This window comes from Malaclemys terrapin, chromosome 8, assembly GCF_027887155.1.
Source record: "Malaclemys terrapin pileata isolate rMalTer1 chromosome 8, rMalTer1.hap1, whole genome shotgun sequence".
NCBI lineage: Eukaryota > Metazoa > Chordata > Testudines > Emydidae > Malaclemys > Malaclemys terrapin.
In genome coordinates, this window is record NC_071512.1 from 84,938,424 (window position 1) to 85,010,512 (window position 72,089).

Here is a 72,089-nt window from a genome sequence, read left to right on the forward strand (position 1 = left end):
AGCAACTGTGTACCAAAAACTAAGAAACTGGATGGTTGCTGAAATAAGGGTCAACATTAAGGGGCCTGTAAAAACATGTTGAAATGCGTTGTGAGTAAGGGCCAGATGTTGCCAGCCCTGCTCAGATTGAGTAGTATTTTATTCCTAGAGCACTTCTATTACAGTTAAAATAACTACTCAAGCAGTAAGGTACTGTTCAGTATGTGCTTGATCCACTCCCTTTAAAGTGAATGAAATAACTCCATTCACTTCAGTAGGAGTTGGATTGAGCTTTGTGGACGGGGCTGCCAGAATCTGGCCCTTATCTTTTACATATACATAAACTAGGATGTGAACGTGCAAATACTATTCAAGTGACTAGACCACTCAAGCTGCATGCAAAAATACATTCTGTGTGCAACATACTGTATGGGGGAAAATGTACTGTGCTGGCTATGTAAAAGTCCTCCTGTCCTGTAGGAAAGGAAGATCTTTTCTACAAATACTCAGCATTGTTCTGTGGTATTCACTCTAATGAACAAGAAATGCCTTGCAGTATGAGGAATGTAAAAGGGCCAGGACAAAAGATATGAAAAATTTCAGCCGGAGGCAACTGTGAAATGCAAATCTAGATTTCAGTCCTGATTCCAAAACACATGGATCTGGGAAGGTTATTTAGGCCCTTCTCTCACAAACACAGAATCAAATTCATCCTTGATAATCTCAGCCCCAGGTGAGTCCATGAATTAGAACCAAGAGTCTATTTTTCCGAAATGGTTTACAAGTAGTACTCTTTTTGTGATATCACTGAATGTTGCCAGGAAACTCAGAACCCAGAACTAGCCTGTGCATACAGTACATCCATGGTCAATTACAATTCAGGGCTTTAGGGCTATACCCCATGTCCAGATGGGTTTAAGTTGCTTGGTTAATAGATATGAATGTCACTTCTACATTTCATATTCTAACATGAAATTATATAAAACAGAAAAGGAATAATGAGCCATTTAAAATATAGCAGAAATATCCATTTTATAAGTGTTAAAAAAGTTCTTCCTAATTAATGAAATATAAGGTATTTAATTCATTACTGAATTAGCCATTAGATTAATTTTAAAACTAAACTGTGTTAGTCTGCATTGCTTTCTTGTTTTCATGAGACTAGATCCCTGAGTCTTTCAACGTCAAAGTCGTTGATCAAATACTGATGGGTGATTTTGCATTTTTTGAGGGTAAAGTCAATATCTATTATTTGTATTGGCAGAAAAGTATTTCTTTCTTGGGAGTTATAAACCGCTTATCTTATCTGGCCTATGACCTGATGTCACAGTGACCTAGTGGTAAGGCATCATGCTCTTCATATGTTCTACCCCTAAATGAGTTTATATTGAATTTATAACCTGTTATCATTAACTTCTTTAGCTGTCAATAATACAGGAATGTTCTTACAATTATATGGCAACTGGATGAGCCTGATTCACCATTCTGTTACACTGATTTTATAGCATAACTGAATGGAGAATCAAACCCATGGTCTATAAAACAAAGAAGTCTATAAACACCTTGCCTGAGAAATACTATGGTTTTTGTAGGCTCTTCCAAGCAGTGGCAATGGCTTCCTCTGCATTTGGAAAGTGCTTAGCACATTTTGTATGGAACCACAACATAAATGTAATTATTAATTAGTATTTATCTGGATAGTACCATAAATGTACACAATGCTTTTAAAAACACATAAAAATCAAATCTTTGCCCAGGAGAGCTTAAAGACTAGAGCCAGATTAAGGGTGGTCTGGCATGGGATATAATGGAGGAGAGAGAGGGTGCATGGAGAATTCCCCTCTTCCTTAAGCACTTCTGCAAAGGTCTCAGTCCTTGTGCTCCCAGAGCACAAGAGAGATTCACATTCTGCAACTTCATGAAGGTGGTAGATTATGAAGGAACATGGGCTGCCTTCTACAATGGCTCTTAGATTATTGTAAATGTGTAGGGCCCAGAGAACTTCTTGTGAGCGGTTATAAAAATGGGCATTTTGGCATGTACTCGGCTGATGATCTCACATACATTCTGTGTGTCTTATTGTTAAGGTAGACAGAATACCTCCACAATCCTATACATACATCCCGACTGGGGGTGATGGTGTTAAGCGCCATAATTGAGCATCAACACATTATCTATCCAGTCAAAGTGTATCAGAATAAAACATTATACTGGCATTTCTCTCCTTATTGTCCACTGTGACCATAACCAGGAATACAACCACATGCAGTGGCCGTTTATACAAGAACAGTGTTTGAAAGCTATGTACACTAACTGTTTGTATCTCTGGAGTATCCTGTTTGTACAGACACTGTTTCCTCACCAAGGTGAGTTAAGTGAAGACACATTTTCCTGCAAAGGCTAAATTTCAGTACTACTTGATGTTGTGTCTGCATACCAATGCCACAGAAATTAAGAGCTACCTGACCATGAAATCTGAATTAGAGCAAGATGAACTTATAGCAGATATCTGCTAGCACTCAGATATCTGCTAGCACTCAGATATCTGACCCGACTCTAACATCTAGTTGACTGACATTTTTCCTATCCAAGGACTGCCTCAAGTAAAAAAAAAAAAAGAAAGAAAGAAAGCTGAAGCCAAGTAATTAACCTGACAGCTGATGATGAGTGTGATGATGAATCAGTGCCTTCCATTTCTGTAGATGTATAATTTCCATAATTATAGCTAATTTAATAATTTGCCTTTTTTCAAAAAAACATTTTCCTCTTTTTTATCTTTAATCCCATTGTAGTAGCTCAAAAATCAAATGAAATATAATTTTGTTCTGAGGTGGGCAGTCTGTGAGCAGTGGAGTTTTGTTGGCTGTTTGTGGGATTCGTATCATTTGTTCTTATGGCTTTTGTCAGGCGAGCTGTGGACTAGAGCTGGCTGGAGGAAAATTCCATTCATTGACAACATTTGAGATTTTGAAATTTATTTATAAAAACAAAGCCTTTCAAACAATTTTGTGACAAAGAATTGTGTTCAAACATCCATTTTCAAAAAGGCTGGGGTTTGATTCAGGGCTCGCTGGCTCCCTTTCTCTCTCTCTCCCTCAATCTGTCTCTCTCTCTCTCTCTCTCTCTCTGTGGAAATGACTGAAGAGTCCACCCTGGACCTCAGAAGCTTTCCTGTTGAAAAGATCATTGACATTGGTATATCTCCACAAAAGATTTCAGCTTCAACAAAACAGCACAGTTCAGTGAAAAACCATTTCATTGAAAATGTTCCAACCAGCTCCACTGTGGGCTTTGGATAGATGCCCCCTTTTAATTTTTGCATATTCCAAAAGAAAGACAGAAATAATAAATAATTTTGCCATCAATGTCATTGTGAACGCATTGTGTCTGGTCCCACAGGTATGACTCCACTGAAATCAGTGGTGCTGACCAGTATGAAACTGGGGTAACATGATAGGAAATTGGGCCTGCAGCTTTATCTCTAGTACATTGGACTGAATTATCAGGGTTTTTGTTGTTTTAGAACAACAAAAGAAACTTTTAAAGCAAGCTGATACAGGAAAGTCCCTAGGTGAATGCTGGACAATCAGCATCTGGCAGCTTGGCCCAAACTAGAGAACATTCCTTGCGCCAGAGCCAGCAGAGGAAGTACAAAACATTGTCCTGTAAGCCACACCGAAACAGTGGCTATTGAATATTTTTTAAAACTTCTCAGTGACTGAATGTTAGATATGATTTGTTTGGTCATTTTAACCTTTCTCCAACTATAGAAGCTGTGTACAATTCGAAGGCAAAAATCTTAGCCACCTGATTGCATCCATTTTAACCTACAGTGGTTGCTTGGGAGCTGTTTTGCTAATCCCTTCTTTGTTGTTAGGCAATATATTAGCAGGATGAAAATGGCATCACTGCACCATAATTCAGCAACATAAATAGAGAACAAGGAGAGTGCAGGGCTATCAGCAACAGTCCAACAGCAGATAATAAGAGTCTGTTACCTGAGTAGAATTTGTTATGAAAGACAATGGCAGCATGGAAGCAATAGTTCTAATTTGGTTAATTAGCCTGTATTCATATTTCATTTATGGTGCACGTACCTGTAAATTCAAAGCATCCTACCTTATCATGCTGCAGCCCTTGTAAGTATACGCTGCCATCATGCTCTCTGGAACTCTCCCCACCCCCACATATTGAAATAGTGCACATCACGGTCCTTATTACATGTGTTGCTGTGGAAATGGCATAGAATAGTAGCATTGTGAACTTCTTTCACTTGCCTTTTTTTTAAGATGCTCCCATCATTTTAAAAATCATGTTTTGCTTATTGTTTGTATTTTAGCAATACCTTTGTAGTTTGCAAATGAAGTCTGTGACCAGACTGCAAATTCCTTCCTCTACCATGAAAGTATGCACCCACTAGCTGGTTACTGTAGGGTTCTTTTCAGTTGTATTTATTTTAGGTGTATTTCAGTGTCGCTCATTACTTGTATTTTCCTTTTCATCTGATTTCTTAAAGTGGTAGGTAGTTTATCCCTTCTGAGCTGGATGTTTTGGGGAAAAGCTAGATTAGGGCCCAGTGCTACTCCCCTCAAAGTCAGTGGCAAAACTCTAGGGCTGTCTTTCAGGTACCCAGTGAATTTGTGTGGGGTGGGGAATGGTCCACCAGGCTCCCCCTTGAAAATAACGAAAGGTGTAACAAATTTCTGTACCTTTTTCTTCCTGACACCCAGGAAAACAAACTCAGGTAGTGGGGATTCAGCAGCTATGGTGAGGTAGGGAGGAAATTTTGCAGGAACTGGTGATGAATGGAACACAGGGATACTCCGGAGATTCAATTATCTCAGGATGTCCCTCTTCTGCCATCAGGAGATGTGATTTCAGCAAATGAGACATACCTGAGATAGCTTTGATCTAGCTAAATCAAAGCTAGCTTGAATAACAATAGCAGTGAAGCTGCAGCAGCACTTGTGGCGGCCACTTGAGTATGTAGCCAGGCCCTTGGAGGGCAGGACTATATCAGGTATATCTATGTGTGCTGCAATCATAGCTTCTGATTGCAATGTAGACATACTTTTAAGCATCCAAATTTGGGGTGCTTATACAAGCTGATCACAAACTTTAATTCTTTTAAGGTTCTCCCATCACTAAAGTAATGCTAGAACAAGGCTATCTGAATTATAAAACCTATTGTTAAAATTTGAAACACCTTATAGCACCATATAAAAATGTATGAGTGCCGCTTACACATTGTTCCAATACTGTGTTAATAGTCTCACATGAATAGGTCTTACTCACAGTGTTTCAACATTTTGTACTATGCAAGCCTGGCCAGTTGATCATGATGGCACAATATGACTGCAGTGGTCAGGCTATATCATTGAGCTATATCATTGATTACAGTCGAATGAAAGAACAGTAACAGAAGCAGCAGAATTCTGATGTTACCACTCAGAAAATATTATGTTGCCACTATGCATACAGCCACTTTTATAATGTGGCTGCAGAAAAAATAAGCATTTCCTTCCTTAGTAATAGACTTGCATTTTATTAAATACTTCCAACAGTCACCATTGTATACTTAATGCCCTAGTCAGCAAAGGCAAAGGGGTAAGAAAACTATGTAGTCAGTGAATGTTTCATGTCTCTCACACTTTTCTCATTAAATCAGATTGAAATTAAATTAGGATTTCTTAAAAGAAAGTTAATGAGAGAATACGCATTTACACATTTGATATTAGAACTTCAGGGCTCAAAGATCTTCTTGGGTTATTCACCGCCATCTCTTTAATATATTTTTGTAGCATTTTACTTAGAGGCGAGCAAACTTTCTATTTCTTTCCCCACATTATGCAGATTACATCTTTGATGGGAAAACACCAAGTGGACGGAACATGTGAGTTGGGAAAGACGGTGATACTTGGAAAGACAGAATGAGACATTCTTTTAGGCTGACGTTTTGAAAGGAAGTAGGTGTCCATCTCCCATTGAAAGTCAATGAAAGTTGGGCATCGAACTCCTTTAGTCCCCACTGAAAATTGCAGGCTGAGTTGATAGCAGTTAATAAGACCATATGACAGTTCTAATTTCAAAGTTGGAAGCTACTGATGCACACTATGGGCCTGATTCGCCACTGTGTCCCTCCAGTTTTACGGTGGTGTAACTCCATTGAAATCCATCTCTTATTAAAGCCACTTATGGCAATATACATGCTACCTGCAAATGGATGCCACTGAACCCCTATCGCCTGAAAACACACTGTGATCTCATCAGATAGCTACAAGATGGGAAACATGAGGGTCTAGTGAACACTCTGAAGAAAAAATGTTAAGGAAAACCCAGTTGCTCTTGATTATTCAGTAAGGTGGTATTCTACCATCTGAACTGGCACCAAACCAATGACTTAAATATGGATCTGGCATAACAACTCATATATATATCTTGCAAATTTTAACATGTTTCAATAGAAGGAGATATTTTCATTGTTTTTTTTTTTTTTACTAGAGAACAGCATGATTTCCAGGAATGGGGATATTTGGGGGGTATACATTTTGTTTTCTGGAAGGCAGGTGTGAACTTAGGATTTTCAGGACTTAGCAGCATCAGTAATAAGGGTTCCCAGATGAGTTTGCCCTCATCCTACTTATTTTTTCTGCCACTGGTTTCCCTCATTGATTATCTGTTCAACTCCAAAAGTGATGTACAGTAGCTGCTCCATCTGTGCACCTCGGTGCCATCTACAGAGTAACTGGTGTTGCCAGTAAGCACAATGATTGTCCACTGATGATTGTGCACAGCACATTTATGTCAGGTTATTCTACATAGTTGACTGCTCCATGCACTCCACCGAAAGACTCCTCCTCAGATGCACTGGCACAGCTCTAGTGTGTTATTCCCTCATTCGGGTAGTAACACTCAAGTAAATGTACAGTTTCATTACGGTAGAGAGGGAACTAGTCAATGGGGCCTCCACAGAGTAGATTTTTAGGCCCAGAATCAGTCTTAAAAATCCAGCACCATTTTTTATTCTTCTTATTCTTAATGAAGTAGCAGCCTAAGGAAATCTTTTTCTTCTTTTTAGCTGCTGTATTTTAGCTGCCTGCATGTGCATCTATCTTGCAAGCACTTTTTTAACTTTCACAGCCTCAAAGAAAAATACTAGATGTACATTTTGAGTTCTCCTCCCCTCTCCACATAACAACCTTAGCACCCAGCCACTTGAAAATTATGTCTTTTACTTGATATGTAATTTACATAAAACATTTGCCCTTAAGGCAAGGTTACATTCAAAATGGACGTAAGCTCATTCAAAATGTGCATAACTGAGGTTCTCTTTAGTTTTGGGAGAAATTGGATTTGCAACACATTGTGAACTTTTTCCAAAGGAAGATTAAAATAATTGTCATTATTACAAGAAGTTGGGCATCAAAAAGTTATATAAGATGAGTTGGAGGTAGTGGGTAACATTTTCAAAAATCACCTAAGTGATTTAGTGGCCATTCCTTTCAAAGTCAATGGGATATAATGCACCTAACACACACGGGTATTTTTGAAAATGTTACCCACTGCCTCTTCTTACAGTCTCCTCTTAAGATATCACAGCAAAATAGGTTCACTTGTCTAGGTAAACACAGTCCTGCCTCAGCAGAGGGGTATGGACTTGACGACCTCTCAAGGTTCCTCTAAACCCTGTGATTCTGTGCTTCCATGAAAATGGTGAATTTTCCTCTCATTTTTATGGTTTAAATCTAGAGTAATGCCATTGACCTAAATGGCCAGCCCATTTATTCGAGATTGATACACACGTAACCAGCAACAGAATCTGAGGGAGTTGCTCTCCCCAGATAGCTTCACACAAGTCTGCAATAAGACCCCACTCCTGCAAAGAGAACTGCAGGGGGAGCCATGCACAGTCATTGAACCTCATTGACTTCAGTGGGGCTCTGCATTTGCATGGTTTTCTCTGCAGGATTGTGACGTAAAGCAGCATGCACAAATCTCAGTCACTGAAAGATTAAATTATGCACAAATCCTCCTTTAAGACTATGTCACTTTGAAGAACTGATATATGTCTCAAAGAGCTTGTGGTCTAGATATGCAGGAGGTGTAAATCATCATGACTTCACTGAATTCAATGGAGCGAGGCTGAGTTACATCAGCTGTGAATCTGGCTCCACTGTTTTTAAAGTAAGCCCAAATATGTATTGCCAGTTGTTGAATTATTGTATAAATGTGTGTGGAGAAATGGGAAAAAAGGGCGAAAACAAGAAATATCAGAAATAGATTCCATATTTCATAGAAAAGATACATTTGGTCTAAATTATCCAATAGATTTGCATTAACAGAATTCCTACCCCAAGAAATGTTTGTTTTTTGATTGATCAATACTGATTCTGAAATATGCTTATTTATTTTGGAACTTCACTTTGATGATCATGTGATACATTATGCCTTTATAAAAGAGAACCCGGCACATTCACCTTTAGCTTATCCTTCATAATGAGGGACTTAATTCTAGCTCTGACTTTAACCCTTGTGGGTAAGTAAGTACGTTATCTGTCTGGATTGGTTTATAGCAGAGACTTTTTTGAATAAGGCTTATGAGACTAATTTTTGTTCATTTATAAATATAAACTTCAAAGTTGCATAAATGGACAAGAAAACCTGATACCAAATTCTCCATTGTCTAGGGGAGGAAAGTTTGGATATATTCTGTGTTTAAAAATTAACAGAATTAACTGGAAAGTATTATGCAGCATGTACTTCATAAATTGAGATAAAAATTTGGACAGTAATTTTTTATAAAAAAAATTGTAAAATGATTCTTTGCCATAATTTCTATATATTTTTTCTCTTTCAGGGAGTCAGCATCTTAATTATCGTAAGTATTTTTCCTATCAGATTATATCATTCTAATGGGTGCAATTGAAATATAATCTGAAAGGTGTAGGAATGTTTAATTTAATTTTACAACTGCTAATGTGCTTCAGAAGTAATATCAAAATGAACAAATTGATCTTTCCTATTTGGAACTAAGTGTACTAAAATATATTCTATAGGTTCTCTATAATGTTTACTGAGCATTGTTTCTTTACAGAACCTGATTTCAAAGAAAACAAGGTTTACACATATGATTATGAAAGTGTATTTCTCAGTGGACTTCCAGACAGAGGACTTGCAAGAGCTGGAATAAAAGTAAAATGTAAAGTGGAAATCAGTGGTATTGGGCCAAAACTTTGTCTTATTAGGGTAAGAAAATGTATCCAATGAGAAAGCTGAAATTATCTTCCTACCTGACTTTTTTTTTTCAAACTTTGGGGAAATAATTAAGTTTCATCATATGTTTTGCTTACTCAGGCAGAATGTAACTGACACTGTTATTTTTTTATGCAGTTCCCTATATTCTATTTGCACTTTGCCAGGTAATTCTCAGCTCAAGCCAACCTTGGGCTTGAAGGATTTCTTCTGCTTTGTGGTCAGGGAGACAACAGAATGTAATAAATTCATTACTGGATCAATTCAATTGTTCCCAAACTGTACAACCTAAGATTATTTAATCAACTGATTTTGCAACTAGCAAACAAACAGAAATAAACATATTACAGCAGCTGGATGTCATTCAATATCTGGCATGCGTATTTTTTTCTGGCTGTTTCTTTAGCTTCAGTGGGGAAATGCCATGTTGTGCTACACTGAGATTGTATTCCTTTATTGTATGCTGACATTAACATTTTTGAGTAATTACTAAAGATTTCTGATGATATGAAAATGATTTTGACCTCTAATGTAAGCCTATGTGTGCTTCCAATGAATGTATTGAAACATACCCCTTTATTGCTCTGGACTGATTCCATTTAGTCTTGTATGTGTGTGGAAGAAAAATCATCTTTTTAAAAGATTTCACTTGGCAAATTTAAATTATAGATAGGAAAGACTAGTGGCTATGTCCTAATAAGTGCCTGAAAAGAGCAGGAACTTTCCAACTGAAGTAGCTGCCTGCTGTTGTGTATTCTTATAGGATATAATGAAAGGCAATAGGAAATGTCTCTCTTTGGTTATGGAACATGGCATGCCCTTTCAACTATAAGGGACGTTTATTTTTATGCTGCTAAATTTAAAGCATTTGGTTTTGGAGAAGTGAACGGTGCAGGAGATTAACCTTTCACTTGCAGGCCACTGGTTCATATCTACCTTAAATCAAAATTAATGGTCTCAGACCCCTTCCCAGTAGACAAGTATCTTCATCATAAAACCACCAGCATAACTCTCACCCATGTTGGCAGTCTCCACTGAAAGCCCAAGTACTGAATGGGCCCTGGAAACTGAACATATATGGCAGAAGCACATTGATGGGGCAGTGTGTTGGGGGGTGAGGGAGTTTTGCACTGCAGCAGGGCTACAATATGAGGTGGAGAAGAGAGATCTGCAGCTATCTGAGCTTCCAACCCCAAGGTTCCCAGGGAAAACATATAGGGAGGGACAATTCCTCCACTCTGCTCTCTAGCTCCCCCTCCCCCTCACACACACACACACTAATTGTGACTCTAAGAATAGCTCAGCAGCCATGTCACTATTAGCTCTACCCTTGGCTGTGCTTTGTGACTTCAGTTAGGGGGATCATAGCAAGTGCCACCTGAGTTAATGCTGCTTCATGCAACATTGATGTTCCACACAATTTATCGCAGGTCTTCCACAGTTCTGGTGGTAGAATAGGGCTTAGTGTGTCTCTTCTCTGGTTCAGTTCTGTACACAGGCCTACCTTTGGGCCAGACAGATGATCTGTGAATTGAGACAAAGGATGGTATGTGTGGAAACATCCCACTCAGCCACTTTTCACATCTGCAAGTCCCTGTCATGGCTTTATCTTGAGGTATTGCTTCATAAAATCCTAAGAAAAAAAGTTCATGGAAAAATGTTAATAGGAAATCTATTTCCCCTTCTCTCCCAGATTCATTCACTTGAAGCAGCAGAATACAATGGTATCTGGCCTAGAGATCCATTTGCACGGTCATCTAAACTGACCCAGGCTCTTTCAGCACAACTCAGAAATCCCGTCAAATTTGAATACAGCAATGGCCGTGTTGGAAATCTTATGGCTCCAGATGCTCTCTCAGATGATGGTCTTAATTTCTATCGAGGATTTCTGAATGTGCTGGAATTCACCCTGAAGAAGTCACAGAACACATATAATTTGCAGGAGGTGAGCACTTTGCTTTGGTAATTATGTTTGTGGTGTAATTTGAATAAGCATACACTTCTGGTTCTTCTAACACATTTATCTGAATTCAGTGTTAAGTGTCTATTTACTAGTAAGCAACATCTAGACTTAGAGGAAAGTTGTTCATCTATTCTGTACTGCCACTGGTAGATCTATGCCTTAATGGTCCAGAGAAATGTATAGATTTTTAATCTAATTGATCCAATGATTTCAGGAGTGCATTAACAACATTAGAAACTAAGAAAACATGGCTTGTTGGGTGGTAAAAGGAAAAAGGAAACCACTCTGAAAGCTATAATGTTGGTCTACAAAAAATGTGAATAGTACATTAAAATAAGCTTAAACCCTCAGCATATTATTAACATTTCATCTAGAAATAATAGCAATTTGATGTCTCTAAGAAATCATGCATACTTTAATCTCCTTTAGCTCCTATTTGAGAAGGAATATAGTACATATGATGTTGTGTTATTATAATAGCATTTACAGCTGTACTTGATGTTCTGTTGGAATTTCCACTGTTTTATGGGTTTTAATACCATTTTAAGTAACCCCACATTGAAATTCACCACACAGATTGAAATTGATTTAGTTGTGCATAAATATATTTACATTGATGAGGTTGGTTTTCATTTCATTGATATTATTGTGCTTTCAAAATATTTTTATTGCAAATGTAGCCCCAAACCACTTTCATTTACTTGATATGATCAGAATAAGGTTCAGAAATGAGCTTCAGGATCTCATATTTTTCACAATATGTGTTCCACCTGCGTCATCATATTGAGACCTTGTAGCTGTAGCATATGCAGTATTTTGCAATGCCCAGTTGCACATCTTCATTATTTCTAAATGAATTGGTTACATGTGGTAGTCCGGTTGCCAACCTACACATATGGGTTTAACTACTGAAATCTTCTCTGAGTTTTCATTATTTTACTCAGTCATTTACTGATTAATAAACCTTGGCATCTTTCCCTGAGGATCTCAACTTTAGAAAGGAAGATAGGCATCACGATAGGTCCCAAAACACAGAAGGTGAACCTGAGCTGCAGAGCGTGACTCTGTGTTTCCTGTGCCTTCTAAACTCCCAGTGAGGTCCATAAAAGTATGGGATATTTAAGGAATGAAGAATCAGGTGATAAATGACTTACAAGAGATCACTTAATTAATGGGAGTTTTAACTGAGGTCTGAAAAATCAGGTCCCGTACCACTAAGTCCTTGGAGTAATTGTATGCTACCACTAACAATGAAAAGTCAGGAAATGAACCATTCCCCCCCCCAATATATTCACTTATCTCCCCTTTAACATTAGTAGAAGTCCTGTTCACTGACTGACGAGAACCAATACACCTTATACATATAAATTCTTAAAGTAGTATTAAACATTTGAGTTAAACCTTCTAATGCAAGAAAATCCACAGTTAAAGCTCCAGTATTCTTAACTAATATATAATTATTGCTGCTCACATTGTGTGTCAGATTATCTGCTATTCTGAAGCCTCTAATAGAGGAATGTATGAGCTGGAGATTAGGTATAATGGGATTTTTGAGGGCAAAGTATCAGTCGCAACTCAAAAATCTCTTGCTTTTGAAGTTTAATTCTGACTGATCAAATTATTTCAGCACATATTTATTAATTTTTCCAAATTATATCTCCTATTCCATAGTCCCTAATTGGAAATTGATACAAACCTCTCACTGAGCCAAAATTTTATCCCACTGAAGTCAGCGGGAATTTTGTCTGTGCTTTCAATGGGACCCCTGCTTTGGCCCTTTGACAGTACACATGTTTTTTAAATATGGTCAGAGCACAGTAGAGATCCATGTTAGGCATCCAGCAAGTCTGCATCAAGAGAAGCATTCTCTGAGACAGCGCTGATTGGTTCTAATTTTTGGCAGGCTGGGATCGATGGTGTTTGCAATACAACCTATGTGATTCAAGAAAACAAGAAAGCAAATCAAATCTATGTGACAAAATCCAAGGACCTAAGCAGCTGTGATGAGAGAGCTCAGATGTTTACTGGTGCTGCATATACTTGCCAATGCCCAGCCTGCAGAGAAGTAAGTAAGATGGATTTATATTTAAACACATTGTGGGGCTGATTCTTCTCTCACATGCATTGGTTTTGCACCCATTTAACTACATTGGCTCCTGATTTATATCACTTAAAGTGGAAGGCAAATCAGGCTTGTTATATCTAATTATCTATGTTTGCTTTCTGCATGGTATTCATGTGTATTGGCCATTGCAAAACCTCTGTATCACATTATGCCCTCAGAATAGGTGTACATATGTCTCATGCTGTCTCTGTTCAGAACAAAATTCTACCCTCTCAAAAGAATGATCAGTTACTTAAATTCAAGGAAAGAAAAGTTTATGCTTAAAATTCTTAGCAGTATGAGCAATGGGATTGAACTCCATTATGTAAATAGGCAAGCAGAGTTCACATGAGACATTAATGGGAATAGTATAGAGTAGCCTTGCAAACAAATGGGTCACACTGGATGGTATAAGTGGTATTTTCTGAGCCTACTAGCTATGAATTCTATTCACTGAATTTAAATTAAATAACTTTCTATTTGTCCCTTTTTCATTCGGAAGAAAAACAAGTATTCCCGGGCAACCACTACTTACAATTACAAAATCAAATCTTCCCGTGAGGAGGCTTTAATTGTGCAAGCTGATGTCCAAGAAGTCCATCAGTTCACACCATTCCATGAGGTCACTGGAGGGGATGCGATAGTAGAAGCAAGGTACTGTACATCTGCATAGCTGATCCAAAATTACATATCCCTTTAATTCACTAATTCAGCATCTAAGTAATCTAGTCAAATTCCCTAACTGAATTGAGACCTCTGTACCTACCACTTGTTGACTGGCAATATTACATTATGTAAAGCCTCAACCAGATAATAAAAAAAACAACCTTCACTGTTGGTCATAAATCTGAAACATGTGCATCACTATCCAAATTTTGCTAGCTAAAGTTGGCAGTATTTGATGAGTTTATTTCTCTGGGATATTTGATTTATGCCTTTAAAGCCAAGATAAATGCAATTTGAGCTGAAAAAATGCAAACTAATTTATTTGTAGTAAAATACTCTGACACACAGTTACTCACTAAAAGGAAGATCCCTGGAAAACCACATCAATGAAAGAGACCCATGTGGATATTCACAGCAGTTTGAAATTTGTCATGTTGCCAATGCAGTTATGGGTATGGCTGGTTGAAAATTTTCCAGCACAACTGCTTTTGATGGGTACCTGGGGTTTTAACCAATGAAATGCTACACTAAAAGTGTTTGCCGTCTGTGGAAGATTTTGAATTTATGTCAAAAACTTTGTGGCCAAGACCTCAAAATATTTGCTTGAAAAATTTAAACCTTCCACTTTTCACCTGAAATCCAAAAACATTCACGTTTTCTTTATGAATATTTTTTTTAATTTTCAACAAAATTTTCCACAGAAACAAATTATTTTATGACCAGCTCTAGTTATGGGCTTTGTATATAGAGGAATCATGTCACAGAGTAGGGAAGATAGGGAGTTCTTTTTATCACTTAGATATATTTCATCTCAAGCCAGATCCTAGCTTATGTCAACTGGCATTGCTCCATAAAATTCAGTGAGGAACTGTCCCCTTCACTATAGCTTACAGGTCTAGGCACTGCAATACCAGAAAGATTAAGACAAATTAGGAATTCAGAGAACTGCAGCAAAAATGAATAAAGGGCTGGAGAACAATTGGCCAAGAGGAGCATAAGTGGGCATGATAACTTGGTTAAACAGTGAACAAGCGGGGGTAGGATAAGGTATTTTAAAGAACTTTTACACTCTACGGATCAGATGTGGATACACATTTGGGTGGTGATGATGGACGGTGTTTGATGCAGCCCAGGAAAGGGTCAGGCATAATTGCAGACCAGGTACCAGATCCTAGGCTGTTGTAAGTTAGCAGACCCCTCTTGGAGCCAATGGACCTACACTGATTTCCACCCCCTTAGGACCTGGCCCTCTGTCTTCAGGAGAGCACAGACTGCTTCCGTCCTGTTCCTCAAGGGCTGCTTGATGCCCCCAAAAGAGTGGAAAAGAGACTCAGCAGTGGCTTTGCTCTGCTCCCTGCTCCTATACTCCATGAACTGTCCAGCAGAATTGGCCAACCACATAAGGGGTAGTAAGAGGAGGGTATGCAGTCTGGGTCTCCAGGAAGCATTTGTCAGATAACTAAAGCTATTTTAAATACATTTTTCATATAAGTCAGAAGTAAAATATCAAGAAATTTAATACACTTGGGGTCAGATTTTCAAAACTGTTCACCGCTGGCCTAACACTGCTCCCATTGAAATCGGGGGAGTTTTACTATTATTTTACCTTTTAACCCACCCTAAGGCCATGGCTACATTACAAAGCCTATGCCAGCCTAGTCCCCAATGTAGATTCACCTTATGCTAACAGATGGAGGTGTTCTCCCAGTATAGTAACGCCACCTCTCTGAACAGCATTAGCTAATGCCAGTGAAGAGTGTGTCTGCTGGCAAGATGCATCAACGTTGGGGGATTTGTTGGAATAGCCGCGTCACTAGATTTATTTTTCCCCTTCACAGTCCCAGCTGACATAGCTATGCTGATATAAGTTTTAAGTGTAGACCAAGCCTTGATGTTCATTTTCCCATATATGCACATATGCCTCTTCCCAATACTTCAGAGCTGAAGGTATATAATAGATTTGGCATGTGCTGGAAGGGGGAGAGAAACCTGTCTGAGTGTACCTGGCATTATACTTCCTGACTCCAATGCCCTTCCAGTAATATTGTATAAGTTTTCTGGAGAGGAAAAATCTCTATTGATTGTATAGGCCCTTGTATTCAGCTCCTACTGGATTGTCTGTAGAGTATTTCTATAATATTTTTGCAAAGATCCTATGAAAACAGTGTGTGGAATGTTTCAAAAGATCTCTGTAGAGATTCCAAAGTAAACATGTCAATTTTCTATGGAGGTTTTAGAGACTATTCAGTACAATCATATCTACTGGAATGTTCTCAGATGTTCAGTACAAATACCTAAAAGTATTATATTGTCCTAAATGGTCTATTTAAATGTAATTGGCAGGATAGGACACATCCCTTTAACCACAGATATGGCAAGGATAAGAAATGTTTACAAACACAGCCTCTCATTAAAAACTTCTTGATGATGAAGGGTGATGGTTTAGCTCAGTTTGAAAAGTTTCCAGAGGTTTGGATGTTTTTCCAAAGTATCTGAATCTCTTTGCTTCAGAAATCAGGTTGGGGAAATCTCATGAGAACATTTCATCTTATGAAAACCCCAGTACATTCTGCTTACAGTTGGGTCAGTAATAATTTAAGAAGAGACTGTAACATTTCTTGCAGTATTTCACTTTTTTCACTTCCATTTGAGACCAGAAAGTGAAGAGGTGTTTAAGAACTCTCAGGAAACCTCTAGACAGGCTCAAAATTCAGTGATGATATCTGATGAAGGATCAAGTCCGTTATTTTCGTCTGAACTTCAATACAGAAATGTACATATAACACACACATTTCCTGTGATCTTATTTATGAAGCCTCCTTATCCTCCCCCCCCCCTCAACACATATACTCCTCCTGTCCCAGTTTCCCTTCCCCTGGAATTTTAGTTCTTTACTCCTAAAGGGGAGTAAAGTCTAGATCTGACCCTGATTCATTCTGAGTATTGGGAGTTGCAGGTTCTCTCAGGATCAGGCCTTCTCTCTGGATTTCAGTGCATATGTTTGTGAATCACTTTGCATCTTGATAACAAAACACTTTTGTAAAAATACATAATTATATTAAGAGCAGAACTTCTCTTAATTTTGCACGCTGGATCTCATGATGTTAGTTCACTGGGTTTCTCCATTGCAGGCAGAAGCTGGTACTGAGTGATGTGGAAAAACACTCCTCAGAAGTCCCATCAACAGAATTCCGGAAACGTGGATCACTTCGGTACCATTTTGGCAGTGAATTGCTTCAGATTCCCGGCCAGTTATTCAAAATCAAAAACTTGGAGAGTCAGGTAAAATTAACTGCCAGAAGTAAATATTTCGCAGTAAATCAGTGCTGATGCATGTGGGAAAGGGAACATATTTGATCTTGCTGTCTATTTTAATTTTCTTGCAGATAGTGGAAAACCTGCGGTATCTGGTAGAGCACACACATGAGCGGGTTCCTAGTGATGCTCCATCAAAATTCCTGCAGCTTGTACAGCTTTTCCGGGCAGCAAATGATGATATCTATGAGTCAGTTTGGAAACAGTTTTCTAGCCGGCCTGTATACAGGTAATAGTAACTTTAATTCTTAAAACTATGATTGAAGATATGAAATTAATGTGTTCAGATGCAGATCTGGAAAATGATCATTGTCTTTCCTATTGCAGGCGCTTGATTTGGGATATAATTCCTGCCGTTTCCACTCATAGTGCAATCAGATTCTTAAGGCATAAAATTGAAAGGCAAGAACTCAGTGACCTGGAAGCAGCCCAGGCAGTGCTTGTGGGCCTACATTTAAGTACACCAACCCGTGATGTGATAGAGGAAGCTGTGGTAGGATGTTTTAACACTCTCTAATCTTTCTTCACCAATTCTAGCATCCATTGTATTTACTCCTTTGGCAAGATTGCAAAGGCTTTGAAAATACAAAGGTTTTATATCCGGTAGTGAGATTGAAAAGACTTTATTTCCTGACAGTGTTGGAAGGGCGGAAGCAATCAAAGGGACATAGATGAAGCCAGAATGAAACAGCTGAATATTCCTAAGTGATGTAGTTTTAATGTTGCAAACTGATTTCTGGAAGTCTTTTGTCCAAATTAACTTTATAGTTAGATCAAGATTGGCTCTGTAACTCAGGGACCCCACAACAGCTAGATAGTAAGAAATACAAGTTTTGCTTTATCGGAATATATTGGGCCTGATTGTCCTATCAGGACTGGTATAAATCAGAGTAATTCTGCTGAAGTCAAGGGAATTATGCCAGTGTGGAATGAACTTGTGTAAGAGAGAGTAGAATCAGGCTCATTATAAAATTTTGTACATATTCTGTGGGTCAGATTCTGCCCTCAGAAGCATAAAGTCATTTCCTCTTAATTTCAATGAGAGCCATGCCTCTAAGAGCAAAACTTGGCCCTCTATGAATGTCAGCACAGACCAGTTATTAGCATGTTCACCTATGGGACAGAAAGTGATGGATTCAAGTCCGATGTTAGCATATGCTTTCACGCTAAATATTCCCATCAGTCTGAATTATTGGGATATATTTAGTATCCCTCTTAGTTTTTTGTCCCTACAGTTCTGGCAATTATAAAGCAACAAAGAACACTCATAGTTTTATGAATACTATGCGCCCCTCAGTTCTCAGTAAAATTCACCTTCCCTACTTTGGTGATTTTTCACCCTTTAGATTACAACAAGAACTTAATATCCAAATCAAAATCTGGAATATTACTATAACAACAAATCTTAAGTTTCTCAGAGATACCATGTAGTCACTGTGTGAAATACAGTAACAGCCACTGATCAACTAAGAAGCCAACCTTTCAGGGAATATCAGTTGCTATGCATTTCCTTTTCCTGCATGCGGATTTATAGAAAACGTACATAAATGCAAAATAAAAATTAAATTATTTCTTGCTAGTGATGGTAATGTCCAAATATTTTCTCTCTAGCTCATCCTGAAAAAGGCTCATTCACGCTCAGATACTTTACTGCACAGAATTGCCTATCTAGCCTATGGCTCATTGGTTCACAAGTACTGCTCCGTTTCGGACTCCTGCCCTGAGTCAGCTCTTCAGGTACACAGCCTGAATTTCTTTTATTTTTTAATGGAAAAATTGTAATTGAGACAATTAAGGTTGGAAGGACAAAGCATATCATTCTGCACGCTTTCGTGGCATCTTTTATCTGAGACTCTCAAAATGCTTTATAGTGAAGTCTCATGACACACTCATAGGTGCCAACTCCATGGGTTCTCCAGGGCTGGAGCACCCATGGAAAAAAATTGGTGGGCGCTGAGCACCCACCGGCAGCTCCCTGTGGCCCCGCCCCCCTTCTCCAGCTCACCTTCGCCTCTGCCTCCTCCGCAAGCGTGCCGCCGCGTCCTGCTTCTCACCCCTCCCTCCCAGCGCTTGCGCTGTAAAACAGCTCATTCACAGGGCAGGGAGGGGGGACGAGGGGGAACACGGCGCTTTGGGGGAAGAGGCCGGGGCGGGGATTTGGGGAAGGGATCCAATAGGGGCAGGGAGGGGCAGAGTTAGGGCGGGGACTTTGGGGGTGGGGTTGGAATGGGGGTGGGACCAGGGACGGGGATGGGTGGAGTTGGGGTGGGGACAGGGGCAGGGAAAGGGGGGGCACAGGCACCCACTGGCACCGGAGAAAGTTAGCGCCTATGGACACACTTCCATGGTACTCATAAATATAACCATTTAACAGATGTGCAAATTAAGGAACACAAAGATTAATTCCTTGCCTAAAGTCATGTAGAGAGTCAGCTGTAGAGCTAGGAATAGAACCCAGAAATCTTGACACCCAGTCATCTACTTAAACCAATGGACTACACTGGCAATAATAATATCTAGTTCTAATACAGCGTTTTTTCTCAGTACATCTTAAAGTGCTTTGCAAAGGTGGTAAGTATCATTTTCCCCATTTTGCAGTTGGGCAAACAGAAGCACAGAGGGCTAAAGTGACTTGCACAAGGTCACCCAGCAGGCCAAGGGCAGAGTCAGGAATAGAACCCAGGTGTCCTGAACTGTAGCACTCTTTCTCCACTAGGCTACTTAAGACAAATGTTATTGAGAGATGCGAAGTGTTTAAAGCAAAGCAAGGGGTCAGACAGGAAATGTTTTAAATTTGGATTTGCCTAATAGTATTATCCTGTGCAAGTTTTGAGCTGGATTAATAGATCAAAAATATGATGTCTTAAAAAATAAAAGTTGCTCTTTAGGCCTATCTGATGTATTGAAAATATTCTGTGATATTTTGGCTTTTTTCATTCAGCCCTTGTTTGTACAGTCAGAAGAGTTCTCTACCAGGCAAGAGTTAGTCTAGCCACACACTCAAAAATGACAGCTGTTTAGACCACAAGTACAAATCCTGCCCAGTGACTAAAAAACGTTAGGATTTGCTTGCTTTACAAGCAGCAGAATAAAATGGCCTGGTGGTCTCCCTAGAAGTCGATGCTACAAAACTGCCATTCCAGTTGGCAGAGATTGGAACCTTTATTAACCATCTCATAAAAGAGACTAAAGACAGAATGGGCCCAAAGACTAGTCTGTCTTCTTGAATCTAGTGGGGTTCTTAAGCAGGAAAGGAAAGATTTTCAAATGCACCAATGCCAGGTTCCTAACTCCCATTGAAAGCCATTGGGAATTGGGTCCTAACTGCCATTTGTGCCTTTATACATCCAGGGCCGGCTCCAGGGTTTTTGCCGCCCCAAGCGGTGAAAAAAAAAAAAAAAAAGTCGCGATCGCGATCGGCTGTAGCTCCACCGTGCCGCTTTCTTCTTCGGCGGCACTTCGGCAGCAGGTCCTTCCCTCAGACAGGAACCGAGGGACCCGCCGCCGAATTGCTGCCGAAGAGCCCGAAGTGCCGCCCCTTCCCCTTGGCCGCCCCAAGCACCTGCTTGCTCAGCTGGTGCCTGGAGCCGGCCCTGTATACATCTAACCCATCATGTTTAAGGTATATCAGTGAGGAACTGTGCATTGCTGCTGTCTATGCTGTACTTGTTCCAAGAACAAATTCACAACTTCAGTCTTCAGCGCTAAAATTCCAGCAATTTCCATGAGCACTAAATGCAACTGAAAATACTTTAATTAAATTATTTGAACAAACTAAAACTACTCAACGACCCCCTCAGGGTATGTCTACAGAACCGAATTGCAATTTAAACCCTTTTTGTTTTTTCAGCCACTATATGATTTTGCAGCTGAAGCATCCAGCAGGGCCAAGGAGGAAGAAATGGTCCTGGCCCTGAAGACCTTTGGGAATGTAGGACATCCAACCATCCTAAAGCGCATCATGAAGTTTATGCCAGGATATGCACCTGGTGCTTCTGATCTCCCAGTCTGGGTTCAAAATAATGCAGTGATGGCCCTGAGAAACCTGGCCAAGAGAGACCCACGAAAGGTAAGGAAACAAAGAATCCCTCTTTAGCATGTGCTATAAGCTCAACGTGTTGTTTCTATTTGTTGCATGACCGGGGTGGCATTTTATACATACTTCTGGTGGTTTTCTTTACATTAATTCCATTATTTATGAGTGGGAACCTCCAATTCCTTATGACACATTCATCTTCAGTATTTCAGAACGCACGGAATAGCTTAGTATAAGGATACGTTCATTATTCTGTTGTTGGGTTGTTGTCAGCATTTCCATTTTAAAATCTTATTTTCCAAAGATACATGAGAGATAAGTTACTGATCAAAATGTGTTTAGTGTTATTTCAACACTAGTGTGAGAGAGAACCCACAAAGCAAGGTTTTCCCAAAGATTTATATTAACTATAGATTAAGTGTCACATCTAATCATAAATCAGGGCCATATCTTAGATATATATTGATATCTCATAGATATTGCAGATTTGAATCCTAATTATGAATGTATAGACATTGTGTGTGTTTAAACCATAAACGGAACATTTATTAAATGTGACTTTTGTCTTTGAGTTATATTATGATCAGGCAGCACAAAAAAGTCTCTTACTCCACAGATCAGGCTTTACTGCTCCTCTCACCTGAAAACAGTGTTATTCTAAACCAGAAACCTTATGTTTTCATTTTTGACTTATGTTCAAGATTCTTTTTTAATCACTCGGGGTGGAATATTGTTGTTTTCTTTTCTTTTTCTTTTCTTGTTCTAAACAAAAAAATATATACGGTTTTAATTAATCTTTACATCAGCTGAATTCACAACATCCACTGAGGCTTTATCAGGATTTCTGTTATACCCAATTTTTGTATATGTTGTCTTGATCCCATATTTTGGCTCTAGGTAAGCCGCTCCAGAATGTGTTTTTAACAGAAAAAATAAGGAAACAGCTGCTAGGTTGCATGAGATATATAAGCAGGGAGATGGGGGTTGAGCCATGGTTTCTTCAGAAGAAGAAAAGAAAAAGCTGCTTCGGTGTTTCAAAGCGGTATTGCGGCTGTGATTCCCTCTGAGCCCAGCACTCCTCATGTGGCCCAGGCAGTTATTTCATTACATTTATTATGCACTTTTTGGAAAAACCCTAATCTGAAGTATTTTAATGCCCATGACTGGGTGTTCCACTGTATAAGAAACAATGTGATCCCAGGTTTGTGGTTTACTACACACAAATTTGCACTAATCAGTCCTACCAGGTGGCCTTTCATTTCATTGCTTAATTTGAAATAGTTGTGTACATTTTGGAAACATTTGCATCCTTGTAGTCACCTTTATTTTAACATTTGCTAATCCACATCACTGAATTAATATCAGGTCAGTTAGAGCTTGATCATTAAAGTACTTTGGATCAAGCCCTTACACTGCACAACCTGGATGCTTACACTACTAAATATTGTACAGCTCAGACGATATTTGTCACATATAACAATGTGCAGTTAAATTTGTTGTGTAAACTTGAGGTGGCTGGATGAGAATCTACAAGTATCTATGTGGGGAAGAGATTTCTGATAGTAGAGGGCTGTTCAGTCTAGCAGATAAAGCTATAATGAGATCCAATGGCTGGAAGTTGAAACTAGACAAATTCAGACTAGAAAAAAAGGCACGTTCAGGGTAACTAACCATTGGAACAACTTACAAGGTAGGTGGTGGGTTCTTCATCACTTGAAGGCTTTAAGCCAAGACTGACTAGCTTTTTAAAAGAATTGCTATAGCTCAAACAGAAGTTCTGGGTTTCATGCAAAATGCATTGGATGAGGTCCTTTGGGCCGATGAGGTCAGACTAGATGGTCATAATGGTCCCTTCTGAACTTAAAATTATGAACTTTGTTGCCACACTACTTGCAAGAATTAAATGGAAAAAATTAAGCATGGATTTTGTTTCTAACACAAGACTTGTACTACAATTGTGGTAAAGGGTGGGAAAAGATGAATAGTTAATTGCAAATGTTCAAACATACAGTAACTTAAAATTCTATTTACTATTTTCAGGTACAAGATATTACCCTGGAGATGTTCCTAAACCACAAGATTAATCCTCAAGTCCGAATGATTGCTGCCTTTGTTCTGCTTGAAACCAAACCAGGTCTTCCTGTCTTGGTGACTTTAGCTAATGCTATGCTAAAAGAACCTAGCATGCAAGTGGCAACTTTCATCTTTACTTCCCTGAGGGCTCTGGGCAGAAGTACAGCTCCGGATCTCCAAGTCGTGTAAGGGCACTACACATTATTTCTCTAAAAGAGAAACTTGCTTTCCTGAAAACTGCAATGGAGATTTTAATATGGTACAATTCACTGAATCTTTCAGGGCCACTGCCTGCAGAATGGCTATCAGAATACTCAGCCCCAAACTTGACAGACCTGGCTATCGATTCAGCAAAGTTTTCCGCTTTAGTATGTTTAGAGGTAAGGCTCAAATTTCTCCATCGATATTAATCACCTGTAGGCTTTGAAATAAAATACACATATGTTAAGGGTGGGAGGGGAATCATACAAGCCAATCATACAAGCCCAGTTCTACCCATAGATTCCTGAACTGCTTGTCAGTTGCACATTGCACCTGAAAATTCTTCTATCGTCAGGAATATAATGTCATATCTAAGGATATTCCCTTTAAAGAGATTTATATCCCTGTGCATTTTACGTTGTACACAGCCAGCCCAATATAGCTTCCATGATGGGCTAGGAACAATGCAGACATAGGCCAAGTTTTCAAACCATAGTTGGGCACCAAAACTGACCAAAACTGAATATAAGTGGTCTGATTTCTAAAAGTGCTGAGCCTCCACAACTCCCCCTGAATTCAAATGCAGCTATGAATGTTCACCACTTCTGAAAATAGGTGCCCATCTTTAAACATTCAAGTTTGAAAATATTCAGACACAAACATTTCCTTTTCTCACAAATAACTAAGATTTACGTTCATAGCTTTTGCTTGCACCATCATACCCTTAATTCTCCTATACAATACAGTAGATCCATGCATAGGATCCTGTTGATATCCCACTCTTGTCAATGGGAGTTTCATGCGCAGGTCCTAGGCAGTGTATGGCCGTTAGATGTATAAAGAGAGAGAGCATGATAAGAAGACACATGCTTGCTCAACCAAATTCTAGCTATTTTCATGCAAGTTTTATTTGATAATGGTGATTATTTAAGTGGTTCCCTGATACAAATGACCATGACAGCCCCAACAATTTGGCATATTTAGCTGGCAGACTAGGGGAATTATATCTATAAACACAGTCCCTCTGTATTTGGATGTTTTTATCACTTTTGTAACTTGGATATTTAAAGCTATTTTTGTAAAAAAAATCAATGAAAAACAAGTCCCTGAAACATTCTAAACCTACAGTGACAAACGTTGATGTATTTTGTTGTTATTGATTATTAATTATTATTATTATTTATTATTATTTTATTATTTTATTGCAACGCCTTGGTAGATCTTGTTACTGCTCTGCCTTTTTTTCATGGATTTTACATAGCCATTTAATCTGCTCTACAATGAAAATAAGTATAGTACATACCACAGTGACCACAGTAATATATGATACACATGCTTGCTACCTTGGAGACGCAGACAGAGAACGTCTGAAGAAATACAATCACTAATACATGCTATGTGAACTTTTGTACCTTTTAAAATGCATTCAGGGAGATACTCTAGAAATTATTACAGAATTAAATAAAACACATTTATTAATATTTTAGGGTTTCATTTTTAAACATTGCTTTTTGTCAGCACTGTTTTTTTCCATCAATCTCTCAGTCTTCCTCGAGATATGCCATTTAGTCAAATACATTTATATGTATCCACATCTCTCCAGATATAATGGCTACAGTGCATCATATGACTGTGCCAACACGATTTTGCATTGGTAAATATTAGTAAATATTTTCTCAGAAAGCTAAAAATATTTGATACTCAAGCTGTATGAGTTACTGACACGCTGATGGAAAATGTCCATACTCTCTTCAAGTTAATACATTTTGTGTAAATCATCTAATAATTTACAAGCAGCAATTCTTATTAAGTGTCAGTGGGTGCAATGTTTGGGTTAATGACAAGATTTCATGGCCTAGAATGTAGACAATATGCACTGTAACACACATCAGTGGCTGGTTCATATAAAGGATAATAGAGTACTAATGCTACTAGCTAATGGACCTATCTCAATTGGTGGAGACCTGTGTTTCTGGTGTTGAAAGCCTCAGATTTATTCCTTAGTGGGAGATCCAATGTGGGATCATTACACACTAAAATGACATCTCTTGGCTGTATTGGAGACCGTACGAAATTATATCTCCTGATGGCTTAGTTTGTTGCCTCCAGTCCTTTCTCCATTAGATTCCTGTGTTATGTAATGGGATTGCAGCAATATGGGGTCTCAGTAAAGTTTATTCAACTTTCTGCTGCATTGTTGGTGTAGTCTGGTCTTAAAGCCAGTTTAACAAGCATGTGGAGTATAATTCCAAAGTAAGGATGATCCTCCAGTGGCAGAGATCTAACATAGTTCTTCAGCCACTCACACTAGCTGCTGCTGGTGTAACAAGGGAAGAGTGGAGGAAAGGAGATATAGTAGGGATGCCCCTGTGCTATCCTGGTTCTCACATATGGTTTTGGTCTTGCTGTTGTTGAAGCCCAGTTTTTTTTAGAAGAGCCTTGAGGCTACTTTCACACAGCACAGGGACTAGACTGGACAGAGCTGCACCAAGATCAAGGGAGTGCAAAGGAGAGTTTTAAACCACCTTAGCACAGAGCCATCTGACGTGTTCCGTACAGATTAACCATGCCCTAGGATCTGCCCCATTGTGTATGATAAACCTAGCGAATGGGAAATACATATAAATTACATTGCTTTGTATTTACTTGACAGTTAACAATTACTGAGCAATTAGTGCCACTTCATGTAAGGAGTTACAACATTTATTACTAGATGTATTTAACTGCCTTAGAGTAATTTGGGACACACGTCTACACCTCACCATCTGTCCTTATAGGACATCTATATCACTTTCCCTGAACTGTTAGCAAAGGATGGCAAATTTGTTTCAATTCTTGATCCCCTTTGTCAAGTTACATTGAATGATGTCTTGTAAATGCACCTCATAAGCTGATGTTACAGAATCTGACCGGATGTAAACGATATAGCAGAAGCAATTGAAAAAATAGCATAATTGCTATGCAACGAGCAGGGGAGTTGTAATTTTGTCCATTAATAGTTCAAATATGCAGAATATTCTGTTTATGACAGTTTTATGACATCAGTTTTATTACTGGGATTTCTGGCCTCTCTCATGTCATGCTGTATTGCTCATATTATGCAATTAGTAAATTGATACAGTCTGCACTCTGTGGTTTTAAAAACTAACTGAGCTTGCGTTTTACTGTATATTTTCCTTTCTCTTTAGAGTCTCTTATGATTGGAATGGCAGCCCATTCATTGACACTGAATAATGTAGGCAGCATATTCCCATCAATAGCATTGTCCAAATTCAGGGCCCATTTCGTTGGACACATTGCTGAACCTTTGGAGGTAAATGGGCGTTCCCACAATTTTTCTCTGATTAATATCACTGTTTTTTTATTCCTCCCACACTTTTTTTCATTTCTGATTTACTTCTTTACGCAGGTGGGACTGAAAGCTGAAAGACTGCAGGAGATGTTAGCGAAAAGACACTTATCTGACAGTGATTCTGACAGTGCATTTGATGTGACGGAAGTTCTGAAAACGGTGCGTTCACAGAAAAAAAATGTAGTAAGGGGTTAATCCTACCAATGCCAGGAACATTCTAACAAACTTCTTCTTGTCACGCAGCTCTCTGACTGGAAGGCACAGCCCAGTGATAAACCTTTTGCATCAGGCTACATGAAGATGTTTGGACAAGAAATCCTCTTTGGTGCACTTGATAAGGATTCCATCCAAACTCTATTACAGGTAGCTCTTTGATAGTACCATCAGACACATAATCAAAAGGCGTAAAATACTGTTTCTTTTTTTTCTCTCTTTCCTTTTTTTTTAACTTTACACTCATGAGATGTTTTGCTGTAAGGATTTGATCATGTACAATAAGTTCAAACTTTGATCAACAGTAATTATTATCACTGCTGGCAGATTTTCTCCTGGAGCATAATTTGTGACATGGACTATGATATTCAAGTTCTACTTATTTAAACAGGGCAAATCTATAATTGCAGGCATTGTATGGACCAGAAGAAAAAATTCCCTCAATAAAGAAATTCATAAATCATCTTCAAAGTGGTGTAGGGACCCAGTGGTCGAAAGCTTTGTTGTCTGCGGAAGTCCGTCGCATTGTGCCTATGTGTATTGGATTCCCAATGGAGACAAGCTTGTATCATGCTTCTTTCACAAACGTTGCAGGAAGTGGTAAGGCAAATTGAAAATCAAGTGGTATGCAGGACTGCAAGGTACTTTTTACACAGTTTCATATTCTTTTCTTTCTTTACAATAGTTCAAGCACAGATTTCACCAGCTCCAAGTTCCGATTTCAGACTGGCTGACTTACTTAATGCCAATATTAAAGTGCGATCCAAGCTGACCCTAAGGTAAACATTTAGTACAAAATAAAACGATCATATTTCCAAATGCACAGGGCAGTTGTAAGTATCTGTCAGCTGTTTACTGTATGCATGCAACTTCACCATGTTGTTCTAATTTTTCAGCATGGTCAAGGACATGATCTTTGTAATGGGAACTAATACACACCTGTTCCAAGCTGGATTGGAGGCACATGCTAAAGCGAATATAAATATCCCTATGAACGTTGCGGCTACTCTGAATATTAAGGATAAGAATTTCAAATTGGAAATCCCACCATGCAGCCAGGAAACTGATGTTATTACTCTAAGGTAAGCTGCATCCATTTTATGACTCGGATTTCTGAACTTTCTCATATCAGGTTGTATCAGCCATATTATGATTCTTTTGGTGATATTATATTATCTTCCTATGTAGTACTGCAGAAAGGAATCTTTTGAAAATAAAATGCATTTCCTTTTTAGGAATCACCCCATGCAAATAATTTGGTGACTGGCACTGTCTGGCATAACTTACTTATTATAGAGTAAATGCCTTGAATCAAAAATTATGCTTATATAAATGCCACTTCTCTCCAGTGGTCTTCACTTACTTTTCTCTTTTAAACCACTTTTAGGCCCAAATTGTTTATAACATTCATTTCATCATTTTTTCTCTCAAATAACTACACAATATATATGTATTAAAAAGTTTGCATTTGAAAGCATAAGGTTAGGTTTAAGCAGAATGAACACCATTGATTATAATTGGAATACATTGCTAATCACACACACATACACACATTCAATGTTTTAAAATTGTACAGAATTCAGCATTTCTTGTGTTTTTATCTGGTTTTCCTGCGGTGGGCATTTGATCTTCTTGCCTGATTGGTCTACTTGATTTACTACCATTCATGCAACTGCAAAACACTCTGGAAAACTATTGCAGCCAGATGCAACGAACCAAAAACAGATAGAAATACAAGCACAAAGAGAGGCAGGGAGGGGAAAAAAGAGAGTGTCCAAGGAATCAAAGCAGCAGACCAAAGCTTAGGAAAATGTTCACATACAAAAGACACAGAAAGCCAGGCTGAAAATTCATCACAAAGGAGAAGTGCCAGCAACAACAGAAATCTACAGTGCCCAGAAATGTTAACAAGTGTCTGTTCTAGGAATATAGTAGCAATGAAAGAATTCAGTGTTTGACCCACCTGAAGTTAGCATTCATGGCTGCTGGCTCCTGAAGCTCTGCAGGCCTCTTCAGTTTCGCAGTCATGGAGGCTGATCATTATTCGCCCTTAAAAGTCCCCTCTCCCTATTATGGTCGCAAACTGTCTTATTAGACATTCTGTATTACACCCTCCTCCAAGCGTGAATCCTTCACTCCATCAAGAGTGATCATAACCAGGTTCTCCACAATGACTTTGGGGGTTCCAGTGAACATGCTCAGGAAGCATTCCAGATGACTAAACAAAGGGACAAGTTCTTCCACAGTTGACAGAGCATCAGTTATCTGTGCAAGAGCTTCAAAGGGGTCATGGCCCAAAGTTGTTTGTTCAGTCTCTTGCATAGACCACACGTCCATTCCTGAGATCAGCTAGAAAGGGATATTTATGCCAAACACTCTGAGTGGGTGCCAGTGTGGGACAGGTTAAAGGGAATATTAAGGAAATAAATAATAATAATGAATATTAATAATAATGCTGAGCATTTACCTGGAGCTTCAAATTGTTATACAAACTTTAACTAATGTACAACACTCCTGCAACACTAGATAGTTATTTTCCTTGTCTGTCATAAAAGGAAACTTAGACACAGAAATGTTAAATGACTTGTTCCAGGTCAGAGAGTGAGCCAGCATTAGAACTGTGGGATTAGAACTCAGGAGCCACACCTTCCTATTCAAACCACTTCCCCTTGCTCACCTCTGAGTATCAAAGCACAGTAAATTATATGTCACCTGAAATCATCTTAGATAGAAATAATTAGATAATGCCTAATCAGACACATACATTAATGATATAGACTCTAGCAAAGATGAGCAAAGTTTTATCACCATCAATTTTTCTTATGCTTATAAAAGAATTTCAAAACTATGCTACAAAACAAGTGAGTAATGGCATATGCATTCAGAATGAAACAATGTGCACATAAGGGGAATCATCAGAGAACAAAAGATTGAACCATGTCACCAATGTACTTCTGGGACAAGTAAAATCTTAAATGTAAAAGGAAAAATATTAAATCAATATATGGAGAATTAGCAGGAAACCTTAATTTAATATGGATTTGTTTTGCATGATATTTTGAATAGTTCAGTGCTTCCTGTCAAGTTATAAGAAATCTATTGGATTCAATATTTTGGAAATTTTCTGACACTATTTACCTTTGCATTCTCTGTTAAAGAAACCACAGGGAATGGTTCTTAAGGGGAAGCTGAGAAGTTGGAGGTGCTTGCTATTTAGAGCCATTTGTGAGCAGCCTTCATAATTAAACTATATTTTACAATATGGCACTTTGACTCAGTCTTTATGGACTTCACAGTCAGTGAGCTACCTAGGCACCATAGAAACACAGGGCTGAAAGAGACCTTAAAAAGTCACCTACTCCAACCAACCTGCACTGAAAGCTTACAGTGACATTACAGATAGTGAGAAGATAGTTGGCTGCATGGGGAAGCTAGCATGACTGTCTCCTGGCACTCATGCTTTGAGAGTGACCAGACTTCCATGGGCATGTAACTGTGAGTAAAATCTGGTTCAATATTATCTAGGCTGGTACACCATTTCTGTGAGAATGGTGAGATGCATGAGACTCCAGCAGCAAATAAAAACCCAGATGAGAAATCACTGACTTTTGAAGAATTGATTTAAAGTGTTGATGATAAAGACACTGAAGCCCCAAGACAAGACAGCAAATTTAGGACTCAGACTCCCTTTTCAACACATATCACAATTACCCATTAATAATACTACATGAAAAATACAAAGCGTTTGTTTCAATCCAATCCAATCAAAGTTAAACTGAATTTGAGAAACAATACATACCCTAGGTATTTTTAAAACCTTTTCCACACAGTTATTGGGGTTTGCATATTTATTGGTATTATATTCAGCTTGCCAGCAGATGGCCACTTAAAAACATATTTTTTCCTATCACATTTACAGAAGAAATGTAAATAAGCTTTGGGGAAAATCAGAGCCTTGTGCTTAAAGTATAGGTATGGAGAGATGCCAGAGAATGCACGCTTTGAAAATGTATCTCATATTCATAATGACAAGCTATTGAAATATATACATTCACTTGCATAGTGCTGTGTCCCAGTTTTTAAAAAATTGTAGGTTGGCCTGACAGAATTGCACAATTTTATGTGACATAGGATAATTTCACTCTCCTAGGAAGGAGTACACAAGTGGGCCAGTGTGTCGTACAGGACATTACTAAGGAGATGTGGTGTGCATGTGTGGGAGGGAAGTTCCATACCAGTTCAAAACTTTATTTTTTTAACATTCTTGTGCCAGATTCTGAATTCATTTTTCCTGGTATTAATCAAGAGTAATTCTGTGGATTTCAACGGAGGTACTTTGGCTTTTCACTGGTGCAAATGAGATCAGAATTTGGCCCTAGGGTTGTTACTTGTGTATCATTTATGTAGTTCTTATAGGTAGTGTTTTAAAATGAATAAAGACTTTTTTTAAATAATGAAACATATTCATAGATAGCTCTTATTTTCTTTTTTCTATGCTAGTACTTAGGACAACACTCGCTGCTGACATAAAGGGGCCCAGTTCAACAGAATCCTCCCCCCCTCCACACGCACATACACACACACATTGAATTTGGCTGATATTATATCACGGATAAATGAACAGCTTCTTCCGTTATCCAAGAAATACACTAATACATATATTGGAAAATCTCCCTTTTATTTTCTCCCTTGTGTGGGATCACAGAGAACAGATTCTTTCATATCATAGCTGTAGGCCCTCTTTGTAACTGTTTTTTTTCTTGTTAAAGAGCCAGAGCTGGCTCTTACAGCCTATTTTTACTGTGCTGTGTGATTCTGCAGACATTGACATGTGTCACCTCTGATGCAGCTGCATTGTCAGCTCTCTGAGCACAACAGGGAGGAATTGATCCTCCGCTTTCATTAGGTGGCAGGAGTAGACTATCGGCATAAAAAAATAATACTTAAAAAAAAAAGGAATAGGAGAGCTTTGTGCCTGGAGACCCAGGCTGCTGTTCGGTGGTCATTTAAATTATTGAATGGGACTAAAATAAAAGCCATTTGCTTTTTTCTTTGTCTCCCTTATCCAGATGAGCCATCTGAAATGCATGTTGATTTGTATTTTCTTTTATCCACTCAGCTTGTTAGGAAGAATATTTCACTTCAGATTCCATTCTTCAAGGTTCTACTCACGCTCAGCGTGGAGCGTTGATGTCATGTCCTTATCTAAAATGGGAGAGCAGGAAAAGCAAACAAAGCCCCCCTGGGTGACCTGTGTTTTATTGAGGTGTTCCACATGAAGTGCAATTGTGTGCTTTACAGTGCACACAGCATGGCAAGAGTCTTCAAGAGGAAGAGAGCACCATCAAATGAATACAAATTCACCTTTCAAATAGGGAAGATTGAGAGCTCTCAGACTTTCACACAGTGTGGACCTCATTATAATAGAAATCATCTCATAGGCCATCTCCCCATTCGCGGTCAGGCAGGCCACCTCCTCTCATTCACAATCCCATAACAACCCTGTGGTAGCTACGGCAATTGGTGACATGAAAAAGAAACATTAGGAGAGTACATAAGGTATTTTTAGTTGTATTTTAATGCTATTAAATAGCTAGAAATAAAGAGCAAGCACCAGAGGTAAGATCCTCATCTCTGTGTGGGCCCCCTTACACCAGGTAAAAGGGCTGGAGAGGAGTAAAGGGATCTTAAAAGCCCCACATCCGGCTGGGGGAGGATTCTCCAGGCCATGGAGCAGCCCAGGATTGGGAAGGCACAAAGGTGGCTTAAAGCCACCTCAGCCCCCTTCTCATTCTGAGCCTCTAAGGGGTGCAATACAGAATCTCATCCCATGTTACTAGTACCAGATCTGAGTGCTCTTGGACCACCAGCAGTCCATAAACAACAGCTTAGGAACCTCGGTACTGAATATTATTATGTAAATAAAGTTCTGAACATTCCTGGTCTGGGAAAAGCAATGATTCTAGCGATAATGCAGTTGCAGCAAGTTGCGGATGTCTTGTTCAGGTGACTCTCGGCGCCTCTCTTCAATGGCATTTTTAATAAATGTCACACAAGAATTTACATTTCATGGCGTACTTTCACTGGTGTTTATTATTTTTAATTATAAAAAGGAGAGGATGAAGTAACAGTTTAGAAACAAGCATCCCACGTGCTAGTCTTTTCTAGGCTATGTATAATTTTGAAAATTAAAAAGGCCGTAATTTCCAAACTTGGGAGCCAAAAGCTAAGCAATTAAATCCATAGCTAGACACCAGACTAAGTGGCCCCGTTTTCCAATGTGCTTACATGCACAGAGCCCACTGCTTTCAATGCTTGCACCCAACTTTGAAAATGTTGGTCTACATTTCTCTGCAGCCTTTATAGGGCTTGACAATCTAACTAGCAGGATGACTTCTGTAAATATCTGTGAAGTAATTTGCAAGGTAGGATGTTTGTTGCTAAGTACATGCCACAAGATATAATTCAGATCTTTTCCTCAGAAGTGCTTATCGATACAACATTCCCCTTCATGTTTATTCTGCAGGTCTAAGACATATGCTGTTACACGAAATCTTGAAGACTTATCTGCCACTAAGATGACGCCAGTTCTTCTACCTGAGGCAGTGCCTGACATAATGAAGCTGTCCTTCGATTCAGGTTCCGCATCAAGCGAGAGTGATAAAATAAGGGTAACACATATTGGATTTTGAACACTCCTTTTGTTTTTTTGATCTGTGTAAGATTATCTCCTTTATCCAGAAGTGAATTTGTATTAATGATTTCTGACCCATTATTTTTTTCAAAATTAGTCAAGTACAACCTTCGGACAAAAATAACCCAATAGTAATGATATAACAAAAATCTGGAATTTAATCACAGTGTCAGGCTAACATAATTGTTTTTAGAAACTATAACATTGTCTTGAATAATTAATTTTTGCAATTTCCTATGGGAAAGGCCCACAACCCTTTAAATGCATTGTAACTCTCATGTAGCCTTCCTGTAAATTAACAGAGGGTTAGAAAATGTTCCATGCGGCGACGGGTGGATTATTCAACAAGTAGAACTGAAATTTGATGTTGAGGAATGGGGCATTTCTGGTTCAGGGATGAATGTCTGTTTTTGTGACAAGTCACATGACTGACTATAATTCCATTTTGGGGACACAGTTTTCAGTAAGGGCTTCCTAGTTCAGCGTCTTCGTGATGTTCTAGTAACGTATAAGAGACACAATGGCCCTGTGGAGAATTCCTCCAATGCAAGAGCAACAAGGGATGGCGTACACAACACTGTACTGTCCCCCTCACAGCCTCTGTCAGAGGGACATGTTGGCAATTGGTTCATGGGTGGGATGGGGGTCCAAAGGAGAGTGGCCATAGTGCTTTGCTGTGGCAAAGCCTATAGGCAATCATGGGGAGGCGGCTATAAGTACTCCTGGGGGGATTCTGTGCCAAAAAATGAAAAATTCTGCACACAATATTTTCAAATCTGCAAAATTCTGCATATTTTATTTGTCAAAATAACCCAATATAATCACACCAGTTTCAATTATTTTTGGTCATTTATTTCAAAATACCTATCAGCAAGTATGTGTGTAACAGACAAAAAAAGATGCAGAAAATGTTTTTTGACAGATTACTTACTATGCATATTAATACAGAACTCTGAGTAATAATTTGTTTAAACTACAATACAGAACCATATTTCCCACGCATCCCAGAGGCAGTGCAAAGGCTGGGGGGAGTCAGGGGTAATGGAGGATCTGAGTGAAAGGGAAATAATTGCTGAGAAGGAGCCTGGGTGTGAACTTGGAAGGTTGTTGGGTATGGGTGGGAAAAGTATGGAACAAGGGTTTTTTGGGGGTGGGCTGGGAGAGGGACTGTTAGGGAGCTTCCCCCATACAGATCCTGGCTGACCCCTAGCCTCCTCCATTCAGTCAGGCACATGTGTCCCTCCACCACCACTTAAAACACCCACTTCCCACATCCCCGTGTGTCCTTGCACCCCCGGTCCACATGTGTCCCCCCACCTGCACTCAGACATCTACTCTCCCCAACTCCATGTGGCCCTGCACCCCCGCCTCATCCCCATGTGTCTCTATGCCCCCACTCAGACACCCTATGTTCCTATGTAGCTCTGCACCCCTTCCCCCATAACCATGTGGCCCTGCACCTCCCTTCCCCCTGTGGCCCTATGCCTCCACTCCCATTCAGCTCCTGCCCCAGTCTATCCTCCCCCACTAGCCCTTATGAGCCCTTGTCTGACCCCGCCAGCATTCACGCTGTCTGTCTCCTCATAGCCCCTATCTCCTGACCTGGCCTGCTGTGAAGAAGGCTCTTTTCTTCCCTAGCTGACTGGGAGCTGCTGCTGTGGTCTAGTGCCACAGCGCCCTCTGGTGGACAAAAGGCATAACTGCAGCAAAAAAAAATAAAAATATGCATGGCTCATTAATTATGCACGCATGCAGTGGTGCAGAATTCCCCCAGGAGTATATAAGGTGGAGCAGCCCCTGTGGCACTGAAACAAGCTGAATCCTCATAGTCTGTGTCTCTCTGCTGCATCTGCGGAGAGCTGCAGCACAGAATCTGGCCCTGACTGTTGAACTGATGCTAAATGAACAGTAACTAAATGATAAGCCTAACCTGAACGATTCCCAGCATAGTTGGAATTTACCTACAAAAGAAAGAGCTACCATTAAAAGCTGTATTTTTAGAGTATGCCTCTGACAACTCAGGAATCTTGTCAGGCAGTCCACAAAAATGTGAAGTATTTACTCGTTTATGAAAAAGTAAAATTGGTTATAAACCTTTTACTACATTTAAAGAGGCACTATGCACCTGGCTGGTGGAAACTCATGGTTCTGTCCCTTTAGCTGTTAGCTTCATTGCTCAGGGAAACCATAAATTGCATTGCACGGATTTATTTCCAACCTCTTAACTGTAATTCAGTGGGTCTTTTGGAACCATTGTTTGCCATATATGGAATGCTTAGGGGAAGCACTTTCTAATGTCATCCACTATGGCCATCTAGGAGATCTTTGTGGCTTTCTTAGCTGATGAAACCTGTAGCCTTTATTAGAACCCTATCAAGGCAAATGCTTCATTGACTTGAGTAAGGGCTCCACAATTTGGCTCAATGTTTATTGTAGGACAGAATTCCATACTATACATTTCTTTTTGTCTAGAACTTCTACGGTCATTATAGGGTTACTGAGATACTGGGATTCAATGAACACAGCTTGAATCACTGAACAAACAAAGCCAAATAAAATAATTAGCACAATTAGGTGGAACTCCATTTTCCAGCCTTAAATCCTGATGCTCCTTCCCCTCCTATTCTAAATAGATACCATAAACGTGAGATGACATGGCCTACTTGACCATGAGATGGCATGGCCAATTTGACCAGCTGACAACAAGGTCATTCCATGTCAGATGACCAGAATCTCAAGCAAATCAATTAACGACCTCTATAAAACATACAGTAATCTATTCTTAAAAGAGGAGACTTAACAATTTGATGATATTTTTTTATTATTGGCATCACAGAATCTAACATTGACATGTATTTATTACACAATAGGGTAGACTATCTTCAGAAATCATTTCAACAGGAAACATCTATTCAGCTGGACAATCATCCCAACAGAAAGTACCATCTGTTCGTTCCATGTGCTTCAATGCAAGTACATTTGGAGTTGAAATTTGCGCAGAAAGGAAAAGTGTGAATGCTGCATTTATCAGAAAGGCTCCTCTCTATTATCTGGTTGGGGAGAATGCTTTTAAACTTACCTGCAAACCAGGTAAATACTATTGTCTTGAGAGAAACTAATAAATATTTGTCTTTCTATCTTAGGCACTTTCATGGCCCCTATTCATGGCCCTTAGTATCTCAGCACATTACAATATTTAATATATGTATCGTCACGACACTCCAGAGAGACTAAATGACTAGTCCATGGTCATACATGAAATCTGTAACAGAGAAAGATATTGAACAAAGATTTCCCAAGTCCCAGGCTAATGGCCTGAACTCTGGACCATCCTTTAAATGTCCAGAGGCAAGCACAATATCTAATTAATTAATATATAAACACAGAAATTCATGTTAATTTGTCAAGACCGATATGGCAACAAATGTGTAATTCTCTTATCAGAGCTGTTGCCAAGTAAGGCACCGCCAATAAACTCTGGTAAAAAAAGCAATTTATTCCAGTGACCTGGATGTGCTGACTGGATTATCTGCAATTTTTTATTCACTTGACATGAATCTAGCGTCATGCTCAACACTGAAAAATGTATGTAAGTTCAATTTGCATGACACACTATCGAAGTCACTAAATACCAGAAATATCCATTTTCACCAAATGCAAATATAACTGCAAAAAAAAATGTTGCTTTATCTCCCACATACAATATAAAAGCAGAAATTGGCACATTCTGGGCTATTGTAGTCCTCTACTGCTATTAATAACAAAAAACAGTAACAATATTGTTATACAATACTACGGCTAGTGTAGTCCTCTACTGCTATTAACAACAAAAAAAGTAACAATACTGTTATACAATACTACGGCTAGTGTAGTCCTCTATTGCTATTAATAACAATAACCAGCAACAGTGATATTAATTGCCATGTAATGTCAGTCCATACAGGGTCATCAATTGAGAAAATACAAGTAACAATCCAAGCAGGTGCTCAGGCTGCTGCAAAAATGGTGCGTTTAGTAAAATTTGAAGACACAGAAACGGAACTAGCTTCCGACAAAGAGGCAATTAAAAAACTGAAGAAAATCCTTGATGATCCCACAGTCCAGGTACTTATCTAATATATACACTTCTAGACTTGCTGGGAACAATATACACACACTTAGTACACTCTTAATAGTAAATAAAGTGACAATAACAAGGCAAACTTAGTACTTTAGATAGTGTAGGAAATAACATCATACAGTATTAACTTCAGTCATGCATAATTCTATGCACCATAACTTCTACATATAGTCATCTAAATGTATTGGCTTAGAGCACCATCCCACGTGGACATCACTAAAATATGATGAAGTCTCTATCTGGGGACTAGACCTTGCTTTCTGAAGGACAGCAGAAAGACTTCTTTCTCTCAGAAGAGCATTTTACTTAAAAACTGCCGCAAGTGAACAGAATAATAATTGTCTTTCTCTGCTCATGTCGTCTACTAGGAACAATCACTCGTTAATCGAAAAGACAGAAAATCATCATCCAGCTCTAGCAGCAGCAGCAGCAGCAGCAGCAACAGTAGCTCCAGCTCATCCAGCAGCCAGTCCAGCAGCGATTCTCAGCGTAGGGCAGGGGGCCAGATAAAGCTGAAGAAGAAAGATGTAGCTTCCTTTGACGATTCACTGGGCCCACCAAGCAAGAAACAGCAGAAGGGGCCTCAAGAACATGAGCAGAAAGGGCCCCGCAGCAAAGGGCATTCTAAAACCAAAGTAAAGAAGTTAGCTCCATTTGGGAAGAGCAGCAGCAGCAGTAGCAGCAGCAGCAGCAGCAGCAGTAGCAGCAGCAGCAGCAAAGCTGTTGGAGGAAAACATGCAGCTAAGAAACCACCTACTGTACACGCTACTAGTGCTGATAAGGAGCGAGGTTTTCATGAGAAGAAACATTCCAAGGCTGCACGCAAACAGCAGAGCAGCTCTAGCAGCAGCAGCAGCAGCAGCAGCAGCAGCAGTGAAACCACCACCGGCAGACCCAGCAGCAGCAGCAGCAGCAGCAGCAGCAGCAGCAGTGACAATGCGGATAAAGCTCGCTACGACGCCAAGAAGCGTTCCAAGGCGTCGTATCCATTCAGCAAAACTGATAGAAAAGAGGAGAGGAAACATGCTAAGTCTCAATACACCAGTGGCAGCAGTTATGACTCATCTGGAGACTGGGTAACCCTCTTTAATGTATCATAGTTGAATGTGATCTGATTCTTGTCGAATCATTGCGGGCAATCATTTGTTTTGGAATTTTGCAGGAACAGCACGTTCCAGAAATGTACCGACTCCGCTTCAAGTCCCATTTGGTAAGTCCAAAATTTAAGTGTTTACTTTAATGATCATTAAACTAAGAAGTGAAGCAGATATTAGAGCAAACCCATATAGCTCCGTGCCAGGAAGGTTGACAATAGATGCTGATTTTACTCACGAAAGCTTATGCCCAAATAAATCTGTTAGTCTTTAAGGTGCCACCGGACTCCTTGTTGTTTTTGTAGATACAGACTAACACGGCTACCCCCTGATACTTGATTTTGAGCTGAGGCAGCTAGTGAGAAAAATTCAGAGAGAAGAGAGAAAATAGTCACATAGTGTTCATTGATCTTTGCCCAAGTTCCCAGGAAAGTCATCGGAGGTGTACGAGGGAGAAAATGATACTGAATTTTGTGTGCAGCTTGTTAAAACCATATATGGTACAATGTCAACAGTCAAAACTTCCTAGTAGTGAAAGAGAAGAATGATCGGTAAAGGTGGGAGTGCATCAGGGATCAGCACTGAGCCCTTTCTTGTTTATCCTCATCCTGGATACCCTTACAAGGAACATACAAAAGAAGGAGGCACTTTGGTGCATGTTGTTTGCAGATTATATCATTCTACGCAGTGAGAAGAAAGATAGTCTAGAAGAGGATCTTTATAAATAGAGAGATGTGTAGGAGAGACTTGGACTCAAAATAAGCAGAGGAAAAACAATATATGGTATGTAATTTTAATAATGTGATCACTGAAGAATTATTCCTACAACTAGATGGACAGACAATACCAAAACCACAAAATGTCAAGTATCTGGGTTCCAGAAAATGGGGAAGTAGAGGATGAAATTAGAGCTAGGGTAATAAATGCCTGGCTCAAATGGAGATAGATAAGTGGTGTAATATGTGGCAGGAAGATACCAGTAAGATTAAAAGGGAAGTCTATAAAACTAGTCCATCCAGTTTTAAAGTCTGGCACTGAGGGTTGGGCTTCAAAGAAGAAATATGAGCAAGTGATCTGTTCCACAGAAAAACGTGAATGTTGAGATGGATGAGTGGCATAAGTAAGAAGGACCACATGAGGAATGTGTATGTTTGATACATTCTCCAAATAATTCTCATAAATGAAAAAAATGAGGGAGTGCAGGCTCAGTTGGTTTGATCGTGTAAAGGACAGTCTTGACAACTGTACGAGTAAGAGAGTCCAACAGATGAAGATTGAAGGAAAGAGACAGACAGGCTGACTCAAGGAAAAGTTGTGGGATGTCATAAGGGAAGACATATTAGCATGTGATGTGATAGACTATATGGCATTAAACAGAGCACTTTGGAGGGAGAGGACTTGTAGAGGAGTTACTAGGAAGATTGGGAGGAGAAAAATGACTTTTATGTTCATTTCATGTGGACATTCTGAAGAGTGAGTGACCCCAAATAATTTAATATCCAATGTCAGAATGTGAAGAATACTATGGTGTCATCTAGAGCAGCCACAATGGACTGATAATCATTTTTATTATTGATAATATTATTATAAAACCTGCATATTGCTGTAGTCCTAGAAGCCTCAACAAGATCAAGGCTATTCTGAGTTAGGTGGTGTAGAACCATATAGTAAATAACAAGCAGGCGTGGCATGTAGTGGGGGGGGGGGCAGAAAGGGATAACAAAATAATAAGATATTTTAGCACAGACTAGCTATGTGCAGAATTCTTAGACAATCAGTAGCAGTAATAAGAGCTTGCCACCTGCCTAGACATTATCAGAAGGCAGATTCTGTGCACATCACAGCAGAGGTGAGTTTTAAGGAGGTACTTAAATGAGGAGGATAATGTGGTGGCTTTATGGATTCTTCCTGTAAAGTTCTTGTTATTAGGGCTGGTCACAAAATAGGAAAATGGTTTTGTGAAATTTGTAATGACAAAATCCTGCCCTTTTTTATACAACTAAAATATTTTTAACCGGCTCTAGTTTTATAATGATATGTTACACTGTTTAGGTGCCTCCGTGTGACATAGTATCTGATTACTGACACAAGAGCTTCCAGTTAGGAGAGGAAGTTTTCATCAGGGCCGGCACTTCCATTTAGGCGACCTAGGCGGTCGCCTAGGGCACCAGGATGGGGGGGGGCGGCAATTCAGCGGCGGGGGGGTCCTTCCGCGCTCCGGGTCTTCGGCGGCAATTCTGCGGCGGGTCCTTCACTCCGAAGTGCCCCGAAGACCAGGAGCGAGGAAGGACCCCCCCGCCGCAGAATTGCCACCGACAATCGGGAGCGCGGAAGGACTCCCGCCTAGGGCACCAAAAACCCTGGTGCCACTCCTGGTTTTCATGATCAGAGCTGGATTTGGCCAAATACCTATCAGACAGTCGTTTACCTATTTCTCTTCTCCAGAATCCAGACCAGGCGTCGTCAAGCAGCTCCTCCTCATCATCTTCCCCTCAGTCAGGCAGCAGCAGCAGCTCCAGCGACAGTACCAGAGAGAGCAGCAGCAGCAGCAGCAGCAGGAACAGCAGCAGCAGCAGCAGCAGCAGTAGTAGTAGCAGCAGCAGTAGCAGTAGCAGCAGCAGCGATTCTAGCTTTGCACATGAGGTGAAATTTTGTCTTTGCCAGGGAATTAGATGCGTAAGGGGCATTGTTGACCTGGCCTGTGCCTCTAGCCATTAACCCCAATGAGTCATTGCTCTCCGGAAAATGCCCTACAGGGAGATCTTTTTTTATTTTTACAAGCTGAAAACCAGAAATGATTTCTTTCCTGTGAAAAATTGTGACAAAGATTTTTAAAGTTCCTTTCTTGACTAAATTTTTCAATTTTTTTTTTTTGAGTTTTCAGCCGTCAAAAACTTTCAAAGAAACGTTTCCTTTTGGGGGGCTAGAAATGGAAAGATTTTCAAATTTTTTAATGAAAACTCCAAAATTAAAATTTTTGGTGAAAATTTCCATGTCATTGATAAGGTATTTTCTGTCAAAAACTGTTTTGACAGAAAATTTTCAACCACCTCTACTGAAAAACACAACTTAGGCATGTGTCCTATATAATTTATATATTCATTGAGAATATGAAAAAAACCCACCTATTCATTTAAATGTTAAATCCTGGTTTTGCAGTGCTTACTCTCCAGAGTAGAGTCACGAATTCATCAGTGTAAATCCAGTGTAACAGAGAGAAAATCTGGCCATGTGCTCAGTAAAACTGATCCATTACTTTTAGGGAAAAACAAACATTTCTGTAAGCACCAATTAGCTCACTAACTGTTCACAATCCTTAGTGTGGTCTTCTGATCCATTCCAAGTAATTGTATCTTAATAATAATATACCAGCCTGGCCCAAATACATAGTGAAATATCCAAAGGATTCATAATATTGTATGAATACTGCGATTAATAAGGAACTCACATCTCTCATTATGGCTCAAAGGAGTTGCTTCTGAATGAATATATTGCTATGGTAATATCCAATGTTCTAGAAATTGATTAAATATTAAAAATAACACACAAAATCTTCATAAGTCCATTGACATGTCTTAAGTAAGTCGTGGCTCTTGTGTCAAGACAACTGCATCTTTTTAAAATTCTTTATTCTACTGAAATAAAAAAGGAGAATAACTCACCAAAACTTACACTGAAATAACAATAAGAGTCTGGAACTATTTTCATTCTCAACCAACCCAGGCTCTGTACTGCTGTACAGCTGTCGGTGCAGTACGAAATGAATCCAACGTTCACCACTGAATATACATGTGCGTTTAATCATTGCCATTTTTGTTTTGTTTTTCAGCCCAATTTCCTGGGAGACGTACTTCCACCTGGGCTCACCATTGTGGCTCGGGCAGTTAGGAGTGACAACAAAAATCAAGGTTACCAAGCCACAGCATATATTAACTCTGCTGCTACCAAAGTCGATATGCAACTGGTTGTGGTTCAGCTTGCTGAAACTAACTGGAAAGCGTGTGCTGATTCTGTAGTATTGCCTCTCAAAGCACAGGTAAAGATACAACTAGCTCCACCAAGTGAGAGCTTTAAAAGGCCCCTCAATATCAAATAACCAGATGGCTATACTGATTAGAGATGGTCAAACAAGGAAGACAAATTTTCCTGGAATTTTTCGCAAATATTTTTCATCAAAATTTTGAATTTTTGAAAAAATGCAACCACTGAAAAACAGGAAAATAAATTTGTGAAAATTTTCAAAATTTGTTTGAAAAACATTTGTAGCTAAATTTTCAAAATTTGAAAATGTTTGAACAGCTCAAGTGCCAGTTTACACCAGCTGAGAATCTGGCTCATTCCTTTCTTTATACATGCATTTCAAATGACAGCCATTTCAAATGTATGCAGCATAGTTGTTATGTCGGTCCAAGGACATTAGCGAGACAAGGTGTTCCATCTTGCATTTGGCTATGCTGCTCAGAGTACCTTTCCCAGAGTTGAAGAAGAGCTCTGTGTGGCTCAAAAGCAGAAATTGGCCCAATACAAAATTTTACCTCACCCACCTTACCACTTCAAGGACATTTTGTTTCCTTCTTTCCATATAAGAGAGGTGCTGAAGTCATGTTGGGTGTTCAGTTGATGCCTGAAAGCATTGGAATTAGGACACTGTGTTTGCAGTTTCTATTTTCAATCCTCTCCATACAGCAATGCCCACATGACCCAGTCGTGGAAGCCTTCCTCTGCAGAGCTATGTACGTGTACAGTGATCTCCAGACTTCTGCATTTTGTGGCTGCAGTTTCCAAATTTCATCAGAATTGTCAGTAGTGAAAATTGTTTATCTTTGCAAACCCAGACAGTTTTGTAAAAGTGAACTTTCTAGAGGAGCATGCCATTTCTTTTTTAAATATACAGATTGGTGATGAATTTGCAAAATGTAATGAATCTCAGCAAAATGTCACACTGCAGAATTCTAGTCATGTTTCAGTGCAAGATTTTGAACGTTCAAAATGGGAACATTCAGCCTAGCCTACCACCCTTACCATTCATCCCCATATTCCTCCAGATGTAGCCAAAGCTCCTCAACAAGTATATTTAGTGAATGAGTTGAAGACTTCACTGAAGTTTCATAAAGAGATCATGTATTTTGATATGATGACAGATTTTTTTATATGATTTCATTTCCAAAATTCTAATGACTTTTTCTCTTCCTCATAAAGGCCAGGTTCAGGTGGGGCAAGGAATGCCGGGAGTATAGAATTGAAGCAAGAGCTTCCACAGGCCATATTTCAAGGAATCCAGCTGTACAGGTGAAGCTGGCTTGGACAAAACTTCCATCCTGGATAAGGAGGACAACTATAACGTATGCAGTCTGCTACCTTGTCCATTTGTTGTGTTGTTCTTGTTATATTGGTTGGTGTTATGAAGGTTCTGAGTATGTCACATCTTGTTTATCTCTAGAACTATGGAATTTGTTCCTGGAATAGCATACCTGATGGGCTTCTCAGAAGTGTATCAGAAAAATCCTTCTCAGGAGCTTGTAGTAAGAGCAGTTGCAACTTCACCACGGACAATTAATACAGTCATAAAGTCTCCTGGGGTATGTGGACCTTTTGTTTGTTTGTTTGTTTTTCCAAATATACTTTCTAGTTGTATAGTTTGACTTTGGGTAATACATCTAGGCTAATTCTGAGAAAGGAAAAATGCAGAACCTTACCTCCTACACGAGCTACCGTAGATCCTGAATACACAGGGCTTGATCCTGTAGTGTGCCATAAAGCACAAGATAAAAACGTGATCAACATTACTAGAAGTTCTTGGGAACTTGATGCTTTCATAATGAAAGAGCCACCAACTGCACAGGACCAACTCAGTCTGGCCTGCGGAGTAATGCCCAAAGGGGAAGCCTGTAGCCAAATGCTTCATTTGTATGTGGAGGGTAGCACTGAAACTGATATCTCCTCAGATATGCCCATCCTGCCCACACACTTTGCTTGTTTTTATCCTGGGCTCTCAGGAGTACGGGGTGTGTGACTTACAAAGGATGTATTGAGGAAGACTATAGCTAGTGCTTAACCTTACTTGCACCTATATGCTGCCTGGTGCTGGAGTCCTAGAGTCCGGTACTTCTTGCAGTCCATTATTCACCGATCAAACCTTGGAACTCCCAAATGCAGCAGTTCTCTGAACAAACAAGAAGGGGTATGTTTTGCCAGCAGCCTGCACAGATGTAGTCTGCAGACTCCAACTGATTAATTGGTCTTTGTCCACTAAATCCCTGTGCATCTTTATGAAAAATGTCCCTAGTGGGTCTGGTGTAATTTAACAACAGTTTGGCTTTCCATAAAGGAAATAAGTGTGTCCTTAACCTACCCTTGTACTTCAATTTTCCAGGGGGTTTTCATATGTGATAATGAGGGAGTGGTGTATGACCTGTTTATCTAGATATATTTCATGTGTCTTTCTCTATGGTATGCGAACTTAACCAAAATCACATCAAGCCAACTTTCATTCTGTAAGACTGCCAGCTAACACATGCTCTTTAGTCTGCTGTACCTAGTTGCAGTGGGACAGGATAAGGCAGAGAGAACTTATTATTCAGCCACCCTGTGGTGTGGTGGTTTGTTTGGTTTGGTTTTTCGTTTTAAGGAAGTCATTTAACAATACCGTAAACATCATCTGTGCATCTTAATTCCCTATGTCTTTAAATAATCGTTTAAAGATAATCTCTCAAGAAAATGTACAAGTGATAATAAAATAAAAGATAATGAGCTCATAAAAATATATATGTTAGGTTTGGGTGCCCACAATGTCCTGGGAAGACTATAATGACTCCAGTTATACAAATACATATTTAGGGAATGTTTAACAAGGGGGGTCTTTTTGCTTGTTATGACTGACCAAATTGTATGACTAAACATATCCTAAACTTTTCATTGCTTCTTTTTCAGCTAACCCTTTACTATGAGGCTTTCCCACTTCCATTTGCTTTGCCTGTGAGCCCAGCTCCAGCTTCTCAGGCTCAAGAAGTGACTGCTTGGAATTTCCTTCCAGAAATATCTTCACTGATAGCTAAAGAAGATCAATGTAAATGTTACTTCAGTACTGGTCTAGTCCCTGATAAATGAGCAATGGTTATTTGTAATAGTTAAAACTTGGCCCCTCCAGTGACTCTGTCTCCTGTCGTCTTTGGGCTTGGTCTTTTCAAGCAGTGTTCTTCTGGGGAAACTTGGCAACCCTTACCTTTACCCTTACCCCAACCACAGGAGATGCCTTCTCAGCAGTTGTTGGAAGGTGGGGTGCAGGGAGTTCAGGTCTGTTTGCATGGTTAGGAATTCATGGGTTTCACACAGAGATCCCAAGTGGCTCTGTCCTTTGTCGCTTCCAAGAGGCTGTCATCCCCACTACAAGAGGGATGACCTGGTGGATATAGTGCAGGGACATGAGTTTTCCAATCCTATTTATTTTCCTTAGAAGGGAGACTTCATGATTTTTAGTAGGACTGGGTCTGTCTAATTCTAATGATACTTATTACAAACAGTGGCAAAATTTGGAGAAATGCTAATAGTTTTTGTCATGGGTTCAGCTTTTAGCTTCTCAGGAATGTGATAGTAACAGTCTTTAAAACAAGACTATCACTAGATGGTTTGTTTTCAGCTGCTTATCAAAAAAAGTGATGGGTATACAACAGTATAATTCCACACTGATTGATCATTTTATGTTGCTGCTGTGCCTTTCTTAAGTATGTATACTTAGGCTGAGATTTTAAAAGCTGCCAAGAAGATTTGGCTGTCCAATTCCCATTGATTTTAATGGGAACTGGCCATTCAGTCCTCTTGGGCAGCTTTCAAAATCTCCATGACAATCTCCAAAGCACAGTTGCATCTGCCATTTATTTTTATTGCTGTTTTTCAGCCACATGTGAAGTGAGGGAAGAAAACTTCAAAACATTTGACAAAGTGAAGTACAAATGTTCATTCAATAAAGACTGCGACCTTGTAGTAGCTCAAGACTGCACTGCTCACCCCAAATTCATCGTCACGACGAGAAAAGTCAATCCACACTCTTCCTCCAGGGAGGTGTACATCAATATTAGTTCATCGTAAGTGTAATCATTCTTGAGTCTCTATATAGAATTTTAGGAAGTTAGTTTAAATTTTGTTGCATTAAAAAATGATGGGTACTTTTTAAATCATAATACCAGCAATCCTCTTCTGCCCTCCAGCCTCTCTCTTCAATTTCTCAGGTAATGTTTATCAACAGCCCCCACACAGCTACCTCCTTGGGCTTCTCATTTCCAGGAAAGTGTTGAACTAGAGCCCTAAACCCAACCAGTGTTGAACTTTGGGGGCATATTCAAAATCTGGATGCTGAAGTTGGGGCTGTGTCTGTGTTGGTCATTTACATCAATGTTCCCACAATTAAACACATTTGTTTTCTTCTTTCAAGAAGCGTGAGACTCTATCTTTCTCCATCTTCCTCTATCCTCGTGTCATACAATGACGGACCAGTGTTAACGCGCAGCAAAATATATCAAAATAAAAGAGGTACAGTGTGTTACTCACCTTTCCAGGAATTATTTAGAAATTAAATATTTACAGGAATATAGAATCATAGAATTGTAGGATTGGATGGGTCCTCGAGAGGTCATCTGGTCTAGCCCCTGCACTAATGGCAGGACTAAATATTATCTAGGCCAAAATATTTTACAAGCTTAATAAGGACTTTGAGATGTAAAAAATAATTGTGTATCAATACTAAGAAAAACTATGGGCCTGATACTTCTGTGACTTATTTTGGTTTTACATACCTGACTTCAACTGACATACTCTTAATTTTCACTAATAAGTGAATCAGGCCCATTATTATATTGATTTGTATAGTGTGCTTGCCATTGTAAAGCATAAGGATTAATCCTCCCACTGAAATGTGAAGCATTTTGCATTCAGAGCTGCTTGACTATATTGGTACTTGTTTATATGTAGGTGCAATGCCATGATGATGAACATCATAGAGAAAACTAGATATTTAGGACCAGATCTTCAGCTGGTGTAAATCAGGCTGGCTCTGTTGACTAGACAGAAAAGTCAATGACAGCTATATAGATCCAGAGAAACAGCATTTTGCAAATAAAAAGAAAAAACTCTTATTTCTGACCTCACCTCTCCACAAAAAATGTATTCAGATGGAAATAATAACCCGTCGTTGTAAATAAAAATTAATGATTATATACATTATCCCTGAGATTAGATAATTTCTTTACTATTTCAAAATTAGAGGAACCACCTGTAAACGGTTGTATCTTTTTACAGAAAACATTAAAATTTATAGAAATGAAACAACAGTTGTAGTAGAAGCTCCAGACCAAGGGCTGGCGAATGTGACTTTTGATGGCTCGACACTTAAGGTACTTCTGAATCTGTTATATTACTAGCTTTCTTCTCTTTTACACCTTTGCATTGTAATGGGCCAACACATTAGCATCGACAGAAAAGATGTGTTATCTTTATAGGTTACTGTTGTTTCATGGATGAGAGGAAGGACCTGTGGTATTTGTGGAAATAATGATGGACAAAAGCAAAATGAACTCCTCATGCCCAATCATAGGCTGGCACACAGCTGCTCAGCTTTTGTCCATTCCTGGGTACTGGTAGAAGAAACCTGCGCCGAAGGTCAGTAGATTTGAAAACAATTTCTACTTAGAGAAAATATCATTTTTATTTTATTTTTCCCCTAAAAATACAAAAAAGAAAAAAGAAACATTTACCTGTAAATAAAAAGGACCACTGTTGTCATTCATTTTCCGTTTATATAACTAATCGTTGTTTTAGAACTCTCCCAATGAATCTGAAGCATTGAATACAATTCTTTCTCACATTCAGTTTACTACTAGAGGCTTGATTCTGCCACATTTACTGATACTTAAGTAGTTCCTTACTCCATGACTGGCAAAATCAGGCCCAGTCTTGCTCCCACTGAAGTCAGTGGAAGTTTCACCACTGATTTGCTTCAGAGCAGAGGTGTGCACTAAATCAGTTCGCTCTCTGTAGACTTAATTTAATCAAACAAACTACATATGTTATAATATGAGGAGGGCTTTAAACTAGGTTCGGCGGGGATAGGTGAGAAAAGCCCACAGGTAAGTGGGGACATGGAGACCTGGGAGATGGGTCGGAAATGAGAGTGAGTGTGGGCTATATTGGCAGAGAGAAAGGAGGGTCAGGACAAAACTGTGAGGAAAGATCAAACCAGTATCTTAGATGCCTATATACAAATGCGAGAAGTATGGGTAATAAGCAGGAAGAACTGGAAGTGCTAATAAATAAATACAACTATGACATTGTTGGCATCACTGAAACTTGGTGGGATAATACACATGATTGGAATGTTGGTGTGGATGGATACAGCTTGCTCAGGAAGGATAGACAGGGGAAAAAGGGAGGAGGTGTTGCCTTATATATTAAAAATGTACACACTTGGACTGAGGTAGAGATGGACATAGGAGATGGAAGTGTTGAGAGTCTCTGGGTTAGGCTAAAAGGGGTAAAAAACAAGGGTGATGACATGCTAGGAGTCTACTACGGGCCACCTAACCAGGTGGAAGAGGTGGATGGGGCTTTTTTTAAACAAATAACAAAATCATCCAAAGCCCAAGATTTGGTGGTGATGGGGGACTTCAACTATCTGGATATATGTTGGGAAAATAACACAGCGGGGCACAGACTATCCAACAAATTCTTGGACTGCATTGCAGACAACTTTTTATTTCAGAAGGTTGAAAAAGCTACTGGGGGGAAGCTGTTCTAGACTTGATATTAACAAATAGGGAGGAACTCGTTGAGAATTTGAAAGTAGAAGGCAGCTTGGGTGAAAGTGATCATGAAATCATAGAGTTTGCAATTCTAAGGAAGGGTAGAAAGAAGAACAGCAAAATAGAGACAATGGATTTCAGGAAGGCAGATTTTGGTAAGCTCAGAGAGTTGATAGGTAAGGTCCCATGGGAATCAAGACTGAGGGGAAAAACAACTGAGGAGAGTTGGCAGTTTTTCAAAGGGACACTATTAAGGGCCCAAAAGCAAGCTATTCCGCTGGTTAGGAAAGATAGAAAATGTGGCAAAAGACCACCTTGGCTTAACCACGAGATCTTGCATGATCTAAACAATAAAAAGGAGTCATATAAAAAATGGAAACTAGGACAGATTACAAAGGATGAATATAGGCAAACAACACAGGAATGCAGGGGCAAGATTAGAAAGGCAAAGGCACAAAATGAGCTCAAACTAGCTACGGGAATAAAAGGAAACAAGACTTTTTATCAATACATTAGAAGAAAGAGGAAGACCAAAGACAGGGTAGGCCCATTGCTTAGTGAAGAGGGAGAAACAGTAACAGAAAACTTGGAAATGGCAGAGATGCTTAATGGCTTCTTTGTTTCGGTCTTCACCGAGAAGTCTGAAGGAATGCCTAACATAGTGAATGCTAATGGGAAGGGGGTAGATTTAGCAGATAAAATAAAAAAACAACAAGTTAAAAATCACTTAGAAAAGTTAGATGCCTGCAAGTCACCAGGGCCTGATGAAATGCATCCTAGAATACTCAAGGAGCTAATAGAGGAGGTATCTGAGCCTCTAGCTATTATCTTTGGAAAATCATGGGAGACGGGAGAGATTCCAGAAGACTGGAAAAGGGCAAATATAGTGCCCATCTATAAAAAAGGAAATAAAAACAACCCAGGAAACTACAGACCAGTTAGTTTAACTTCTGTGCCAGGGAAGATAATGGAGCAAGTAATTAAGGAAATCATCTGCAAACACTTGGAAGGTGGTAAGGTGATAGGGAACAGCCAGCATGGATTTGTAAAGAACAAATCATGTCAAACCAATCTGATAGCTTTCTTCGATAGGATAACGAGTCTTGTGGATACGGGAGAAGCTGTGGATGTGGTACACCTAGACTTTAGTAAGGCATTTGATACGGTCTCGCATGATATTCTTATCGATAAACTAGGCAAATACAATTTAGATGGGGCTACTATAAGGTGGGTGCATAACTGGCTGGATAACCGTACTCAGAGAGTTGTTATTAATGGTTCCCAATCCTGCTGGAAAGGCATAACGAGTGGGGTTCCGCAGGGGTCTGTTTTGGGACCGGCTCTGTTCAATATCTTCATTAACGACTTAGATATTGGCATAGAAAGTACGCTTATTAAGTTTGCGGATGATACCAAACTGGGAGGGATTGCAACTGCTTTGGAGGACAGGGTCATAATTCAAAATGATCTGGACAAATTGGAGAAATGGTCTGAGTTAAACAGGATGAAGTTTAACAAAGACAAATGCAAAGTGCTCCACTTAGGGAAAAAAAATCAGTTTCACACATATAGAATGGGAAGAGACTGTCTAGGAAGGAATATGGCAGAAAGGGATCTAGGGGTTATAGTGGATCACAGGCTAAATATGAGTCAACAGTGTGATGCTGTTGCAAAAAAAGCAAACGTGATTCTGGGATGTATTAACAGGTGTGTTGTGAGCAAGACACGAGAAGTCATTCTTCCGCTCTACTCTGCTCTGGTTAGGCCTCAGCTGGAGTATTGTATCCAGTTCTGGGCACCGCATTTCAAGAAAGATGTGGAGAAATTGGAAAGGGTCCAGAGAAGAGCAACAAGAATGATTAAAGGTCTTGAGAACATGACCTATGAAGGAAGGCTGAAAGAATTGGGTTTGTTTAGTTTAGAAAAGAGAAGACTGAAAGGGGACATGATAGCAGTTTTCAGGTATCTAAAAGGGTGTCATAAGGAGGAGGGAGAAAACTTGTTCACCTTAGCCTCTAAGGATAGAACAAGAAGCAATGGGCTTAAACTGCAGCAAGGGAGGTCTAGGTTGGACATTAGGAAAAAGTTCCTAACTGTCAGGGTGGTTAAACACTAGAATAAATTGCCTAGGGAGGTTGTGGAATCTCCATCTCTGGAGATATTTAAGAGTAGGTTAGATAAATGTCTATCAGGGATGGTCTAGACAGTATTTGGTCCTGCCATGCGGGCAGAGGACTGGACTCGATGACCTCTTGAGGTCCCTTCCAGTCCTAGAATCTATGAATCTATGAATCTATAAACAGCCCACAGAGAATTTTAATACATTGGGCCAGATCCTCAGCTGGGGTAAACTGGCATAGCACCATTGACTTCAATTCCATTTTACCCCATCAGAGGATCTGGATAGAAAGGGGGCAGGAGGGGGCGTTGGGAAATGCTCTTACTGTATAAGTGTGTCTCCTTGCATATATTTATAATAATACTACACTCCCTCCAACAGTGCAGTATTTTCATTTACTTTGGGCCTGTAAAGAGTCTCAATAGAGTCAAATGGGCTTTTTCCATTGATTTCAGTGGCAGCAAGATCATACCCATAAGCATGTCAGGAAACAAGATAGCATGTGGAATCCTGTGAATGTTAATGATCTTTTTAGTGCTGATAATTGCAGCATTATAAAAATCATCCAATACAACAATTAGTCTTGATATCACTATGTAAACGCTGCCATTACTTATGCACTCACAAACAACTGACATTTTTCCTAATGCAATTCAGCAGTCCCTGTTCTTACACAGCACCTATTCTTAATAGCTTTCAGACCTATTTCTAAAAGAGTGGACTATAAGATTTCATTTGGGCCATACTGTGCCATCAATTTTTAAACACAACTCCCCTTTCAAAAATCAGTTTTCCCCACTAACTATGGTCCTGATCTTGCCACCTTTACTGTTGTGAAAATGGGTCATTGGGGAGTTGTACTTAAAAGCTGAGGAGAAAATATGGACTTTTCTTATTGTAAGGAAAGATTAGAGCGTTTGTATTCCTTAGGGTTTAACTACTTTTTCTTTTTCCTCTTAGGGTGTAAACTGCAACGCCGCTATGTGAAACTGAAGGGACATCCTGTTATTGATGGAAAGGAATCTACATGTTACTCTGTTGACAGGATACTGCAGTGTATGAAAGGCTGTACTCCAACTGAGAAAACCTCAGTTAAAGTTGGCTTCTCCTGTTTCCCAAAAGGTAGGATTTTTTTTTTGTTTTACTTTTTTGTCACATACCAGAGGAGCTCTGTCAGATCAGTTAGTCAAGATGTAGCATAGCACCACACAGACCCCCTACTATCCCACCTGACTTTCAGAGCTGTTATTTCCTAACCCCATTAATATTTTACATAAACAATTACAATAATGGGTAGCTAGAAGCCAATGTGGATTATTTGGCAGATGGTATTGTCTGAAAAAAATCTTAGGGATGGTAAAAGGGGCAGCAGTGACCAATAAAAATGTGTCATGCCTTCCAGATGTTTCACTGAGTTGTGATAAGCAACAAAAAGTCCTTTTAGTCACATTGCAATCTGCTATTTCATGTAGACGAAGATGAGAAAAGCAACTGAAAGTCAGTCATGTAATGTGATATGACTGCAGTGTGATTAGGCTGCCATGCTCTGCCCATGTGCAATGCATCAGCAAAAAACATATTGCTAGGGTGTTCTCCTGATTATTTCAGAAAACAGCTTGGTTTTGAAGGTATTTAACTCTCAGACATATCAGATTTTTAAAAAGCATGGACCTGATTCTGTTTTCACTTATATCAGCTTGACACTAGTGCAACTCCGTTGTCTACAAAGTAGATCCTCTAAATTCACACAAGTGTGAGAGGAGAATCAGGCCTCATGTCTACAGAGTTTCTTCTTTTCTGGTGCATTACTTCCAAATCCTTAAATCACACAACTCACATGTACCATAGCCGTAAACAGTTCTGCCACCTACCAGTATAGCTCTGTTCTGCATGTTAACCTTCTGGGCCAGCGCCCCAGCTGGTGTAAACTGACATAGCTCCATAGAACTCAACTTATACCAGAAGAAGAATCTAGTGTTCTCTGACTGATTTTAAACAGTGTTCCTAAAGATCATCATGCTTTGCTCATATTATTAGAATTCCCAAGGTGCCAAAGCAGTTCATGAAAACATTGGGTATATATCTCTTCACTAGGCAACCCAGCTCACACAACCAATAAGAAAAGTAACACAGTGAGATTACTAATAGCATACTGACAGCACCATGTGATGTGACTAGATGAATCCTTTTAAGAAAAGAAAAGACACCCTCAACGCCAAGCTATCTCTAAAATCTTGTCATATCCATGTTTCACAGATTTTCTTTTGTGTCCATGTTCCATATCTGTGAAGTGTCATCACCCTAGGCCACTCACTGCTTCGATTACTAGACTATAATAAACTTGTCTCATTCTCACACAGAATGAAAAGAAGAAAATCAGCCAAATCAGTCGTCATAGTCACTGCTGCTTGCACAGCAGCTGCAGGTTTCTCTGGTTCATTTACTGAATCTCAGACACAGGAGCCCACTACCACCTCTGCTTCTTGCTCTTTTATCAAGGTTTTCTTATTATTATTATTATTTTCCTGAGGAGGAAGAAGGTAGAGGATGCCATTGGTGTTCTTCAGTAACATGATTGCTTTTCCTCAGGCTGGGAATCAACAGCATTACAATGGAACTCTTTAAGAGATGTCCTTTTTTGTTTTTGTTTGATGGACCAGATAAGTAGCAGCAGAAGCAGAGCTGGTAACATAATTCTCTCTCCCAGGTTCATAAAATGAACTCCTATATATATGGGCAAAATTCTTCTCTCAGATCCACACAGGGAGAACTCAGCCCTGATACTCTGCTCCTCACAAAGTAGGAGCCCACATTACTGACAGCAATGGGAGGCCAACACGTATAGGGTGAGCATAATATCAGGGAAGTTACTGCTGTGCAGAACTGAGGGGAAAATTTCCCCCTATTGCCCTAGAAATCTGTGGCCAAATCCTGCAGTTTATACTTCAGGCAATTTGCCTGATGGACCAGATCCTACAAATTCTTACTCACTTGCATCGTAGTTACTCAGCTACACAGTTCCATTGATGCCACTGAGACTGTTTGCAGAAGTAAGGACTACTTATGGGGCTAAAGCTTGCAGGATTGGGCCTTTAGTATGCAAAAATTTAGAAGACCAAGGCATGAGAAAAAGCTAAGCAAAAGCAAATCAAAACTAGACTCTTTAGGGTTTCTCATTTTCTAGCTTTAAAATATTAAATATTTAATAACAAACAGCTCAAGCATCATGCTAGGATAATATGTTTTGCAGTTCATTATACAAAACCTGTGTGTCAAGTTGGTCAGAGAGGTGTAATTCCACCAAATTGTGCATTAACATTTCATTCATTGAGTATGGATGACTGATACAGCCAAAACCCATACAAACAGTTCCGGATTTTCTCTTGATATAATATAATATAATATGTTGTAAATATATTGCACATATGTCTGACAAAACAACTAGAGATAAAATTATGGAAGCTTGGCACATTCTACTTAGGCAAACAATCTAAATGCGGGTTCTAATACTCTTCCATATGCAATGGTAAACCTCCAACCAGCTCAGAATGTTTATTGGGAGGATGAATATTATTATTCCATTTAGATTATTTCAGCAGTAGGGGTTTATGATATATTAAAGCTGCTGTTGATAAAGCAACCTGGTAAGGTTAATACTGAAACTGACATTGCTCTGCCAGTTTTGAGAATATATGGGAAAACTTTAATTAGAAGTTTATGAACCTCTGAAAATCCTCCAAAGGGCTTATCCTTCAGAATGAACTTAAACAGAGAGATGAAATACCCACCCACCCACTCCACCCTCATAGGCAGTGATAACATGAAAAGAGATGGCTGATGTGCTTTTCTACAGATTGCTCTTATTTAAAGGGCGGTCACATCCAGCACTTCTACAAGCCCCTGCTTTCTATATTTGTGCATCATGAAATTCAATTCATTTTGTTTTAGGGACGTATTATAGTAATTACACCACGGATGAAAATCCTGCTCTGAGTCAATAGGTCAGTCAGAGGTCAATGGTAGAGGCAGGATTGGACCCATATTCCTTGTCTGGTGAAAGAGTTGGCAACCATCAAAATAATATTGCCTTGGAATGTTTTCAAGTGTTAATTTGCTTGATGTTAGTTAATGTGGCTTTGCTCTTCTGACAGATTCTGCTGTGAGCCTGTCTGACTGGCATAGGAGCAGTGACAGGAAATATGCAGCCGAGGACATCGTGGAGTCTGTGGATGCTGACATTGACTGTTCCTGCACTGACGATTGTAGTTCATCTTAATGCTTTGGCAATGTGCTATAGACGTACTCACCCAAATGATTGAATAGCTGGACAGCTGCAGGGGGAATGCAATAGCTGCAGTAAAATATTAAAAAAAAATGCTTTAAAAATAGATAAGCCTAATGCATTACGTACAAAGTCAAATGCATTATGTACAATACGCGCTGCTTAATAAATATGCTGTTCATTAAATAAGTATCCAGACCTCTTTTTTCCCCCTCCTTCTTATCAACAAAGCCATCAAGACAAGTATAATATTCTGGATCCTTTTATCTGGGATATAATTACACTGGTCCTCTCTTAAAATTATGTTCACTGGGTGATGAGAGGAAAACATGATTATGGCTATCTCTAACATTCTATAATATAAAGGATTTCATAATTTAGCATATTAAAGATAAAGTACACACTTGTTTTCATTTATGTTTTCTAATAAAAAGGAAAATCCTGTGCTTCAAAACTGTTCTGTAAAAAAATATTTCACTCCCAGCAAGAGCATTAGCCTTAGTACAGTACAAAAGAATGACTTGAACTGCTAGGCTCCCACAGTAGCTTTTCAGAGAGCCAATGTGTGTGACACAGTCCCCATTTTGATTTAAATTTAAAAGGGTGTGATGTTAGTTCATAAGCTACTAGAGTAAAAAGGAACTTTTTTTGTTGATCATTTTCTATTGTACAGCCATGAAATTCATGCTTATAAAAACTTTAGGAAACTATTAGTAAAACACTGAGTAAAATTACCAAAAGAATGACAGAAAAATATGATACAAATGACAACAATACCCATACATTACATATCTAAAATAAAGTCCTACAGTAAGGGCCAGATTCTGTCTGGCATGTGGGTAGTAGTAACCAAAGAATTTGTTCAGACAACTATTTAATGTTGATCCGCAATTTTCCCATCAACTCCATTCAGTCTAGGAACAATAACATCAGTTCTCCTGCTACATTTTTATTTGTAATACAGTGTTCACAGATGTTCCCTATCCTTCCTTGAAGAACCTCTGCCTCAATCCAAATCCATGTTACTTGCTAGTTCCTCAGAAGAGTTACAAAAGGGGAGATGAAGCATCTTACACTCCTCCTCCCATTAAAATGACAAAGTACAGGCTGAGCTACTGTCAGCTCCTCCATTGGGCCTGGGCCACTTCCCACTATCATTTGTGGAAGCTTTGCCCTGACTTTAATTCACTCACTACTGGGCCCACTGTCTCTAATTCCAAATCTTCTTGCCTCTTAAGCCACCTGTTTATGAAAGGGCAACTTTCCTCCAGTAAACCAGTTCAAATAAAACAAAGATAGTGAAGAGAAATGTTAACAGGAGCTTTAATGCTCAAAAGGCACTATGATAAAAACCAAATACTCTTTACCATTATGAATTAATTCTACTTTTAATAGACCATGCCCTCTACATATAGATACCACAGTAATCAGCACCAATCAAGCTGGTACCTGCAGTATGAAAAAAATATAAGCCCCTGTTATGTCAGCTAAAAGAGAACTCCTTCCCCTGGAAGTAAGACACAGGGTGTTTTTATAATCCGTGGAACCAACCTCAAGAGAGGAAACTCAATCACATATACTAAGCCAGTGTATTACATAATGGCAACACAGTAATGCCATACATCACGGCAAATGCAGAGAGTGTTATGTTCCTGTCTCAGGGGTGGCAGCCTCTATAAGCGCAACAAAGAGAAGACAGTAAAAATGCATTTCCCTGTGTATAGCACCCACTTAAATAAAATTTACCAAATTAGACACACTATGCTGTACTGCCTGAAACGATAAATGCTCATCCCCAGTGATGGAGGGCGGAGCCTTGAGTATTCAATGCTCAACCCTAGTAACAACTGCAGGCCAGTCACCTGACTTAAGGTCAGGCTGCTAGTGATGAGTAGAAGGGAGTTTGAAGCGCAGAAACAGGAAGGAAGACCATGCTGCTCATTTAAACTTTTTTTGTTAACCTTTTTCTGCACGCAGGTGCACTAAAATGAGTCCCACTGCCTTCAGTGGGCGTTGGCCCCAAGCATCTGAGGACAGACGTTAGCTCAGCAGCTTGTGACAGGCAACACATATCACTGTTTCACGTTCTTGTGGCTCAGTGCTGCAGCTGCCATGCTGTAGCTGTTTTATTTCCAGGCCATTGAAATCAGTGGACTGTATTCTACGTGTAGGTACATTCAGAAGCAGTACTGGCACATTCTAAACGACCGTAAGCTAGAATGCTCCACCGCACTCAAGCGGCTGACGAAAGGAAAGGTGATATCTGGGAGTGTATGTGCTGGGAGCACAAGATGATGATAGAGCAGATGTTCATTTCTGCTAAGGAAGTGCACAAGGTGGCAACCATTCACACTTCCTCAAATAAGGCTTTGCTCAGACTGCAGCTTCGCCCAGATGGGGAAGCCGTGGCTTGTGAAACGAGTGCATGCCTGCTTCCCTCTGTTCCATTCAGGACAGAGGTTAGCCACAGTTCATATTATTTCCATTTTTAAGGTACAGCTTTTATTTCTGTCTGTTGTTCTGCAGGTGATGGTGCTCATTCATTAGTGCCCCCATACTGAGGCAGCTGAATATCTTTAAAAGACAGAACAAAGCCACTGATGCTGCAGCTGTGAAATCCAAACATAATGAAAGCTCGTAATGCTCCGAGTTGGAATTTGGGGGGTGGGGGAGGGGGAAGGCTGGTAGAACAAACTCATCTTACCAAAGGAATTAAGAGCAATATTAGATTTGTAAGTGTCAAAAGGCCAATGCTCCACGTGCTAATATACCGCAGCGATATTTCAGTCCTATTTCAGAGGCTGGCTGAAGTTTGGATTTAAAGCTCATTTGGAATTCAGTCCTGCCCTATGTTATAAAGCAACTCTAACATTACAATTATCTACTGAGTATTAAAATGTATATTTAACAGGCAAGGCTTTTATGTACTGTACCTTTCTTCACTATTGCTTCTCAACTGCTATGAATTGCTTAAGTTTTGTTCTGTATTGTAGCAAGCTAAGCAAATGGCCTTTCAGTTACACCCCTTATGATGCTTTGGAGCACATCCAGACCAGTAAGGGATAAGGTTGCCAAGCCTCCAGGATTGTCCTGGAGTCTCCAGGAATTAAGGATTAGTCTTTAATTAAAGATAATGTCATGTGAAAAATCCTCCAGGAATATGTCCAACCAAAATTGGCAACCCTACTAAGGGGATCTGTCACCACCTGCCCTGCAGCCTGGCGGTACCTGTGCAACTGCAGCTCAGATCCCTAACGCTAGTAACTGTTCACAAGCGCAAAGTCACTCTGGTGTCCAGCAGCCTAGTTTCTCCTTGCAGGGTGACTCAACAGCCCTGCCAAAGTCTCCCCAAATCCATCTTTTTTGAGTTTGTAAATACCAGAAACTCTTAACTTTTCCCCTCTGGTTCAGCACTCCCAAAGGTCTGAATCCAGCCCCTCACCTCCCACCCCCTACATTATCAGGTCTCTTTTGTGCACACACTCCACACAGTTTGCACCACAGAGACCTGCTTAGGGTAAAAATAAACAAAAGGTTTATTTAATAGCAAAACCACAGATTCAAAGATGAAATAGTAAGAGAGAGGAAACATATGAGTTACCCAGTAAATAAACACAGACATAACCTCAGGCTTTAACTTCTACATTAAATAAAATCCCTTTTCTAATACAAGTTTGAACTGTTTCCCAGCATACTGCCTGTGTGCCAGTGTTTCATGGACAGCTTCCGGCCTACAGCCTGTCCCTCAGTTTCACTTAAACCCCTTCCATTTTAAAAGGATTTGAGGCGGGGGAAGGTGAGGGGGTCTTCTTCAGTCACTATAGGTATTCAGAGAGGAGAAAATGCTCACCTGTCTTCGTTTGCTTAATGCTTGAGGCAGTCTTGTCTGGTTCAGAGATGGCCCACCCCCACCTGATTGCGTCACCATGCTGTTGTGAGGTGGTGCTGAGGTCAGTTACAATTTGCTATACATATATACAGTCATAACCATAAGCCTAAACATATCTCAAAATGACTGTTCAGTTCAGTGCATTACAAGCTTTCATAAAAGATCTCACTTGGTATTCTCTTACAGTAAAATAACAGTATATGCAATCAATTGGTTGAACTTCTTATTGTGGCAGAAGTTAACCCTTCTCTTCTCTCCTTGGGGTGTCTGTGTAACCCACACACATCCTGGGTGTGGTGTTCTGTAGTGGCACCAAGACCACTTAGAGACAGAAATTAATGAGTCTGCCCTACAGCCTTAGCTAAGGGCCATATGGCTTTTAGCTCACGCAGTAGAGACTCATGCACTAAGCTCCAGAGGTCCCAGGTTTTCTCCTGCCCTCCGATGACCAGGTTCTGTCAGCATTACATCTGCACCCTGATTATCACAGTCTCCCCCATGAGTTTGATACTGGTGTTTTGGCCATTGGCCATGACTAAGAGTCATTTCTGCCTAGGAGCTCCAACAGTTCCCTAAAAGTGGTGGGCCACCGACACCCAAAACCATGGCCCTGTCCCGCCACTCTGTCCCTTCCCCTGAGGCCCCAACTCCACTGCACCTCCCCTCTCCTGAGTCCCTGCCCTTCCGCTGCCTCTTTCCCCCAAGGCCCCACCCCAGTGGTGGATTATCCACTGGGCCCACAGCCAATTGGTGGGAACTGGGAAAATGGGCTCTCCCTCCCCCGCAGTGTAAATCCACTGTGGGGCGGCAGGGAAAGCCCGTGGCAGCTCCCTCCCTACGGTCCCCAGAAGTGCCAGACTACCAGGACAGTCTCCAGCACCCCTTCCCCCCACTCCACCTGACCTCAGCATGGGGCAGCAGGGGAAGCCCCAGCAGCAGCACCTGCCCCCAGTTCCCAGAAGTGCCAGGCAGGTGGGACAATCCCGGTGCGGGGCAGCAGGGGAAGCCCAGGCAGCAGGGGAAACCCCAGCACCCCTACCGTCTCCCCAGCAGAAGCTGCGGGATGGGGAAAGACCCAGCCCCCTACCCTCTCCCCGGCAGACTCGGTAGGGTGGCAGGGGAAGCCCCCATGCCTGACCCACTCTCCAGCAGAAGTGCCGGGAGCAGACAGGCAGGTGGGGCAGGCAAAGTCCCAACATTCCAACCCTGGTTCCCCGCAGAAGCGCAAGGGATGGCAGGGGAAGACCCAGAACCCGGACCCCCCTGCTGCAGCCCTGGGACTGGAGGAGCTCTCACTCCCTGCTGCAGCCCTGAGGCCATGGAACCGGGACAGAGCTTCTCCAGTCTGGGGGCCACTGGTGGGAGGGGGAGAAAGGTGCAAACAGGATGGCGGCTGCAGTGGGGGGGTTGGAATGGGGGGGACCCTGGATAGTAAAGAGGTGGGCCTGGGGAAGGGGCAGAAAGGGGTGGGGCTGTGGGCGGGCCAGATGCGGAAGGGAGAGAACAGGGGGACTGCAAGTGGAATAGGTGGGGAGGAGGCACCTTAATCCATTCTCCCAGCCCCTTCTTTTCACGTCCTATGCCTCCATTCTCCACTGTCTCTTCCCCAGCCCCACCCTGCCCCCCTTTGTCCTGTCTCCTGTGGGCACTCATTGTACAAGAAACAGGTAGAACTAGGACCCAAGAAGTGGCGGCCAACTGCTGAGGTAGCAACCCAGAGCAGCTGCTCCGTCCTGCTCCCCGCCCCACCGGGCTGCCTGGCTGCAGGGCTTGCACTGCTTGACCTGCCAGCAGAGGGGAGAGGCACAGTGTGGGAAGGACATAGCCCCCCCACCAAAGTGGCCAGCTTTCACGTGGTAAATAAGCACCCTGACTTTCACAATAAGCCAAAAATCAAGCTAATCCCAATTTCAAAACAAGGCCAAAACAAGCCAATCTCTAAGAACCTCAACGCTCTATGTGACTAGATCTCCCCAGCGTGCAGTCTGGGACTGTGGTGGGCCTGCTGGGCACCCCTGACGCTCACCCCCCCTTGCCCTTGCTTGCCCCCCCTTACCCCTGCTTGCCGGGAGCTGATCAAAAAATATAAGCAACAAGCTACAACACGCTACAAGCCAAAAACTAGCCAACAAGCAACACACAAGCCAATTATGCCAAAAAGAAGCCCAATTTCTGTGTTTTTTTCATGGGTTTGGCATGTCTGCCCCACCCCCCAAAGACTGAGCAAAACAAACCCTGCAGGGCAGTTCAGCACTGACAGAAAGCTGGGGGGTTAGAGAGGCACATGACCCCGCATGCCTCCTGCACGCCTCACCTCTGTTTGGAGGGGCAAGGCCCTCCCTGCACCTCCTCAAACTACGCCCATGTCTTCAAATGCACCCACGCAAGTGTTTAGAACTCTGAAATTCAGAGACACGCACACACAGAGGTGGGGGAAATGGTCCCAGTGTAAATGCAAGTTAGATAAGTTTCATTTACTACTGTAAACTGCATTAATTAATTTATTGAACTTCCCCTTGCTGATTTAAATTGGTTGTGACATTTTAATTAATCTCAGTCTGTAATATCATGGTTTTTAAGTTGTTAAGTAAAGGTGCGTTAACTCTAAACTAAGTTTATATTAGATGCATATTGTTTATAATTGGTACTTTTGATTTAGACACATTGCATAGATTAGCTCATGTTTATTCCTTGAGGATCCCAAGGCACGCCATTGCATGTGTACAGGGTCCAACCACGTGCAGGCACCCTCAAGATTAATTTCCTTTACTAGTACAGTAAAGGGACTGCAGCAGAGGGGTGGATAGAGGATTCTCACCTAGCCAACGTCACCACTGGGATACTCAGGATCTCCTTTACTGTCAACATCAGGCACCCAGCGAGTGTTGCCTGCTCCTCAGTAATCCAGGGAGGAAAGGGAATGTTACACAAGATAGCATGAATTTGTCAGCACTTTTATCACACAGCGTCACCCACATCGCTTTAATGCTGTGCCTAGTTTCTGGGTTGCTGGCGGATCCTGTCCCACAGCATTTCCTAGCTGTAGCAGTGTCTCACTGATCCTAGCAGGGGGCCATGGCTCAGCATTCATGTTGCATTCCCTAACAGTACCCGGCTTCGGCTGAGGAAGTTAATGAACCAACAAGTGGACCGAGTTTGGTGATGAATCCTAAGGCACGTTACGCATATGCTAAGAAGAGACTGCTCCTAGCAGATTCTGGACCACAGCACCTTTTTGCTGTGCCACAGCCACACTCACCCCTCACTCAGTTTCCCGGGCAAGGATAGACAGTAATTTTGCCCCCTCAACCACTGACCCTCGTAGGAGTCTACCTGAGACCTCTGAGTTTAACCCCGTTACTTCATTACAGAAAGTAACACAACAACAAAAAGTCCCACATCCCAATGCCCAGAAAAACCTTTAGTGGCCATAATGCTGAAGACTACAGGCAGAGTAATGGCATCCATTGTATCCACATTGCTTGTTTGCTGATCAGGCACACCCTTATGTCCTTCCTCCTGAGTCCCATGGGCATGACTTGACTGTTTAAGCTGCCTGTTTGTTCTTGGCAGCAAGCTTCTATTGCTCCAGCTCTGCCTCCACTTTCCTGATCCCTGGCCTCCAGTTTCTTCCGCCTCTCCTTCACAAGCAGCCTTTCCACTTCAGCCTCCACAGGTCTAGACCTCTCACCATCATTGCTATCTCTGCTGGATCATCTGGGGAACCATCTGCTTGGTCTCTTATATGCCCTGTAGGAGAAAAAGGGACTTCTCTGGACCCCAGTTTTGGGCAGGAACCCCATTGCTCTTCATGGCATGTAAGTGCAGCAAGGCCACCAACTCTGATTTCTTCTGATCGACTGACAGCCCTCGTTATTCACAGTTCTTCTAACTGCTTCTTTGTGAGTGTCTTTGTTCATCTGCCTTTTCTGCTGCTTTATTCATCATATACTGACTTTTGTTCTATTCCCTTTACCTGTAATAAACAAACAGAAAATATAAAAGCTGTAACCTTGTACTTTGCTCCCTCACTTTTGAACCTGTTATAGTGTGTTTAGCAAGTGTTTGGAGCCTGAATCTCGGTTCGCTGATTTTTTTGGGTGCAGCAGCTGTATCAAGTATACCACTGACATTTTGGGGCCCATCCAGACCACTGAGGGTTTCTCACCCCTCTGTTTTATTTTCATTTGCACTTGTGTAATGAAATGAGGGCTGGAAGAATGACATACGCCTGAGAGTATGTGAAGTCCTGAGGTCTAATCCTGGCTCTAACACTGACTTGCAGTGTGTCCTTCAGCAAGTCTAGTGATCTTTCAGCCTCATTTTCTCCATCTACGGATAACAATACCTACCTCCTGCATGGAGTTAATAATACTTAGATATTAATATTTATTCTTGTATATGTTACACAATTTAGCCCATGATGATAGAAATTAAGGTATTTTTCCAATTGGTCTCATTACCAAATGTGGTATATTTTAATGATAAGAAAAGGGTTTGTATTTTCAGGATTCAGCACATTTTAAAACAACTAGACATCTGGAGAAATCAAAACAGCATGTTTGATTTGCTTGTGTTCAGTTTTGATTAAAACTCACCTATTTGTAATGATTCTAAATTATTTAAATCATTAAATTAAAGTGAAAGAGGGAAAAGGTTGATCTGAACAGATTCTTTTCATTCCCGAACAAAGGTGATAAACAGTTTGGTCCAATCAGATGCTTCTATTAGGTTCCTGTTGATTCATTAGTTTGAAAGGACAACGGGTGTCATTTTAAGAAAGTATGATATTGTACTGCAGCCAGCGACAAGGGATCCAGGATGACAGAAGAAGAAATAGTTAAGATCAAATTGCTGCTGGAAATTAAATGCCTACACTTCATAATAAGAACTTTAAAAAATGAGTGAAATCGCAGCCCCATTGTAGTCAATGACAAAACTCCCATTTACCTTAATGGGTCCAGGATTTCACTCAATGTTTGAATAAGTGGTTAGTAAGTAAACTAAAAAACAAATGTGCTATGTGTAAGTAAAGTGCAACTTATGAATAAGAGACCAGGGGAATCCACACAGTGGAGGGCTTGGTGCTAAAACAGGAGACAGGGCACAATGTTGAAGAAGGGAACGCCTTTTCACATTGAATTTTCAAGTCTCTCATGCCATCTACTGACTCTTTTGATTATTAACAATGTTTAAAGCCTCCTCCTGGTTTATTTATACGTTTGTAAACATTCCAGAAAGTTTTAAGTGAATTACTGCCCAGTTTGTTTCAACCCCCAAAATACTCTTTCTTTGTATAAGTTCATTATAGTACTGAGCCTTTGTAAACACCCATTTTCCATTGTCTCTGGAGGTTAAAGATATTGCCTAAGCCACTCTCACTCCTGCTATTGCTGGATAAGTGCTGATTACATTACTAGCAGGGCTGGGAGAACAGTTTACTGAGAAAATCCAAAGCTGTTCAAAAACAGCAAATATGGCTTTCCTGGACTCAGCATAGGAAGGTTATTTTGTGGTTACCTACAAGCATCTGAATGCACCTAAAATAACTTTTGTCTGCTTCTTCCAACAGTTCACTTAACTGTAATTTACAGTGGAAATTTATTTGTCCCAATATCCTTCATTACTTTTAGATGGAGTGTAAGAAGCAGAAATTGTATTCACAGATAGACAGGATTACAACATTTACCATTATTACCTTAAACCTATTTTTTTTTACCTATTTTAATTTCATTAGTTTACCAATGCACATTCTCCTGCTTGACTCACCAAGACACCAAGAATGCCAATTTTTAATGGTTTCAACCAGACAGCAACTAAGCACAGATGGCCCCTCCTATACACAGAGTATGCAAAAAGCCATTCAACCCTTACAGCAGTTCCTAATAGAAGCCATTCATTAAACTTTAAGAGTTAAATTCAAACTTGTGTTAAAATGTTTGTCTGACAAAGCCTTTGGAATTGTATAGCCTTATTCTGTCTCTCCTGACTGTGCTATCCATTTGTAATAATCTTTCCTTTAGTTTATGATTATAAACAGTTCCTTACCTAGGCTGGGGGCCAGATCCTTTGCTGATGATTTCAGTGGAATTACATCAATTCACATCAGCTGAGTAGCTGATCCCGTATTTTTTTAAAAATACACACCCTCTTTCTCTTTCCTCTCTACCTGGGATTATGTTAAAATTGTTTTCATTGTGGTTTAATGTTTACCTTCATGGGAGCTATACATTGTTTTTGCAGAATTCATTTTCCACCCTGCCACAATGGGGCCAAAACTCCTTGGATCGTTGCCCAAGCATGGAGTGGATTGGGATGAGAGATGTTCAGGTGGTGATGAGTGGTCGGAAGGCGGGAGCATACAATCTCCATGCATCGTCTCCCCTAAGATTCCACACCAAAGCTTATGCTGCTTCAAGTCCATGGCAGAATGGCTCCACTGGAGCGGCGTTGTAATGGAGCCAAGTTCGGGTTAAGACACGCAGAGACACTTTGACAGCACAGGACCTCTATAGACTGTTCTGGAATACAGTGACTCTCTCTAATGTAATCAAGGGAAAACAAACCCAAAGGCAGAAAGTCTGTCTATAGGCCAGTTGTAATGGGAAACTAGCTCCTTCCCCAATTGGCCTTATGATTTTATTATTTCTTGTTCTTCCTCCAGGTTGGGTCTTGCCTTTAATTAAATTGTAAGCTCTTTGGGGCAAAAAACATAGCTGTGTTTGAACAATGGGGTCCTGACTGGAGCCTGTGGGTGTTTCTGTAACAGGTCTGGGGAAGGCAATATGCTAAATCAGGTATAGTATTTCTTCCCTCGCCTGTATTGTAGTTTCTCTCTCCGTTGCAGTAGAGACCAGGGTGTAGTCTTTTCAGCACTTTGATATATATGTATACTCACAAATATCATACAGAGTTAAATCTCTGATAGAAGATCAGTGACACAAAATCTTGGAATGAAAACGTTTACTAAATAAACCTATATATGACTACATCATAGTTACTTACAGTCCTTGAAACAAGTATGAATATTGGCAATAAGAAATCTTTTAAGACAACACTTTCAGTGGGGTTTCCCCCAAGTTTTAGTACTTGTGGCTATCAACTTCAAATGTAAAACATAGTTATATGCATAAAGAAGAACAGGAGTACTTGTGGCACCTTAGAGACTAACAAATTTATTAGAGCATAAGCTTTCGTGGACTACAGCCCACTTCTTCGTTATGCATCCGAAGAAGTGGGCTGTAGTCCACGAAAGCTTATGCTCTAATAAATTTGTTAGTCTCGAAGGTGCCACAAGTACTCCTGTTCTTCTTTTTGCGGATACAGACTAATACGGCTGCTACTCTGAAACCAGTTATATGCATACACTCCACTCGAACTCTTCCTCTGAGAGGATTTACCCGTCTCAGTGGCATAGTGTCCAAACCCGCTGTAGGTCATACCAGATCCTTAAAAAGTGATAGTCCCACAGTCTCCTACAGACTCCCCTCAGGTCTTTGCAATGATAGTCTGCAATTTGTGCAGCCTGCAGCATTTCTAGCAGTGCAGTTGGATGAGGGAGCCTTGCAGTCTAATCTGGCTAAACCCCTGGAATACAATCCTTACAGCAGAACTTTTTGGTCCTTGCACTGCTCCAGCACTGCATCACAGCAGACGGGCAGGACAGCACACACACAAGACAGCAGGGATACAGGGAAATGTAAGGTGAGCATGAGAGCAGTATCGCGCACGAGCAGGAGACAGCGAAAGATAGACACTGTTTCAGCTCTGAGGGCATGAGCTACCTAGGAACTAAGCTAGGTCAGCCACTTAACTCCAGGACACAGTTCATAACTGAGGATCCAAATGGAGGGAGAACCTATCTCTGGCCCGTCAGCCAGGCGGCCCATGTTAGGTGCCTGGGCCCCTCCTCTTTCCACCCCTTACTGTGGCATTTCACTCCTTGCTAACTTAGGTGGCTTCCAGTCAGTTTGCTGGTTTCTGAAAATGCCGTTCTGGGGCACCCACCCTTCCCTATGTGCCCAGCTGGAGGTTGAGGAGTCCAGTAGGCACTGCAGTACTGACTGGAGCCACCCCTATTTTGAGATTCTGGGCCTCAGTCTCTTCCACTTTGAAGATACATTTATGACCTTTGGAATCTTCTTCTGAACCAAACGTATTTCAAAACATATTGATGATGGCAAATACTTGAGATACTGAGCAGTCCCTCTCCAACCCCTCTCTCATACTTTTGTACTTTTTTCCCCATGCATCACCTCACATTCGCAAATATGTACACCTCACCCTTTATTATGGCCATAACATGAAATAATAATATGCAATATTTTGTTGTGGTTGCACCCTCTTCCCTTTCATGGTGAGGAACGAACTCTCCAATTGTAGCTGCTATTGCTTTCATGTTTTCTTTGTCCTCCTGGCCTCAACAATTTCCTGTAACAATGAGCTCCACTGTCCAGTTATGTATTGTGTGCAGAAGTATTTCCTTTTATTGGCTTTGTTTTTGATGCCTTTCAGTATAATCAAATATCCCCCTCTTCTTGTGTTATGAGACCATGAGACCAAAAGTTCCCAATCCAACTTCTCTATACTATTCATTATTGTATATACATTTATCATGTTCCCTCTGATTTGTCTCATTTCTGAGGTAAACAATCCCACGCTTTTCAATCTCTCTTCCTAGGAGAGTTTTTCTTCTCATGTCTGAATCTTCTCTAATTCAGCAATGTCTGTTCTGAGATGAGGTGACAGGATTCCAGATGAGACCACAGCACTGCTTGATATAATGGCCTTATAATATTCCCTGTATTATTCATTGTCTCTTCCTTACAAATCTTAACATTGTGTTTGATTTTTCACTGCAGCTGCACATTGAGCAGAAGTCTTCATTGCACTGTCTACATTAGCAGTTATATAACCCACAGTTTGGTGTGTGTTACACATCCCTCTCTGTGCTACAAAGAATGTGAGTTTGTTACAGCTTCCAGATATAAATTTAATTCCTCAGTTCATGCTACAGAGGCTGACGCTTTTAGCTTTGGAAGTCCCTCATCACAACCAACATGGCTGTCATCACCCTGTAATGTAGAACGGGTACAACACTATAGGCAATTCACTCTAAGACCCTGAAGATAGTGAAAAAAAAGGCTTGATGAAAAATTCTTTTATCTAACTGCCATGGATAAATTGGTGTTTTGCATGCAGCATATCAGCTGGGATTCACCCACAATCAGCCCTTGAGGAGAGTTTCTAAATGATAATCGCCAGGTTAAATCTTACCAAAGCATGCTAAGAATTGCTCCAGCTTCTTCCCTTCTCTCTCAGTGTTTGTGTAGAGTTAACACCGCTGAAATTATTAAACAGCAGCTTCTCTCCTCAACATCAGCACATTAGCTAGAAAATGACAAAAGAGCCCCAATTGCAGAAATATTAGATGATCCTTTTAAATGATGCATGAAAAACAGAATACACACATACTGATGCTGATACACTAGCCTGATTCTACAAGGCTGCAAATTGCAATAAAAATTGTTTTATATGGTACACTGAGGAAAGGTGAGATAAAAGCCCTGAAAATGCTTCATTGCAACTCAACAGCTATTTGGTTTCATTTTTTTCCCCCAAGAGGTTCTGATTTACCTCAAAAGACCTTTGAAGGTCAGTTATATCTTGTTTTTCCATTTTGTTAAGCATCTCAGTATGCTACTTATGGAATGTAATACACTTTTAGTGTGTTTTTACTATTGTCATCCTGAAGACAAGGTTGGACTGCAGTAGCTATATATGTTTATAAAATATGCTTTAACAGGATAAATACATTCCAACAGCAAAATATCAGGAGACATAAAGAGGCCATCCCATACTCCCATCCCATCACCTGCTGTTGTCTTATGATGGAGAGCGCCGGTGGCTTGCTATATGCCTCTGCTTTCTTGGCAGAGGGGCAGCTGGATAGTAGGCTTGTTCACATTGGACTTGGATCAATGGGTAATAAAACTCCTCCCCAAATAGTTGTGTGCTCACAGAAAAGAAAATAATATTGAATTAAATCATAGGTCAGGCAAGAGTGCTAAATAAAATCCTGCATCCTAGTCTTTTCTAAAGTATCTTTATGTAGCACTATTTTCTAGAAATCCATATTTTGTAACTGTCGGCCACTAGAGGGCAAACTGGAACAAGTCAAGGGAGGTGGTGGAATTTCCATCCTTAGAGCTTTTTAAGGCCCGGCTTGACAAAGCCCTAGCTGGGCTAATTCAGTTGGGGTTGGTCCTGCTTTGAGCAGGCGGTTGGACTAGATGACCACCTGAGGTCTCTTCCAACTCTAATTTTCTACGATTTAACAAAAAGAAAATAAATCCTTGTCCAATAACATGCATTGCTCAATTTTAATTATGGTTTATTGTATAGGAAGTAGCCCTTCCTCTCAACTATACCTGCAGGGAACCATATATCAGCAATGCCAACTCTTTCTAGAACAGTCAGAACCTTGACTACTCTTTCTATTGTTACCATTGCATTTGATATTACACCTCATCAAGGATCTAATCCAAACTCTGTTCTCAAGTACTCAAGTGCAAATCTGAAGTAATTGCTAATGTCTATAGAGATACAGCAGTGTTTAACCAGTGTAAGCAAGAAGAAAAGTAGGTCCCTTGTGTCTCTGCCTCACCTCTTCTCATGGACTTTAAGGCCAAAGGGACTATCGTGATCATCTAGGCTGACCTCCTGCACATCACAAGCCTCAGAACCTCACCCATCCACTCCTGCAATAGGCCCAAAACCTCTTGCTGAGTTATTGAAGTCCCAAACCTGGATGATTAAAGTGATTGAAAAAGTGCTTAGAGTAATTTATTTTTCCAATTAATCTAACAAAAGTAGTTTTACAACTATTGTTTCAATTTCTTTTTAAATGGAGAAGAGTAAGAATGTGGAATGTTTAATAAAGGGATCCGACCTTGAAAGCTAGAGAATCTATTCTCCCCTTGATGCATGCAAAAATACCATTAATCTTACGTAGGCAGTAACAAGATATAGAACCGTTGAGCCAAATTCACCACGGGCATAAGCAAGTGCAACTCCACTGAAGTCAATGGAGTTGCATCTGTTTAGGGCAGCAACAAATTTGGCTTCTGGTGTCAGCACATAAAATATCCAGCGTCACAGGTAAACATCAGGTTAGGGCTCTTTCTTTGGCTTCTCAAAAGGGAAATTGTCAAGGTAGCTTTCTGCTAAACGTATAAGCTGCCTCACTGCAGACAGTAACAGGATGTCAACATCGCACGAAAGATCCAACTCGGAGCAGTAGTTTTTAACAGGTACAATCTGAGCAAGAGGGATTCCAAGTTTCTCTGCAGTTATCCGCATCTGTAGAAAAGGCACAAAATGGATTATCCTAAAGAGCTTCCCGACTATTTTTCAATCTTTCTGTTCCTTGAGGAAGCTAAGCAGAAGCCTTGACTATTTTCACAGATATTGTTTGGTGAGATTAAAAGTGGAAGATTTTTAGTTCTTCAAACTTCTTTATACTGAAGACGTAACTACTTTCACATATATTTTGAAATCATATCCATCCTGCAACTGAAGTGGCAACCACTTGCAGTGACGGTTCAAGGCCACATTCACAATATTTTATTCTTCTTTAGCAAATTCACTGCTAGAAACTGACTGTGTAAACTGCCCTGGAGGCCAAAATCCTCTGTTTAATCTCAGAGGTGATACCCAGGACACAGAGCTATTTTTCCTCCATTATGATCTAGAAAGAAGATTACTAGGGATTCATCTCTGGTATAATTCCACTTAAGTCCATATTTGGCCTTTCTAGATACAGGGGGATATATTCTATGGGCCAATCCAGCTCCTTTGTACTGGATTTTGGTCATAACTAGACAGTTAAGATTCTGATGAGAATAACTCTTCACTGGTATAAAACTGATACAATCAGCAGAACAGC

The 72,089-nt window shown here is 40.3% G+C and overlaps 2 protein-coding genes across 3 annotated transcripts in view; one reads left to right on the forward strand and one right to left on the reverse strand.

The window, feature by feature from the left end:
* Window positions 1–8,430: 8,430 nt before the first annotated feature.
* On the forward strand, window positions 8,431–56,443 carry LOC128841842 (vitellogenin-1-like). The gene is made up of 35 exons (XM_054037314.1): window positions 8,431–8,515; window positions 8,837–8,857; window positions 9,074–9,225; window positions 10,925–11,176; window positions 13,098–13,259; window positions 13,801–13,952; window positions 17,096–17,246; window positions 17,351–17,508; window positions 17,607–17,772; window positions 18,891–19,016; window positions 21,130–21,348; window positions 23,356–23,573; window positions 23,671–23,768; window positions 26,778–26,902; window positions 26,999–27,100; window positions 27,185–27,304; window positions 27,565–27,754; window positions 27,840–27,933; window positions 28,051–28,236; window positions 33,681–33,825; window positions 36,719–36,938; window positions 37,783–37,952; window positions 38,337–39,044; window positions 39,131–39,178; window positions 41,508–41,705; window positions 42,892–43,098; window positions 44,262–44,404; window positions 44,503–44,641; window positions 45,993–46,128; window positions 46,957–47,143; window positions 47,491–47,588; window positions 48,354–48,448; window positions 48,554–48,713; window positions 52,932–53,093; window positions 56,123–56,443. The coding sequence occupies exons 1-35, from the start codon at window positions 8,476–8,478 to the stop codon at window positions 56,245–56,247; spliced, it is 5,673 nt and encodes a 1,890-aa protein (XP_053893289.1). The 5' UTR covers window positions 8,431–8,475; the 3' UTR covers window positions 56,248–56,443.
* A 14,515-nt stretch (window positions 56,444–70,958) lies between these two features.
* The window catches only part of LOC128842386 (interferon-induced protein 44-like), a 19,102-nt gene continuing 17,971 nt past the window's right edge, over window positions 70,959–72,089 (reverse strand). For both annotated transcript variants that reach the window (XM_054038352.1, XM_054038351.1), the window contains exon 8: window positions 70,959–71,503. In XM_054038352.1, the coding sequence (XP_053894327.1) occupies window positions 71,315–71,503 (189 nt within the window). In that variant the 3' untranslated portion in view covers window positions 70,959–71,314. The remainder of the gene's footprint in view (window positions 71,504–72,089) is intronic.

What these genes read in the sequence shown, in the direction of transcription:
- LOC128841842 (XM_054037314.1), top strand. Translation starts at nt 8,476, where the DNA reads ATGAGGGACTTAATTCTAGCTCTGACTTTAACCCTTGTGG. An exon ending in CCGCTTTAGTATGTTTAGAG is followed by an intron (nt 23,769 to 26,777) that starts GTAAGGCTCAAA and finishes CTTTCTCTTTAG; the next exon opens with AGTCTCTTATGATTGGAATG. An exon ending in ACTGATGTTATTACTCTAAG is followed by an intron (nt 28,237 to 33,680) that starts GTAAGCTGCATC and finishes TTTATTCTGCAG; the next exon opens with GTCTAAGACATATGCTGTTA.